We start from the raw sequence: 72089 nt of genomic DNA, 5'->3' as shown, positions 1-72089 counted from the left end.
TCTGTGGTCTCTTAGAGTCTGCAGCATCTCTGTCCAGGCCTTTCTGGCTTTCAGAGTCTCCATTGAGAAGTCAGATATAATTCTAATAACTCTGCTCTTATATGTTACTTGATCTTTTTACCTTGCAGATTTTATATTCCTTCTTTGATTTGTAGATTTAGTGTTTTGATTATTATGTACCAAGGGGACTTTCTGATCTGTTCCAATCTATTTGGTGTTCTGCATGTTTCTTGTACCTTTATAGGCATCTTCTTCTTTGGGTTAGGAAAATTTTCTTCTATGATTTGTTGAAAATATTTTCTGAGCCTTTGAATTGGATTCTTCTCCTTCCTCTACTCCTATTATTCATGTTTGGTCTTTTCATAGTGTCACAGATTTCCTGGGCCTTTTGCATTAGGGATTTTTTTTTTATTTAACATTTTATTTTACTGATGTGTCCCTTTCTTCTATTAATCTTGAATGCCTGTTTTTTCTTCCATCTCTTGTACTCTGTTAGTGAAGCTTGCCTCTGTAGTTCCTGTATGAATTCCTAAATATTTCATTCCCAGAATTCCCTCAGTTTATTTATTACTTTCTTTATTAATTCTATTTCCATTTTCACATATTGAATAGTTTTATTCATTTTCTACTAATGTTTGTGTTTTCTTAGCTTTCTTTAAGGGGTTCATTAATTTCCTCTTTAAGGGCCTCTATCATTTTCACACAGGTAGTGTTAAGGGCTTTTCCTTGTACTTCAGCTATGTTGTAATATTTATGGCCTGCTGTGGTTAGATAGCTAGGCTCTTGCAGAGACATATTACCCTGGATATTATTGAGTGTGGTTTTACACCAGGCATCTAGGATTGCAATGGTTATAGGTCTAGGTGCTGATTTCTGGATTTGTCTTTGTTCTTTGGTTTCTGTTTCCTCTCTAGATTTTTGAGAATGTGATGGTTGTGTGTTGCCTGATAGGAAATTTTCTTTGGACCTGCTAGTTCTGGCCAATGGAGGTTCCAGGTAAAATGTGTTTCTGAGTATTGGGAGCTGACACTTAGAAATGAGAATAGGCTAGGGATCTGAACAGTTTCACAGTGGGGAGAAGAATAAAATGTTCAACCAAGATCTGCTTATTTTGTCTCCTTGGAATGGGGGGAAACAGTGAAGAGGGGTCACCCCAGAAGGTCTGTTATAGTGCAGGTATGAGACTGGGGGATTGGATTTAGAGGAACAGAAGCAGAGGGGAAGATCTACAGACAGCCTACCTGCATCCTACAGGAATGCTCTGTGTATTAGCAGAGAGTGCATGCTGAGTTGGGGGCTGGGATAAAGCAATAAGTGGGAAGAGAAAGGTTAGGAGGGGAAGGTCTTTGGGATCCATAGGCGATATTGGCAGAGGGGGATACAAGGCTGCAGCTGGTGTTCTGTTGCAGAGATAGGGACCAGACTAGGGGGTTGGGTTTGGAGGACAGGATGGAGTGCTGAAGGTCTTCAGTTAGCTTACCTGATTCCCTGACCTGCACAGCTTGTGTGTTCACAGGGAATACCTGCTAGTGTTGGAGGTTGGGGTACTGGGATGAGTTGGGGAAAGGAAGGTTGGAGGAGAAGATCTGTGTGATCCACTGGGAATGGAGTCAGAGGGGAAAGGGAGACGACAGCAGGTGTTCTGATACAGAGCTGGGGATGAGACTGGGGGATTGGGGACTGGAGGAGCAGAAGGAGAGGAGAAGATCTGCTGTCAGTCTATTTCAAAAAATCTATGTCCAATAAAAACAAAAAATTAAAAACAAAGTAAAAAAGAATGATAAATAGAACAGTTTAAAGAAATACTAGGTTCTGTTTAAAGAGAAAAAAATAAGCCTGAAAGGTTCATTAGGTACCTGGCTATGGATTGGGAAGGAAAGACATGTTATTGGATATCCACTATTGTGGCAGGTTTCAGAAAAATCATTATAAATATCAATTCTAACTGTATAATAAATGTAGTACTTAGTACAGAGTACTTAGAAACACTCAGCATAGACTAGTATACCATTAATCCCTATGTAAACATGAATCAGGTGGTACTATCCTTATTTCTAAAAAGAAGAATAGTTGAGGCAAGAGTAGTTAGACTCAAACTACTCTGTTAGTAAAACTTTCCCCAAAATAATAAGGTGAATAGTGATGAGTCCACAATGTGACCCTGAGCAGCCTCCCCTCCAAAGCATGTGTTTCCACTGTAGCAACCTGTCTGTCTGTCAGATAAAAATGCAGGCTTGCTTGAAAGGCAATAAGCGAATGAAGATTGATGAGCAGCAATGTGCTAAGAAGTACAGATAAGATCCGTTTATTTCATGTCTTCAAGAAAAGACCCCCATGTCCTTTAAGAAATTCTTGAAATCTAATAAGTAACAGGCTGCAAGGACCCAGACCTAGACAGAATGAGTAAGAATAAAGAAAAGAGACAGGCAGAAATAATGGGTGGGATGACTTTGGTGTTCCAGTTCAGATAACAGGAATGCATTCAATTTAAAATACACCTCAAAATATTGATACTCTCAGATCCATTGTAGCATTATTCATAGTGACCAAGATAGAGAGGCAGTTTAAGTGTCTGCTGAGAGATGAATGGAAAAAGAAATTATGATATGCATACATGGAAACACACACACACACACACACACACACACACACACACACACACACACACACTGGAGTACTATTCAGCTTTGACAAAGGAACAAGTCTTGTCATTTGCAGCATTATGGATGGACCTGGATGATAATTACGTTTAGAAAAAGCAGCCATGCTCAGGACGTGCCCTGCATGGTCTCCCTTACATATGCCTTTAGAAAAAAAAAAAAGTCAAATTCCTGAATAGAATTAGAGAGGTAAATACCTAGAGTCCAAGAGGATGAGAGAGATGGAGCAGTGTTTATGAGAAGTTGAGAAATTTCCAGATTCCTAAAATACTACATGCTGACTAGAGTTGGTAACCATGAATTGTATGTCTGAAATTCACTAAAATAGTAATTTGAGTATTCTCACCCCTCAAAAGTTAACTGTGTGTGGCATGAAGGTGGTTATTAGCTTACTGGAAATGATTGCACAATGGATAATCATGTTAAACATAAATGTCATCCTGCATGTCTTCAATATATATAACCCTTATTTGTTAATTATACTTCAAGAAATCTTAATAAATAGTGTTCAGGACAAAACCATGTGAGGAGTATAGTTTTCAAACATTACAAATCTCTTGTCCAGTTAAAGTTGATGTTGCATTCCAGAGTAGTTAGAGCTTTATAGTTATTTTGAATTCAATTCTTTCCCACATTTCAACAATTCTGTAACTCTCAGTCTTCACCGAGAATTTAACCTACCCAAGCTGGGGGCAAGTCTGCTGGAGCATCTATGTGGTCTATTGTGAACTCAAAGCAATTCGGTAGAATCTCTATTTCATGCCATAGAGCCAGAGCCCACTTCAGAATGTGGCATGGCATTCAAACTATGTGGATCCAAACTGAACTCATATTACAGCTCAAAACCACACTAAAAGTAAATGCCAAGAGGAGGCAGGAACCCAGGAGATGAGAATGGGAAGAGAGGTAAACAGAAGTCCAGTACCTTCCTAAGGTTTGGTCTTTGTGCATTACTTGATGCATCTTAGAGATGTGGCAAATATCTAAATGTACTCAGCTTCAAGCATAAGTGAAAAAAAAAACCCTCAACTTTAAATAAAATTGAAGGGTTCACAAATTAAAGCTTCCCTTTATCTTTTTCTGTTTCCACACTTGTGTGACTCACTCCTGTCCCTCAATGCTACCCTCAATGCCATCCACAGAATAGCTTTCCCCACCCAGCCCTGGGTTTTCATTTTCTAATGCTGCTCAACTCTTGTTTAATTTTCAGCTAAAGCTAATACCATTAACATCAGCCATCATGCCTGGCTCTATTTGTCTGCTTCCATAAAATGTCTCCTCCATAGCACAGGCTGGGACTGCTTGATTCATGCCTACATATTCCTGGGCCCCAGATGAGTACTGGACTCTTGGTAGGAGGCACTTCTATATTGGTTAAATAAATCAACAAAATTTTCCGCAAACCCAAATCTGTGAGTTTGAGACTAATTCTGGATAAAAATGCTTTGTCATATTAAAACAAAGACAGTTGTAGACATAAAAGATGCAAAGCAGCCCTCACCCTGTGTGGGAACTACTGCAGGGATATAGGAGTCCAGCTGCACTAAGATTGTCTTCAACCTCAGCAAAGGAGTCAGCAGTTCCACATCCAGGATATGTGTTCATTTTCCTCTTTGTATTTTTCTGTGCTAAACTGGACCACGGCCAGTTCTTCTCTTACTTCTTGGGGTCCCAAAACCTTAGGGAAAGACCAAGTGAAGGTGTAAAGGTTAAAGCAAGAAAGTCTTTTCCTTGTGACCCTCTTTGATTAGGAGAGTCACAGAGTTTCTTGTGTTTATCAGAGAACTGCTTTTATGGTGAAAGAAATATAGACCTGCAGCTAGAAGTGTGGGTTGAGAATGTACAAAGTGTGATACTGTTTTTAAGGTCAATCTGTATGCTATCATTAAAGTGCTCCACTAAATAAGTGCACTCTAACACCAAGTACCTAGTGGATTCTTTTTTTTCCTGAATGACTATGACACTGAAAAAAGAATCTGCTACAAGACTAATAAAGGGATGGGGAGAAAGCTCATAGGTAGGAGCACTTACTGCCCAAGCATGGAGCCCTGAGTTCCAGTCTCAAGTCCTCTGAAAAAGATGGGCATGACAGTTCATGCTTGTAACCCCAGTATTATGGAGTAGAAACAGGTAAATTCCAGGAGACTGATGCCCCTCAAGTCAACCCCGTCAAAACGGTGAGTTTCAGGTTCAATGTGAAACTCTGTCTCAGAGTTTCAGGTTCAGTGAGAAATCCTGTCTCAAGAGCAAGATAGCAACAGAGGAAGAACTAAACTTCCTCCCCTAGCTTCTTCATGTGTGTGCATTATGGGTGTGTACACACATACATGGGTGTACATGCATGCATGCATCACACACCACACCACACACACACACACACACACACACACACACACTTACAAAAATACAATAAAGTTAATTACTGAATTCATTGAAGTATGTTTTCTGTGAACAGTGTCTTCCTCTGAATGAATTCTCACCCTGGGCATTTCAGTTGAAGAGTCCTTTTGTTGGTGGTGGTTTTTGTTTATTTGTTTGTTTGTTTGTTTGTTTGTTTGTTTGTTTTTCAAGCAGGGTTTCTCTGTGTAGTTTTGGTGCCTCTCCTGGATCTCACTCTGTAGACCAGGCTGGCCTTGAAGTCAAAGAGATCCACCTGGCTCTGCCTCCCTAGTGCTGGGGTTAAAGACGTGCGCCACCACCACCTGGCTCAAAGAGTCTTTATATACATTCTTCCTCGATAATCTCCCTTTCACCATGTTAGACACAAAACCTGCAAATACTTCCTTGTTAGCATCTCTCTTAGACATATATATATATATATATATATATATATATATATATATGAATGAATAAAAAAGGGTGATGAGTGAATAAGAGAGACAAAAGTGGAGAGAGAGAGAGAGAGAGAGAGAGAGAGAGAGAGAGAGAGAGAGAGAGAATCTTCTTTCTTATCTCTTACACAAATTATTGTCACAGCCTCAGACCAGTAATAGCCTTTGGTCTTATTCTCCATCAGTCAAATCCCTTTTCAAATCTATGGGTAAGGGAATTTGAGTAATATTTCAGATTATAAATCTCTCCACAAGATGTGACACTGTGTGATTACCATGGGGCTCCATTCCAGAAGTGGATAGTTTACTAAAAGAAAAATGTAGCTATTTTAAATTAAATACACAGAAAGAGAAAAAGCTTTGCATTTAATAATAGGATTTAGGATTTATATTTTCACACTCACTGTGTGAAAGATCTTGTTGTGTCTAACAAAATATGCTCCATTATGAAATACCCTGGGCAAGGGCCAGGGCAGCATGGGATGCTGGAAGAGAAGAAAGGAAACTGGATCCTGTGCCTGGGAGTCATTTCTTGGTTCAAATAGCAAGGCAGATCCCTTATGAATGCTTGTAAATGAGAGCCATGGTTCAGAATCAGAGCTGAGCCTGGCTATCAAAACTCTTGCCAATCATTTTTTTACTTCTGCAATGACTACCTCAGATAATCCAAACATTCAATCACATTTCAAGTTCTATAAAAGAAATTTAATCAGGCCTCACTTTAACCCATGCTAACATTTTGTCTTTCAGTGTCATTTTTGATTCATACATCCTAAAGCCTTTATAAAGTATTTTGCAACTCATCTTTGATTTTCTAATTCTTGCATGGAATTGTTCCATACAAATGCCAACATTCTGCATGCTTGTTTTGTCCAATTACAATGGATTAGTTTTTATTTCATCTTGTTATGTTATAGTTCCTTAGAAGCCTGTTTGTTTTCTAATGAGTGACCAATAGAGAGTGGATCCAGATGGAAGGGGAGGTAGGAGGAACCGAGAGGAGGAGAAGGAGAGGAAACTGTAATCAGGACATATCATGTGAGAAAAAAGTCTATTTTCAATAAAAGAAAAAAATTCAAGAAAAAGAAAAAATTTTAAAATAGAATTTGTTTAGTGGCCTAAGAAATAGTTCATATTTATTAAGTCTGGTACCTTGACTTCTATTAATCTGTCATAATTATCAATACACCCAATTTGCAAATGCAGAAACTGAGCGTCATTGCGTCTAAGTCACTGTGAAGATTAAAATGTATTAATCTGTCATAATTATCAATACACCCAATTTGCAAATGCAGAAACTGAGCGTCATTGCGTCTAAGTCACTGTGAAGATTAAAATCAGCTGCACTGCTTCTGTGCTGGCACCTGCCTCCTCACAAGGTTCTTGCCCTTCCTCTCTAGTGGCTCTAGCAGGTAAATCTATCAGTTGGGAAATACCATAGTCATGAAAAGTAAACATGTACCATTTTTTTAACTTCAGTCATTTAGACTCTAACTCCAAGACTTTTTCATATTAGCATTGGCAAAGCATTTATTTGTGTAAAATTTGTTCAATATATTTTGGGGGGAATAAACTTTATTACTATGCGACTCAAAAATTAGTTGCTACAAGTAAGAAGAGGCAGCTATAAAAAATGAAACAAAATATAATGTTATCAAAGAGAAATTTAAACTATAAATAAAATGTATATAATATGGAATTTATTTGTAATGTGGAACTGGATGTAACCGAACTAAACTTGGGGATAATAAACTAATTAATAAGTTAATCTAAGAACAGACATTAAGAAAGTCTGTTCAGGCTGGGTGGTGGTGGCGCACGCCTTTAATCCCAGCACTCGGGAGGCAGAGGCAGGAGGATCTCTGTGAGTTCGAGGCCATCCTGGTCTCCAAAGCGAGTTCCAGGAAAGGTGCAAAGCTACACAGAGAAACTCTGTCTTGAAAAAAAAAAAAAAGAAAGAAAGAAAGTCTGTTCAGTTTACTGTCACACAATTCAGATGAAACAACGCTTTTACATCAGAATGATAATTTGATTTTGTGACTTTTCACCTAACTGTCATTGAGAATTTCTTTTCACATGCATGGGATCTAAAATGAAAGAAGGTATTTCAAGTGACTTTTCTCCAAGAGGTGGACTCAGAGAAGTTATCCCTAACTGAGATGTTTGACTGTTATTCAGCAAATGAAAAATCTCCTGAATCTGTTCTTAATGTGCCCAGTTGTGTCTATGAACAGGGATAAAAGCAAAAACTGGTTCTTAGTCATCAGAGGACACTGTCTTGTTGGGGGAAATGATTTTTTTAAAGTTGTTTTTCAAACATTTCTTAGGGCTTTATTATAGTGTTTAAAACATGCTTAATGTACTATTCAGATTTCATTACCAGGGTGTTTAGAAATATCACAGGCTCTAACTAATCCTGGTCCAGTAGATACTCATGAATTAAATATATAGCTATTCCAATCATGTCTCCCATGGCCAACAGTGATAAAATTTCATATTTTGAAAAGATGCATATCTCATTGTTCAAATATATATCAACATATATAATTCATAAAGCAAATCCCATAATATCATGTGACCTCGTATAAATTATTTCATAAGAAAATCTGAACTCCCTGACAACTTTGGCAAATGAAGAGGACTTTTGAATAAGTCAGTAGGGTTTTGTTGTTGTTTTAATGGTGGTGGTTTTGTTATAATAGAAAATGTTGGGCTTCTTTATGTCATTTTCATACATATTCTTATTCTTACCCCTCCCCTACTGTCCTCTCCTATCACTTCTGTTATATTCTTGCTTACCTCTTCTTCTCCCCCCAAAGAGTCCCCCTTCTATTTTTGATGAGAACAGGAGATTGCAACCTGACAGAGCACTCAGGGCAGGAACCCAAAGCACAGTTCCAGAAATGTGCTTGGTCCCCTGGCCACAACTGCCAGAAGGAACTCAGATTTCTTATGTCATCCTAAATGAGCCTGCCTGAAGGCTGCATGTGAGCGCAGGAACTCAGACTCCAATAGAGACATTAATAACTCCTTAGAGTTAACAGTGTTAGAACTGGATCTCTTTATATTTTCATGCTGAAAATGAGTTATGTCCTTTCTCCAATTTCAGCCTATCTCCTAAGTGATATTAGGATTGCCTCTTCCGTCCTAGTAATGACACAGCAGTAGAAATACCATTAAGGGAAAACTATTTCCTTTTGGTCAAAAGAATAAAATCTCTGGCCTTGTGAAGAATTAACATTCCAAGTGGGCAGATCAATGACCTGGCTAGAGGACCACCCCGCAGAGAGGAGGGACCACCTATCCCTAGAAAGATGAGCTACACTTTAAACCATGCAAAGGGATAGGTGGAATAACTATTTATTTAATAAGAAAATGTATTTTTCATTTCTAAAATTCCCATCCCCTAGTGCCACAGCCATACAGCTTCTCCTTTTATTTTTCTCTGTGTCCTAAGCATGGTTTTTCTAATGTTTTGAACGTCCTTACTTTTTCTCCAAAGCTCCCTCCCAACCACAGTGGCACATGGATAACCTTCAGGCTGGATTAACTCAAAAAGTATGGCTATTTTTCCTTCTCTTCTCATTCTCCTTCTGGGAAGCCGCCAAGATTTACAGCTTTCCTGCCTTGAAGTTTTTCTTTCAAAATATAATAAAATTATCCTTGAGCTTCTTTTCGAATCTGTTAATGAGACGAAGCAGCAAAGAGGGGCACTGGGTTCTCTGACACCACGTTCTTAGTGTATTTCTTGCATTGCCATCGGTTTCCCCTCCCCCAGGATCCCTTCTTCCTCTTCCATGGTACATTCATGACCTTCATGTCATACACACATAGACAATTCTAGAAACTACATGTAAGATAAAAGCATGCAACATTTGTTTTTCTGAGTCTGACTTTTTTCATTTGACATCATGACTTCCAGTTGCATCCATTTTCCTTCAAACGCTATCATTTCATTCTTCTTTACAGCTGAAAAAAAATATTGTGTATAGTTACCATGTTTTCTTTACTTATTCATCTGGTGCTGAACAACTAGGCTGGTTCTGTTTCCTGGCTATTATGAATAGTGAAATAATAAACACAAAGGTGAAAGTATCTCCACAATATGTTGCTTTAAGATCCTTTGACTGAGTATATCTGAAGTGGTACAACTGGGAAAGGTGGTAGCTTTGGCTCTAATGTTTTCAAGAAGCTTCACACTGGTTCCTACAGTGGATGTACCATCCGTACCAGGTTTACATCCATACCAAGAATGAATAAACACTTCTCTTCCCCACAACCTTGTCAGCATCTACTCTTTTCCTGATGCTATCCGTTCTGATTAGAATGAGATAGATTATAAAAGCAGTTTTAACTTTAATTTCAATGAAGCTGAAGACATTGAATGTTTTTTCAAATACTTACTAGCTATGCTTCTTCTTTTGAAAGCTATTACTCACCTCTTATTGAGCAGACGATTTGTTACTTGGGTTCTTAATTTTCACAGTTCTTAATGTATTCTATCATTTCTGATATGTAGCTGGCAATTTTTTTTCCATTCTGTAGACTGTCTCTTCACTGTGGGAATTGTTTTGCTTGCTATGCCGAAGTTTCTAATTCTGTCTAATCCTATTTGTTAAGTCTTGGGAGTACTGCCTGTGCTGTTTAAGAACTTTTCAGAAAACCCTTGCTTGTGCCTATGTTTGAAGGGTTCTACATATAGAAAAAAAAAACAGAGCTCAGGAAGTCAAACTTGCACAGGTCTGCCTTTAACATAATTCATGAGCTCTACAACCTCACTAATAGCTTTTGAGACTCTTTCTGGGATTCTCAAGAAGGGAACATTCATCTAAACATGCAAAAGTGAACACACTTTGTTCCAGATGTATCTGCTTGATTACAGAGGAGTGCCTCTACCACAAGATTTCATCACTGGTCCATATTGTCTTTTACTATAACCTTGTCTGAATTTAAAGCCTTTTTTCTCCAGGTGTGTGGCTTCAAGCATGTGGGAAAACAGCTTGATTTGATGGTTACCTTTACACTCAGCTGGCACTTGAGGGAAAAATAATTTAATGGGCTCACAATGTAAATGGATCTACAGAGACTTTGTCAAGAAGTAAATAAACATTACTTAATCAGAGATGATAATTATAAGGCTAGCACAATCTGCATTGTTATTTTGGCTCAATTTTCCTAATGTTTACTTTGTAAACACTTTGATAAGAATTTAATCAATAGGTTTTAGTATAGACCAAGCAGCAGTTTTAAACCATCGTAGATTATGCTAATTTAGTAGTCAACAGATCTAAAGTAATCCCTATGACTGGGAAGAGAGGATTTTTATCTAGCTTTCATTAGACTTGTAGCCTGATCAGAATTAGTCATCTTTGCTTTTGACTTTATGTGACACTACACGGGAGACATCTGTGGATTTTGCACTTTTCATCTTGGTTATATTGTGCATTACTGATAAGGAGATTTAACTATGAAGACGTCAATAGCTTTACATACGTGAAGTCATCATGTCTTTCAACATCATATTCGAGATAGAATGGATTCACAGTAGAATTTGAGAGTAGCTCAGAACTTAAATAGGAGTCCTCATCTTGTTATCAGTAAATAAATTTTCACGTTTTAAATGACTGACATCATGGGTTGAATGAAGTCTTTACCTTTCACTTGATGTTTTATATACATAAATAAGGTTCAGGCCAGTTTGTTTATTTTGTCATTGTGTCTTTCTAAAGTTATGTCACCAGAGCCGGGCGGTGGTGGCGCACGCCTTTAATCCCAGCACTCGGGAGGCAGAGCCAGGCGGATCTCTGTGAGTTCGAGGCCAGCCTGGGCTACCAAGTGAGTTCCAGGAAAAGGCGCAAAGCTACACAAAGAAACCCTGTCTCGAAAAACCAAAAAAAAAAAAAGTTATGTCACCAATTTTGTCACATTCATTACTTACTTTAGCCCTTTTCAGAAATTTTATCATCTCTAACATTTTTATGCAATGAACAGTAAAAGCCTACCACAGACTCTAATTTGGAATTCTGTGTATTAATATGTTTTTCTTCCCACACCTAATAACTTTTAACATATACAAATAACATGTTACTGATTTCAGAGATACAGAACTGTTTGTAGCTTACTGTGGATACACAAATAGCATGGGAAGATGTACTGCTAAAAGAGATTAAATAAGAGCCTGCGATGACGGGATCAATGCAAGCATGTGACCATGTGACCACGTGACCCGAGAAGAACAGGGTCATGGATGGTAAGTGCCTTAGATGCCAATGACCCTATAGGTTCAGTTCCTCTTGCCTAAGACCTAACAGCATTTCTGGCGTTGGGAGCAAAGAAGAAAGGCAATATCCTATCAGTGAGTCTATATCTTTTGCTTAATATAGTTCAAAATGATTGATGTTACTTGTAGCCAAAAAAAACCACTTCTAAGATAATTAGTCACTAATCTTTGCATTTTTGGATGGGCCTATGAAACCAGTCCAAATTAAATATAGTCTGCATACTCCAGGCATGAGGCTTCTAGGAACTGTGAGATGAGGTGACCAAATTTTCAAAGATAAAATATTTTGAGACAGGCAACAAGAACTGCCCATCATCCTCCTAAAAGTCAAAACTAATAGGAAGGGAAACATTGTTTTTCACATTTTATTGCAATTTCAGCACAGCCTTCACTAGAGAAACAGACACAGCAGCCCTGCCTTCAGGACAGTTGAAGCGTAGGCAAGGGTTCTCCAGTGACCGCCAGTAACTTTGAAAGATTACTGTAGACTTACTGCATAAAAGTCATAAAATCAGAAGAACATTGAAAGCCAGAGGCACTAGTTTGTACACTAGACACAATATTTCTCCACAAATTCCAGGAAGGTCTGTCAGACTATAACTGCCTGTGGCATCCCTCTGACTGTCAGAGGGAATAAGATGGGATGGGTCATCCCACAGCCATGGTCTATAACACACCCAGGCCTGGATGTCTTTTTTGGAATCGCAGCACTAGCCACTGGATATGGCCTTTGTTCTGTTTTGCTTTTTTAATCACAGCATATGCCCCACTATAATAAATAATTTTAAACTAATACAAAGCATTAATTTAATTTCAGCAAAGCCAAAGAAAACACAAGCAGCATAAGAGCTGACCTTATTAACATGTCTGTGCAGAAATAAGTGTCCTCTTTCACTCTCAGAACTAATAATGAGGTTATACAACACTATTGCACTAAATAAAAGGTTCTCAAATTACCTGCTAATCCATCAAACAAACATCACTTTATTTTTTTAGCATACATAATATAACCTTTGGTGGAAAAATCAGTAAAATTATTCAGAAGGCAGGGATGAGAGGTTATATCTTTTCAATATGAAAAATATACTAAAATAGTGGAAGAACTGTTAAAAATAAATGAATGAAAAGTCAAACATAGTGTAACTTTGTAATTAAATCCCTCTTAAAATAATCAGATTACTTTAATCTTACACTCTGATGTTTAGTCTTAACTATTTTCATCTTTTTGAAATCTGAACTGACTCTGAAACTCCCTGATATGACTGTACATCTTGGTAGTCATCTTTGTTTGGATTAATCTCTCGAGGAACTATATCCTTAGGTATTACTTAAGAAAACTGCATTAATTCATAGCTACAATTTTAATTTTTTGAACTGCAAGCAAATGGCATACATGAAGTTCTCTTTGTTCCAATAGTGTGACTTTAAGGAAAGCTTGGACTGTGTATATGGAAAAGGTTCTTTGATATCAAAGTGGCAATCTCTGGCATTTATAATATGTGAAGATGTTGCACATTTGAACACAGTAAGTCCTTCCTTGCCTAGCATCCCAAGAACAGAAGTGAGTTTCATAAAGTTCACTTCAATCAAGAATCCACTGAAGTGTGAAAGTAATTATAGATTATAGAGTCCAGGCCCAAGAAAAGTGGAGATTATAATGATTCCATAAACACATTTAAAGTATTACCAAAAACTGATTTTAAAAGTATTTTATATTCTCTATTAATATGGAAAGGATTGGAGTTCCAGCTCAATAGTAGAAGAAACTGGGTCAATAACATATATGTTTAAGATGCACAAAGTCCCAGGACAGTTCCCATCATTAAAATCAGAAACAATTGTAAAGCAATACAAGAATTCAGGGACACTCTTCCTTGTTTTGTTTGTTGTTGTTCCTTTTTATTTTGTTTTTGTTTTTTTTTTTTCAGGACAGACCCACTTAATATTCCACCATAGCAATGATGTCCAAGTCACTGGAGATTGTGAATATCCAAAGAACATCTCGATTCCTGAACTGCAGCATCACGTTGAATATAAACTATGTGGCCTGAATAAACTCAATTTCACGAGGTTCAGTATACTGTCAAAGCAAAGTTCCAGTGCTGACAGAATTCCGGAAATGACTGTCTTCTTTCTGTTCTGGCCATCATCCATGTGGTCTTGTTTTCTGGCTGGCAAGTCTGGACATCCTAGAAGTGCTACACAATAGAACCACAAAACTCTTGAACCACCTAGTCTGTATCTATATGTTACCTAAGAGCAGATCCTTTGCTAGGCACAAGGCTCTAAAAGAGCCCTTAAAGCTGAAACAGCAATTAACATATTACTACAACAACCTATTTATTTTATCAATTTATTTATGAAACAATAATCAAATGTGCTGCTAATTTTTGCTGATGGGGTAACATAGAAATACAAACTAAAAACTTACATGTCCTTATCATTTGAATTATAATAAGTAGAACATGTCCTTTGTCAAAATAGTGATGCCTCCCAAAAGACAGCTATCCTTTGGTCTAATTCACAAGCCATCACCTAAAGGATGTGAGTTATCCTCCTGTAGAATAGTAATAAAGATCTGAACAAAGTAGCTTTATTAAATTATAAATACCAATTTTGTAATGAGGACTATAAAACAGAATTTTTAATTATTTGAAACTGATATTCTATAAATTATTTAACAAAATATTGGTCATGTCCTTGTTCAGTAGTTAGTTGGAGATACAGATTTGCAGATGATTGTACTGGTGGTAGGAAGACAACAATGTTGGAATAGATTCGTGATTCTCAGATTTGAGCATGTATAAAGAACACTTAAAGGGTTTATGCAAATTGTTGAATCTGAGTTTTTTCTGATGATTCTAGCATACAATCTGATAATGCGCATTTGTAAGTTCCCAGGGACACACTTAGAGAACCACTGAGGCAGAAGACACAGTTGTCCTTACCTTCTGAAAAGATAACCCAAGAGAGAAGAGTTGAGCTTAGATACCTGACCTGAAATTCAGGATTGCCAAATGAATGTGTGATTGTTGCACATCCTAATTTAACTGCAGATTAACTACAAACTGTGTGAGCATGTCTGTTTCTTATATAGAGAAATAGTTACTCATTACCAAAATTTACCTGAGTGTTTCGTCTGCTTGTTTGCTTGTTGGTTTGTTTTAGCTAAATCAGGCAATTCTAGATGAAATGGGTGCATAAGTAATTTGTTGTTGGTGAAGACACATGTACCAAAACCATTAGGATCATGTGCTGATTTTCCCTGTTGCTTAGTAAACACCAGTTGCTCTCATATTTTTGTAAGAATCAGCAACAATGACTAAAGCCTCACTGATGCACCCTTACTTTCAATCCTCAAGGAATACTTGAGCAAAACATCTTAAGTACTTTTGGATGGAGAAGCGTTCATACTAAGGGGTTTATAATGAGAAGAATGTAGAAGCAGCAGAAACCTATAGTCCATTTGAAGAATTTTGATCACCACCGAAATTCTCTACAAATAATTCATGCAGTGCACACACACACACAAAAAAAAAAAAAGACCCCAAATTTCCCAAGGCTGTAAGTAGCAGGCATCTTAGAACTACATGATTTCTTCAACTCTCATTGAGTCCCTGAAGTAGCTAAATACTACACAGAGAGGTGTGAGATGAAACAGCAGAAATTATGACAGAGAGTGCATAAATGATACACAGAGGTTTTTCTTCATGGTTTCTGTGATTATGTGTACTCAGAGGACCTGGTACAAACCCTTGTGTTCCCTGTTCATGCTGCTTCAGTCTCTGAGAGTTCATATGTGCCTTGCTTAGTTGGCTCAGAGGGCCTTGTTTTGCTAGTGCTCTCCATTCTCCTCTGGCTCTTAAACTCATTTGGCCTTCTCCTCTGGGGTTTTCTCTGAGCGCTGAAGGGATGGATTTGATGGAGACATCCATTTAGACTCTCTCAACACATAATGTCTGGCTGTGGGTCTCTGCATCTGTTCCCATCTACCTTCAGCCAGCATCAATTCTAGAGTTACTTAAGTTAGAGCCAAACATACACATGTGTGATATTAGGAGGGAGGTAGCAATTACTGAAGATCTACATTATCTCATTCTATTCTGTTTTGAATTTTAAATAATGTCTTTGTTAGAGTACCTATAAAGTCCCATTAATAAAAAAAAATCCTTCTGGTCAAGAGAATAGAATCTCTGACTTAAGTGGAGACTTAACCTTCAAGTTGGGCTGTATTAATCCCTGGCCTCTACCTTTCTCATGCTAGAGACCTCAAATTTATAACAACAACTCTACCTACCATTGACTCTCCCTAAAGACCACCTGCCCTTTGCCTGATGACCAGCTCTTTCTCTCTATATAGGGAAACTGGACATATGTTACCAACTCCATCCGTAGCGGTGACCTGAAGACCATATATCACATACTATCTTGCCAGCTCCCCATTCCCAGCCTGGGACCCAAGGACTCCACCCCTACTACACCCACCCTCACTACCTGAGAAGTCCTGGCCACCAACTCAAAACTCTTGATACCCCATTGGAACATCAACACTGAATTGCCCCAAAACTGAACCTTAAGTCCTACTCAGTTGGACTACAATCTGACAAACAGAGGTAACAGGAAACAGAGATCTAAAGTTTCACTCAAAAAGGGGGGAGAAAAGATTTCCATAACAAGAAATATTTTTTTAATTTTTATTTTGCAATACAGTTCAGTTCTACATATCAGCCACGGATTCCCCTGTTCTTCCCCCTCCGGTCCCCCTCATCTTCCCCCCAGCCCACCCCCCCATTCCCACCTCCTCCAGGGCAAAGCCTCTCCTGTGGATTGAGATCAACCTGGTAGACTCAGTCCAGGAAAGTCCAGTCCCCTCCTCCCAGGCCTAGCCAAGCAACCCTGCATAGGCCCCAGGTTACAAACAGCCAATTCATGCAATGAGCACAGGACCCGGTACCACTGCCTGGATGCCTCCCAAACAGATCAAGCCAATAAACTGTCTCACCCATTCAGAGGGCCTGATCCAGTTGGTGACCCCTCAGCCATTGATTCATAGTTCATGTGTTTCCATTCATTTGGCCATTTGGCCTTGTGCTTTATCCAACCTTGGTCTCAACAATTCTCGCTCATATAAACACTCCTCATTCTTGCTAATTGGACTCCCAGAGATCCACCCGGGGCATAGCCATGAATCTCTGCATCCAGATCCCTCAGTAGTTGGATGGGGTTTCTAGCACGACAATTAGGATGTTTGGCCATCCCATCACCAGAGTAGGTCAGTTCGGGCTGTCTCTCGACCATTGCCAGCAGCCTGTTGTGGGGGTATCTTTGTGGATTTCTGTGGGCCTCTCTAGCACTTTGCTTCTTCCTATTCTCATGTGGTCTTCATTTACCATGGTCTTTTATTCCTTGTTCTCCACAAGAGCACTTGTTCAGCTATGTTCATATCAGCATTGTTTGTAATAGCCAGAACATGGAAACAACCTAGATGCCCTTCAACTGAAGAATGGATAAACAAAATGTGGTACATATATACAATGGAATACTACTCAGCAGAGAAAAACAATGACATCATGAGGTTTGCAGACAAATGGATGGATCTAGAAAAAATCATCCTGAGTGAGGTAACCCAGACTCAGAAAGACAAACATTGTATGTACTCACTCATAAGAGGATACTAGATGTGGAACAAGGATGACTGGACTGCTACTCACATCACCAGGGAGGCTACCTGGAAAATAGGACCCCAAGAAAGACACGGGTATCGCCCAATGACGGAGAAATGGAAGAGATCTACATGAACAACCTGAACATGAGTGGGGGTAATGAAGGGCGAGGATGGAGGAAAAGAGAGTTTGGAGGAGCAGGAGATCCCAGCTGGAACAAGAAACATTATTAATGACCTAATTCAAATGTGTTGATCCATTACAAAAACACAAATAATACGGATATTCAAGACAATAGGTCTACACTAAAAATTAGTATTCTGATAGTAATGTTCCCTGGGGGGGGGGGGAGCAGAATAGATGTCATACAAGCAAATGACTTGAAAATACCACTAATAAATATGATTATTTTACTCAATGAGATAGGAAAAACAACCAGGAGGTGTAGATTTAATTCTAAATAGTCTTAAAAATAAGAAACACAGAGCCAAATAAAGAGTTAAAAGCCCAAGAGGTCAGAGCACTAGCGAATAGCCTTTAGCTTACCAGTCACTGCTGTCCTTCCCCTCAGAAAAGAGATCTACTTCCTGTATGTCTATATTTTTTATTGACTTTCTGTTCTGCCTTCTCATTGGTTGTAAACCCAACCACATGACTTCTTTGTCACTGCCTGTCTATACAGACTTCCAGGTCTCTGTGGTTGGTACTTGGATTAAAGGCGTGTGTCATCAAGCTGGCTATGTCCTTGAACAACGGACTCTGCCTGCCATGTGATTGGATTAAGGGCGTGTGCTACCACTGCCAGACTTCTGCTAAATGGCTTGCTATTAGCTCTGACCCCCAGGCAACTTTATTTATTAACATACAAATAAAATCACATTTCAGCACAAATAAAATATCACCGTATTTCCCCTTTCTATTCTAATAAAAAGAAAAAAGGAAAAAAGTTATAACTAATATATGAAAAACTATATTCAATAAGTATAATAACTATATATAATACAAGCAATAAAAAACTAAACAATGTCTAGTCCATTTGCATTTGACAAACTCAGAGAAAATAATTCCATTATCTATCCTATTTTGGTAAGTTCAAAACGTACCTGATTTACTTTCTATCCTAACTTATATTACTAACAGAACTATTTTATAATGTCTTTCAAATTTATACACTTACACTTCTTAAGTGAGTTTCTTTTCTAAAATTCTTAATAAGGAAAACTATAACTATAACTATTTAATCTTTAACTATAACTATCTAATCTTTAACTATAACTATAACTATCTAATCTTCAACTATAACTATCTAATCTTCAACTATAACTATAACTATCTAATCTTCAACTCCCTCAGAGACTCAAGAAGGAAATAATATTATCTAATAAAAAATAAAAACAGGAAGTGCAAATAAGCAACTTCCAAAAAAAAAAAAAATGTGAGCTGACAGAAACAGCCAGCTGCCTGGACAGTCACCTGAGGTTTCTCCTCAATGTTGGGGCATCATCTTCAGCCTATAGGCTTAGAGTATCTGACAGACTCATTTATGAAGTAGGATGTACACAAGGTCAACAAAATTTGACCTCACATTTGGTGAGAGTAGTCCATGTACCAGAAACACCTGAATTCCACTAGTGTCCTGTCATGATTCAGGATTTTAAATTCTGGAAATTGTTGATTTTTTTTAATTCAGCTGTCCATTCTTCTTGGCTCATGTGAGTGTTCATCTCGGCATCCCATTCTTCTTCGCATCCCATTCTTCTCAGCTTGTGGGTGGCTTCAACTCTTTTAATAAATGCCAGTCTAGCATTGAGAGGTTAGACTCCGCCAGCTTAGTTACTCTTTCAAGAATAACTGTTTCAATTTCTGCTGCATTGCACATCAAGGAGGAGGACTAGGAAAGCACAAAGTTAAGTGAAATGATGAAAACAGGCCAAGACACAAAAATAGAATTTTATACTGGTAAAATAAATAAATAATTTAAATAAATGCTAAAATGAAATAAAACTCAAAATGAAAAATTCAAGAATCAAACAAAAAATTCAGAGTAAAGCTTCACCAAAAGATTGAATCAAGTGAAAGAGACTACTGGGTCTTGAAAACAAGGTAAAGGAATTGGATCAAAGAAAATATCAAATCAAAACAAAATAAAAGGTATATGCAAGAGTCTTTGGACACCATTACAGACAAAAACAATGAATATAGCTATAATAAGGAAAAGAAACCCAGAACAAAAATAAAGAATTTTTTAACATAATCACACACACACACACACACACACACACACACACACACACACACACACAAATTCTCTAATCTAAGGAAAAAGATTTTTGTCAAGGTCCAAGACACATGTGGAACACCAAATAGAGAAGACCAGAAAGGCAACTCCCCATATAATATAATAGTCAAAACACTAAATGTAAAAACCAAAGAAAGGATATTGGAAGCTGAACAACAGAAAAATCAGGTCACATAGAAAAGCAGACCCAAAGCAATAACTTATCTTTTCAACAGAAACTGAGAGGCAAAAGGACCTGGACTGATGAAACCAAAGAGAGTACTTTGTACAAATTCATGGGAACTAAACATCACAGGACTGAATGACAACTGGATCAAGAAAGTAATTTAGAAATTTCTAGAATTAAATGAAAATGAAAACACAACCTACCAAAATCTCTAGAACAAATGAAGGGAGTCATAAAAAGCAACATTTACATAACAATAAGTTCCTACATTAGAAAATTGAAAGATTTTATATTAATAAGTTAATGTTGTACCTGAAAGTCTTGGAAAAACAAGAACAAACAACTCCCCCCACAAAGTAGATGGAAAAAGATAATCAAACTCAGTACTAAACTAATGAAATAGAAAATTTTAAAATATAATGAATCAATGAAATAAAGAGTTAGTTCTTTGAAAAAATCAAGATTGACATTCAGTCAAATTAACCAAAAAAAAAAGAAAAAATGATCAAGAATAATAAAACAGGAGATGAAAAGAGAGACATTGCACTGGGGAAATTCAGAGAACCATAAGAACATATTTAAAAAATATATATTCTCACAGACTAGAAAATCTAAAAGAAAGGGTGAATTTCTATATATACACAACTTACCAAAATGAAATTAAGCTGAAATAAATAATTTAACTAGATGCATTATGATGGTTTGTAGTAGAGAGTTTTCTCTCTGGGTCCCACCAAGTCCCGGCAGTCTGACAGCCCACTTATAAAATAAACACACAGACACTTATATTATTTAAACTGTTTGGCCTAATGGCTCAGGCTTCTAGCTATCTACTTCTTACATCTTAAATTAATCCATTTCTATAAATCTACACCTTGCCACGTATCTCGTGGCTTACCAGCATCTTCACATGCTGCTTGTCATGGCGGCGGCTGGCAGTGTCTCCCTCTGCCTTACTGTTCTCTCAATTCTCCTCTCTGTTAGTCCCGCCTATACTTCCTGCCTGGCTACTGGCCAATCAGTGTTTTATTTATTGACCAATCAGAGCAACACATTTGACATACAGACCATCCCACAGCAATGGTTGGAATAAGAACGGCTCCTGGAGGCTGCCATAATGAAAATGGACTGAACCTCTGAAACTGTAATCAAGCCCCAATTAAATGCTTTATTTTATAAGTGTTGCCTTTGTCATGATGTCTCTTCACAGCAATAGAACAGTGACTAAGACACTCACTATATCCAATGAGATAGAAGCAGTAATCAAAATCTCCAACTATAAAAGCCTAGGATCTGATGTATACAACAGAATTTTATCAGACCTTAACAGCAATACTCTCCAAACTATTTCACAAAATAGAAACGGAATGAGTATTTCCAAATCTTTTTACAAAAGCCCGTGTTACCCTGATACAAAACCAGACAAAACCCAGCCAATGAAGAAAATTATAGGCCGATGTTCTAATGAACATAAACACAAAAATCCTCAATAAAACACTTGCAAACTGTATGCAAGAACACTGTCTTTAGTAACAGTCATGGCACTAAAGCAGCAACAGTGAGCTTTACATCCTGATCCACAGGGAGCAGGCCGAAAATGAGACTGGACCTGGCACGGGCTTTTGAAACCTCAAAGTCCATCCCCAGTAACACACCTCTTCCAACAAGGCCACACCTCCGAATTCTTCCCAAACAGTTTAACTGATAACTGAACGTTCAAATATATGAGCCTATGAGGGCCATTCAAACCACCACAAACACATTTTTAAAATGTAACTCATTATTAAGTCAGCTTCATCCCAGAGATGCAGGGATGGTTCAGCATACATAAATCAGAAAACATAATTTACCAAATAAATAGGGTCAAAGAAAAAAAAAAAACACATGATCACCCCATTAGACTCAGAGAAGGCCTTTGACAAAATCCAACATCCCTTCACAGTAAAAGTCCTGGAAAGTCTATAAATATAGGGACCAAATCTTAATAAAGGCAATACAACAAGGTCAACATCATCCTAAACAGAGAAAAACTCAAAACAATTCTATTAACATCAGGAATACGATAAGGATATTCACTTCTCCACCTCCTTTTGAAAATATAGTACTTCATGTCTTAGGTAAAACAATAAGATAAGTGACATAAATAAAGTGATACAAATACCAAAAGAAGAAGTAAAGTACCTTCACTTGCAGGTAATATAATTCTATAGATAAGAGACTCCCAAAACTTCACCAGAAAATTCCAACATTGAAAAACACGTTCAACCAAGCAGCATACAAAATTAGCACTCAAAAATCAGTAGTCTTCATCTATACTAAAGACAAGCTTACTGAAAAAAATAGGAACTATTTAATTACATTAAAAATAGTCTCAAAAAAAACTTGGAGTATATCTAACCAAAGAAGTGAAAATCTTAAATAATGAAATCTTTAAAACATCAGGGAGAGAGAGAAATTGAAGAAGAGACCACAACATGGAAAAACTTACCATGCTTATGGGTTTTTAGGACTAATGTTGTCAAATAGCCATCCTACCAGAAGCAATCTATAGAACTAATGTAATCTCTGTCAAAATTACAAAACAATCCTTCACAGAAATAGAAAATAGAACCTTAAATTCATGTGGAAACACAAAAGGCCTTGGCTACCCAAAACATTCCTGAGAAAACACCCCAGGTTTCAGGTTACACTATAGAGTTACGATAATAAAAAATGGAATTATGAAATGTGAAGGTAAACGACTTGAGCTAGGAACAAGCATTTTCAATAAGGATCCTAGACCCAGAAGGACAAACATCTCAATCATATATGTTCTCCCATTTGTGAGTCTTAGCTCTGAATCTTTATATATATATATGTATCCCATTTAAAATACCCACAGAGGTCAGGAAATTTAAAAGAAGCCATGGAGACGGGCTTTCAAAAGAGGAAAGACAGCATAGTCTTTCCTTTTTTGAAAGGGGAACAGTGGAGTGCAAGGGTTAATGAGTTGGGGCTACAGAGCTGGGTAAAGCAGAGGCCTCAGGAGGGTTAAGTAACACTAAAGATCCGAGAAAGTCCTATGAGGAACTGCTGCTGCCAAAGCTTCCTGAAATATAAGCATATCCATATATTAAACAGCTTAAATGTTACAATGGGCACCAATGCTCCTACCAGACACCACAGGCTGAAAGATTAAAAAGCCCAATGCCCAGAATGGGTTACCTTTTCTGGAGTTACTGGCTAGTGAGGTTCCATGGAAACCAAACATTACAGGATATTTCCTTTGCTTTTGGTTACCCTCCAGAACTTGATAGTAAGGCCCTGTTGCTGAAGACACCACATATTTGAGTCATGGAGCACAGATAAGTCAAGCTGGTACTGGCTTGGAAGCTTTCATCCCTACTTGCTAGCTTTCATAGCGCTAGAACACATGAAAATATTTATTTATTTATTTATTTATTTATTTATTTATTTATTTATTTATTTATAGAATAAATAGTTTGTCCCAATTTGTGTGAGATATATTGCAACATCCCCAAGGACATTTTAAACTACAGATAGTTATGAGCCTTGTAAATCTTGCATAATAAATAATGAGATATGGTAATTACAATGTTCTGCTTCAGTAAATGTTATGTGGATGCAAGTATCATCCTTCCTGTGATGATGTGAGATGAGACAATGCCTTTGAGATGAAACACGCTGAGGGGAATTACTAAGGCCTGTCATGTACTCTGGCCGTAGCTTTGCAGCATGTGACTTGGTGGGAAAATCAGTCTGCTTCTTTCTTTCTCTACAACTTCAGATGGAAAGGATCCGTTCTTGGCATCCATTCCACACCCTCAGAATAACTTTTGCTTTCTGTTTTAATCAAGAATTTTCTCTTAATTACTTCAATACTTTATCCATATACTAAAATAACAATTCTTGAGTGTCGCCATATGTCAGGAACTACTCTAAAAACCTTCCTCGTAATTTTTCTACAGAGGGTGAGACAAATGGGTACCTGAGGTTTTCTAGGATCATGTAATTAGGGAAAATAAAAAAGTCAATGATCCATCCATCATACACTGTGAAGGCCAGCTTCTCCACAAGGGTCTGTGTAACACCTTTGGAAAACAGCCAAGAGCAATGCATGAATTCTTTAAAGTTTTTTTCAGTATCCTTTGCACAAGACAAAACTGCAGCTCTTAAGTGGGGTTGTCTCACTGTAAGGGGGGAATACTCATAATTTATAAGAAAGTTTTGCTTAAACAGCATATTAAAGCCCACTCACATAGGTTGAAGAGCAGAGAATGTGCTTGCTCATGTAATCAGAAGTGTAGAGAGAAGAAAGATTTCAGAGTTGGTTTATGGCTTCTTAACTTCTTTGTGTTATACCAACTGGACTTTTCTCTGTGTTGGTCATTCCCAGGAAGAAGAAATAGTGTTCTACGTATATATCTAGAATATCAAGGAGAAGAAAGCCCCCCCCCTTTCTGGTGCTCCTCTCTCTTTTAAAACCCTGTTAAGCTACTTCCAAGAAGCCCCTTAAACATTCCGTACTAAGTTGAATCGCATGCTTGATTGTAAATCTCCTTTTGTTTATGTATTTATTTTTGGTTCAGAAAAAAAATATTTTCTGAATTTCCAAAACTTCCCTTTCTGAATTACTTACTTGTGAAAAACACCAGCCTTTGAACAATTTAGTCCACCCACAAAGCCAAGGGAGGACTCAAATTCCCCTGAGCTCCTGTGCCATGCAGGCAAGGCTTACACTTCTGCTTGGACAAATACTGTGGTAAATGGAGGGGAGGAAGTGAATGGTCAACAAAACAAAAGTCTCCTACAGAGAACTTCACACCCACAGAGATGCTTCAGGGTAAGAGCCTTTCAGCATCGTGGAAACACATTTGCTCTCATAAAGAGTCTCCATTGTTGACTGTAAGTTTACACACCACAGATGTAAAGTGGCCATGCTCTACAAGGCAATTGTATTCATGATTAGACTCAGTGGTCAGTTTGCTAGCTGCCTTTTACTTTGACAACTAGGGACCAGGAAGTTGTAGATGGCATTTCATTCTCTCCTGAGTGGGACTACTTATGTATAACATAAAAGTGTTTCTTTACTTATAGCAACACTCATGTTACCTGATAGGAAAAACACACACACACACACACACACACACACACACACACACACACACACACACAAGAATTGTATAGTACATTAAGGAAGCAGGAAAAATTTGGAAACTTTTCTGAGGAATAAAAATATCAGCCTTGGACTTGGGAGATGATACAGTACATAAAGGTGTTAAAGTCCTCAAGAAGTCTCATAAAAGATCACTAGTCATTATGCAATCAACAAGAGTGTTTATTATACCAGCATGCATGTGAGGTCATTCACCTGTACATACACAACGGCTATGACCCCGAGAGGGATGTGTAAGCTCCTTTTAAGCATATCTAAGGGGAGTTTCAGGGTCAGTTAGATCATTTTATCTAGAACTGGCTTATGGAAGTGGCAATCATATTAGTACATTTCTCATCGGTTAGGGATAGCAGGGGTTGGCTAAGGCTATAGCTTTTCCATTCTTGGACAGGTCTGGACAAGTCCCAGGCTTTGTCTTTATTCGGTATTGCCTTGAGGACCTGGGGAGGGGAGCTGGCCCAGGCCTGGTACTCTCCTCTTCCTCACTGTCAGGGGCTTTGGTGATTGATTGCCCTTTGTTCCTGGCTGCCTCAGAAACTGTCTGTTTCAAGAGGCAGGAACTGAGGCCTAGCTCTTGACTGAGTTATTAGGTTCCTGTCCCGGTATTTGCCTGACCTTCTCAAAGGCACCTGTCACAAAGCCTGGTTGTTAGAACTCTGCCCTTACTTCCAGCTGCACATGCGCAGTTCAGGAGTTGAGCGGGAGGGCTTGCTTGCATCTTATGTCATCAGCCTGCGCTGGCGACTATGTACACAGCGTGGTCACACAATCTGTGCCTTAAAAAGCCGGACCCGAACCCCACCCTCTCTCTCTGCTCTCTCCGCTCTGCTCCCCTCTCCCCCCACCCCACCATCTTTCTCTCTCTCCAGGCCTAGCTCTCCTCTCTCCTCTCTCCCCCTTTCTCTCAATAAAGCTCTCTGTAACTAGGTAGTCGTGGCCATAGCTTGTGACTTTTCCGCCCATAACCAGCACCTCCGGCACCACACCGGCAACCAATGCCGTGCCTTAACCTGAGCACTGTTTGTCATCCTTTCACTGGTGACATGAGTTCAATCCCCAGAACCCACAAAGTAGAGAGAACCAACTTCCACAAGTTTTTCTCTGACCATGCTCACAGCATGGCACAAGCTGAGTGCATGCACATGTATGCGCGCGCACGCACACACACACACACACACACACACACGAATAAATAAACAATTAAAAATGAACATACCAGTCATCTTTCAACGGGCTTTCTAGTGGCATGTCTGTTTCTAAAAGTTCCCACAGCTCTACTGTGCAGGAAAGCGACTCATTCAATTAAGGGACAGTCACCTTTTCCACGATGTTCATGAATGCTGCAGTGACACAAGATTCACAGATAAAACAGCCATAAATCTGTTGATAATTCATGCTTTAAGGCTGTCTGCAGTTGAGTATTGTTTGTTTTGAACTGGATTAGATGTCACACCCTTGAGGTAAACATTGCCCTAAGAATGTGTGGTCTGAGTTACCAAGTGTTTTATAGCCATTGGTAATTCCATTATGTGAAGTGCTTTTAAATATTTGAAGTATTAAGTATTGACTTTCCATGGATTGAGAATGTATTCTGGGGCCAGGACAATATTGTTTATAAATGTAAGAATTAGAACACTGTGCCATTTGCATTTTATTATGCTGAGTGAGATAGCCCAGGCCAAGAAAACAAATGCTGTGTGTTCCCTCTCATATGTGGATTCTAGCTTTCAACTGTTAGATTTCTATGTTTAAGCTGGAATGAGTATCTGTAGACTCCAGGAATAAGAAAAGGAGACCTGGGAGGGCAGGCCTAGGGTAGACAGTAAATTATATGTCAAATAAAAGTAGAGAGAAGGAATACTAGGAGTGAAAAGGTTTTAACAGGGATGTGGGGGTGAGGGGAAAAGTTGGAGGAACAAAACCTAAGGATATATGAAAAGCCATATAGAAAGCAACTACATTATATGCTAAATTGAAAATATGCTTTTAAAAGAATGTTTAAATGGAAGTACTCTGCATTGATGGATAATGCTAATCTAAAATGTCATAGGTTTTGTTTGTTTCATAGTTTTTGTTTTATTGAGACACAATCTCATTATATAGCACTGGTTGGCCTGGAACTCACTATGTTGAGCAGGCTGGCCTCAAACTCACAATAATCCACCTGCCTCTGCCTTCTGAGTGTGGGGATTAAAGGTGCATACCACTATGTCCAGCAGCCACAAGTTTCTAAATAAAAATACCAATACCACACACGGGGTATCTTCCTATGATTTGTTGGCCAGAGAGCCCCTAATGTTTCCCAAAACAGCAGAAGCTATTGATAGTGTTTTCGTTCATCACCAGAATTAGATGGCAAAATCCTATGGTTGAAGGCACCATAATCCTTGGATCAGGACATAGATAAATCAAAATGGAACTGAGCTAAAAGATTACCCCTCACTGGTTGTCATTCATAATGCTAGAAGGTGGTATATTGCTATTGAATCACTACTAATCCATGGAAATCGCTTAATAATTATGGGAAATTAACTCAGGATACAGGAAACTCGAAATACAGAAAATAGGGGTTGAGGCATGTACTCATCTCAAGTCTTATGGGGTCTCCATCTCTGCCATGCCTGGGGTGGGGGCAGGTACCTAGCAGTTACCTGCTGCCTTACTAGGGGCAGTACTTCAGGTAAAGGCACAGACATCCACCCCTATATCTCCCTCTTTTGTCTAAGGAAGAAAGTTCTAACCTAACACAAAACTATATACAATAGGAATAATTATCAAGGAGAAATAAAGGGTAATGACATAAACAAATGGAATCACAACCAACAAGAACAACATCAAACAAGAGACACATACTAAAATCCAGAGAAGTCTAGAGCATAGGTAAATGGCATGTTACAGAGATCATTCCAAAAGGTGTCCTATCCTAAAGAACCTGAATCTAATATTTAATATGTTGTAGCTAATATACAAGAAGATTGTAACTGTGACTCTTAGTGTTCAGTCCCATCAAAGAACTAAGAAGGAATATAATGATACCTGAGAAATGGAAGATGGATGCAAGCAACTGTCAGGAGTCTTTCGAGACTACACAGAGACAGCTGGCAGCCTGGACAGTCACCTAAAGTTTCTCAGCATCATTGGTGCATTCAAATTGACTACAGGACTAAATTATCTGACAGATCATTTTCAGAAACAGGAATTTTGAAAGACCATCTTACCCTGTCTTGGCAGAGTTCAGTAGTCACTTTTCCTTGTGTCCCACGGGTTCAGAAGGGACAATATTTATACTGTCAGCAATTGAGGCAAGGGCAGTTCTTTGCCCAGTAGGCCATTTTGTGCCAAGAAGAAGACAAACTTCCAAACGGAAATGTCTCAGAAGTCCAACATTTTCTTGGGATCAAATTGGTGCTGTCAGGAGCAATCATGTCTCATGTCAACAGACTTCTTTCTAAGTTATTTAAATTTCATATTCTCTTGGTCTGTGAAGTGTTTGAAGATTACCTGTCCATCTGACCTATGTATCTGTAAACCTAACTAACATAACTATAGAGATGACAAGCATAGGTGACTGTAAATCTGTAAGCCTTATCTACCTAAATAACCTAAGGACTAAGGCTTCATGTAAACAAGGTAAATAGTCTGCAAGCAAATGTATGGTAAAAGGACAATGACCTCAAAATTGTGACAATATACACAAGAGCTTCAACAGGAATGTATAGTGCAATATAGGGTAAGGCATGGACTACCACACCTACAGTGGTATGCAGGCTACTGGGGAGAAAAGCTATCAAAGGTCTTACCTAAACTGTGAAGCCTGCATGCTACAATATGGATCTGCCAGACAAGATGTATCCACGAGTACAATAGTAGCATGACTATTTGGAGGGTGGAAACAACCAATCATTTCCTGATTACATTTGGACCTGTTACATGGGAAGGAATACATACTAAAGCCTGTAGCTGGTATGGTCACAGGTTCTAGTTGTGAAGTTACAACTGATGTTATGTTACATGGACATATAACCAAACTGCTTCTCAAATGTTTAGGTTTATACCCTTAACATAGTGCTGCTTTCAGCCTTAGCCATGGAGGCTTCATTTTGTGGTAGGTAATGGCTACTGCAGAAACTTAGAACTGATCAAAGTACTAAGACAACTAACTTTTGAGTGTTCAGACATATATGCTACAACCATATAATCCCCTCTAAAGCCCAAGGAACATAATGGGAAAGGGGGCAAGAGTGTAAGAGCCCGTCGATGGGGACAAATGCTATGAAACACTGTCTTCTGGGTATGACACAGCCATTGTAATCAGAATACACAGCAGCTATGGCGTCCTGCACAAGACTTACACAAAAGAAGGGGGGGCATGAAGGGAGGAGGTGACCTAGTGGTGAAAAGGGGTTCATAAGGTGTGGAAAGGGGATAAGAAAGAAGAGTGAGGGTGAATAAGGTCACAATATATTGTACAATATATTGTATGAAACCTTCAAAGGGCACACTAAACTGTATTTACTATTGTGACAACAATATTCACCAAAAATCCTGACCAGAATATTGCAATTGACTATGCAAATAGAAGTAAATTGAGGGAAATCAAGTAGCTATTGATTGTCCCTGCATTTCTCATTTAGACAATTCCTAATTGAAAGAAACCATTGCTTACTTTCAGTTTTCCTCACGATTGAGTACTTTCACGAACGTTTTCAGAATGTTTCCCCTTTTATTCATAGGTATTTTGAAATATGTACATATGTAGGTAAATCTGAATATAAATGTATTCAAGGAATATGTACAATCTCTGTATTTTACTCTCATTGAATACACTCTTTAGTGAGTTGTCTTGGATTTTCTTACTCAGAGTGGTGTTTGTGGCAAAGTCTAACTAATCAGGAGCCATTTTCAGATGTTTTAGCAAAGTGAAGGAAAAGGGTCCTTTGCCCCATGTTCCTGATAAACAAGAAGACTTTGATTAATAAGTGTATTAGCCTTTAAGCCGCAAGTGGACTTGAGTTCCAGACAATGTCATTGGATCAAGAGTAAGACACTGAGAGTTAAACTGTTTTAAACAAAGCATTTATGAGCCAAGAGAAACAAAGTATGGACTGAAACACACTAACAAAATTGACTACTTTGTATACTAATTTTGTATACTAATCTTAAAATAAATGAAAATAATATTTCCTAAAAATTATTACAGGATAGCCACAGAGAGAAAAAGGAGGTCTTGCTATTGAGGCTCACAGCTATGCCTGTAGAAACCATTGAAAATGCGGGATTTTTCTTTTTTTTTTTTAATTAAATTTATTTTACATACCAACCACAGTTTCCCCTCCCTCCTCTCTTCCTGTTCCCTCCCCACACCTCCTGTCTATCCTCCCCTCATCCATTCCTCCTCCACTCTGTTCAGAAAGAGACAGGCCTCCCATGGGAATCAGTAAAGCATGTCATATCACCTTGAGGCAGGACCAAGCTCTTCCCCTGCATCAAGGCTGAGCGAGGCATCCCTGCATGGGGAATAGGTTCCAAAAAGCCAGCTCATGCTTGAGGGACAGGTTCTGATCTTACTGTGGGCCCCACAATAGACCAAGCTACACAACTGTCATTCATATGCAGAGGGCCTCGCTGTTGGTCCATGGTCTGTGAGCTCCCACTAACACAGACCAGATGTCTTTGTGGGTTTCCCCATCATGATCTTGACCCCTCTTGCTCATACAATCTCTCCTCCCTCCTGTTCAGCCCAGTTCAGCCCAGTCCTGGGATATGGATCTCTGCATCTGCTTCCATAGGTTATTAGATGAAAGTTCTCTATTGACAATTAGGGTAGTCACCAATCTGATTACAGGAGAAGGCCAGTTCAGGCACCCTCTCCACTATTGCTAGGAGTCCAATCTGGGGTCATCCTTGTGGATTCCTAAATGATAAATGAACTGAGAAAGAAATCAGAGAAACAACACCCTTTATAATAGCCACAAATAATATAAAAATATCTTGGGGTAATTCTAATCAAACAAGTGAAAGACCTGTATGACAAGAACTTTAAGTCTGAAGAAAGAAATTGAAGATGTCAGAAGATGGAAAGATCTCCCATGCTCATGGATAGGTAGGATTAACATAGTAAAAATGGCAATCTTACCAAAAACAATCTACAAATTCAGTGCAATCCTCATCAAAATTCCAAAAACAATTCTTCATAGGCCTTAAAAGAACAATACTCAAATTGATATGGGAAAAAAAAAAAACAGGATAGCCATAACAATCCTGTATAATAAGGGAACTTCCAAAGGTATCACCATCTCTGACTTCAAGCTTTACTAGAACTATAGTAATAAAACTATAGAACTATAGTAATAAAAACATCATGATATTGGCATAAAAACAGACAGGTGGATCAATGGAATCAAATTGAAGACCCTACCATAAATCCACAGATGTCTGAACACCTGATTTTTGACAAAGAAACCAAAATTATACAATAAAAGAGAGAAAGCATCTTCAACAAATGGTGCTAGCATAACTGGATGTTCACATGTAGAAAAATGTGAATAGATAGCTCATATCTATTGCCTTGCACAAAAATGCAGGATTTTTCAAGTAAAAGTAATAAAATGCAAATATAATCATTCATGTCTATACATACACAATGGTGCACAAGATTTTGGCGATAACCTTTATCCCACTAGAAATAACCGTTTGTTCTTACCATGTCTCCTGTCCTTCTAATTTTTCTGAATGTTACAAAACAGCATGCATTAATTTCCATTCTCTAAAACTGCAATTCTGTTTTTGTTTTTAAGTATAGTTAAGAACTCCTCAATAGAAGAAGACATGAAGCGATTTAAATAAAGTCATTACAAACCCAATCACATGCTGTCTATCTCCCTCCTAATCTAACTCCCTCTTTCAATTTTCATCTGACATTCGGGGATTTTTGCCTTATAACCAAGACAATGGTTTTGATAGTTAGCAGTCCTATAGCATCCAGCAATATGCATGTAATCCCCTTTTCACACTTCCACTAAAACCACTAGTTGGTTTCAAGGAGCCTTTTATATGAGTAGATGTGCTCTTTATCTGGTGTGCATCTGTTTTTTCCCAGAAGGCTAACATTCTCAAGATCAGCTGATCTTGCTCTTTCACCGCTAGACACAGTCCCTTTCCTTCAGATATAATGTGCCTGCCTCAACAAGAGGAGCAGGCACTGGCAAGCAGGAAATGCTCATCTTTCTGTGGCTAGGAGGCTAAGGACCACAGAGGCACCTCCAGCACCTGGCACCTTTTTCTAAATTGTAAAATGCCCATGGTGAATCTAGGCCTAGTGAAACTGGTAAGGGGAAAAAAATAAAATGCTTTACATATTTTTCTAGTTAGAAAAAAATCACTTTTTTCAATATTTCATATCTTTTCTTTCATTCACACTTTTTAATTGGCTGTTAAAAAGCATCAGCAGTACTGCTTGTTTTCATGTGCCTGATAAGACAGAGAAATTTAGCACTGTGAAGCCAATTGCTGTAGCTAGAGTTTTCCTGCCTTGCCCACAGTCAAGACAAATCTCTGTCACCCGCCAGTCCCACAGCCGCTCAGACCCAACCAAGTAAACACAGAGACTTATATTGCTTACAAACTGTATGGCCATGCAGCTTCTTGCTAACTGTTCTTATATCTTAAATTAATCCATTTCCATAAATCTATACCTTGCCATGTGGCTCGTGGCTTACCGGCATCTTCCCATGCTGCTTGTCATGGCCGCGGCTGGCAGTGTCTCTCTCTACCTTCCTGTCCCTCAATTCTCCTCTCTGTTAGTCCCGCCTATACTTCCTGCCTGGCCACTGGCCAATCAGTGTTTTATTTATTGACCAATCAGAGCAATTTGACATACCGACCATCCCACAGCAAACTGCACCTTGAAACATGTAGCCCACTTGAGCCTGCTGATTGTAGCACCCAAAAATCACTGACTCTAAGAACCCTCCTCCTATGCATCTTTTCTTTTGACTTATCTTGCTTTGTGTCTTAAAAAAAATACTACAATCATAACAGAGACTGTTCATTCAAGTTCTGCAAGTCACTTTGGCAAACTATCTGAAAAGGTAGTGAGAACACCAAATTTGTAGCCAACTGGTCACAAGATTAAATGGCCTGAGAATTATGGATCTCAAAGCAAGTGTGTGAATTGAATATAATCTTGGGAGGATTACACCCTCAGCTTGGGAAATTTGACCTAGCTCTGGGTAGAGTCTGAATCACATGGCACTGAGAAAGCTTGGGTTGCTATTGAGTGACCTTATGCCATGGTTACTATTCTGTTGCTAAGAAGAGACACCATGACTAAGGCAACTCTTATAAAAGAAAGCATTTAATTGAGGAGCTTGCTTAAAATTTCAAAGAGATAGTCCATTATCATCATGGCAAGAAGCCATACCTTCTTATCTTCCCTAAACAGTTCCACTAATTGAGGATGAAACATTCAAACATATAAGTCTATGGGGGCCAGTCTCATTCAAATCACCATACTTTGTGATTCTTCTCAAAGAAATAATGTTTAAGGTACGTTCCCTTAAAACATCATCATCTGATGATCTTCCTCTCTTTCTCTTTTTCCTCCTCTTCCTCTTTCTCCTCCTCCTTCTCCTTCTTCTTTCTGTCATGTTTTTGGGCATCTAATTCACCATTCACAAATCAAAATTAGCTGCACTAAATCAACTGACCCATCTATGTTACATTTTCCTTTTTTGTATGCTCAGCTATTGTTGTATTAAAAGGCCTATCCTCAAAAAGGGCTGTCCTTTGTAACTACCTAAGCTCTCATTGAATCCCTACACATGATGCTCTTGGGGACCAGAAAGCAATAACACCCCTCATATGGTAATTTTAACACATTGAACAATTTGATATAGACTCAAAGGCCTTGAAAGCATTCTTGCTCCTCTCACCCCAAGATTAAGGAGAAAGTCTGCAATTTCCTTTTCTATGCTCAGAGCAAACTACATGAAGAACATCCCAACCCTCCATCCCAACCCTCAAGCCCCAATGCCTATCTCAGAAAAGAAGACTGGAGAATATAACTAGAATGGCAGGAACTTCCATTGCCAAATAATGTCTGTCTCCAGAGCTCATTCAAATTCCAAAAAGAATGTCTCCAAGACCACGTGAGAATAATCATGTAAGCCATCTTAACGCGTGACAATCCCCTCTCTCACCCTACCAGTCTAAAGGGGACAAATAGGTTTCCACATAATGCCAAATGGATAGGTAATCACATTGATATAATTTTCCTCCCTATTGTGGTTTTCCTCTTTCTGCATGTTAATGAATTTTCTGCTTTTTTTGCCTATTTAGTTAGTATATTCCAGAGAATCTTCAGAGGAGAGAGGAGAAATTTCACTTTAGCCCAATAGTACCAGTGCAGAGTGAGAGACAAAGGTCCACCCTTACCCTCACCTGCCATGTGGAACCCATTGGTTGCTGCCATAGCTTTGAGAAATAGAAGTGACAGCTATGACCAGCATAGAAGTCACATCATTAGCCAGACTCACCTACTTTAGATCCCAGGAGGTAGGGCAAACATTTCCTTGTTCCCTACTAACTCAGCCTTCGGCCTTTAGATAACCAATTTTACAAAGACATTCTGTCGCCAAATGTCTGCACTTCTGTCCTTTGGGCCTGTTTCAACACACACAATCCCCACCCCACATACACCCTTCAAATTTCACAGAGGGAGAAGAGCAGATCATCTGAGCCTTTCATTCAATCAGAGGTAGCATTGGCTTCTTTAGGGATGAATACCTAAAAGATAAATAAATATGATCTTGCAATTATTCAAAGTATGGCAAGTTATTAATTGAGCAAATCCATCGTCTCTTATTCTCTTGCACCATACCTTATCCCAGGAAAGAAACAAAAGGGAAAGAAATCAACGTAGTTGGTAAGAAAGCCTCGCAGAATGACAAAATGCAATCTAAAAAGTAAGCAGCCATAGTTCTCACTACCTCTACCCCCACCTCACTGTGAAAACTGCACCCCAATAACTGAAGTCACTCTCGCAGAATTTCACACCCACAGAAGCTCTGCTCTTCTCATACTTCACTGTCTTGTCTTAGGAACAAGCTGAGTAAGAACTATCTATGTGGCCAATGGCAAACAACGCAACTACGTAAATTTTCGTTCCCCCGGTTAGCATCGTTCTGGACTACCACAGAAACAGGGTGACATAGTGTGTGGCTCACAGCAAGTTTGCAAAGGATATTCATGATTGCTATTGCTGTCATCACTCACCTTTGAGGAGCAGGGTGCTGAGTGATCCTAACCCACTCCCCTCAGGTGTGCAGCACAGATTAGAAGTCTCTTTCAGCTCTCCGACACTGAGGATTTGTTAAATCTTTCTCATCTTTGATGTTCTTATCCATAAAAGAAGGGTAATAAATGTTCCTACCTCGTGAGGTTGTTTTAAGCGCCTGTTGAAATAATGCATGGATAGTGATGACTGCACTATTTGGTGGTACTATCAGCAGTCATTATGGTATGGAAAGAATGAGTTTAGAAAGGAAATCCCTTTTACTCCAGAACTCTTAGGTTTCCTGTGCACCATCACTCAGCTCTGTAACCATGGTGATGGCAGGTGCCAGCTGAATATGAATATGTCGGCTCACTTATCAAGAGTGACTTTGCTTCTGATTTTCTTGCCTCACATAAAAATAAGTATGTTTTCACTACAACTCTAGTGCAAAATCCTGGTTAGGGCAGACAGACACTCCTTCTGTTACTGTGCATCCCTGTCCTTTGACTATATACCAGCAGAGAACTACACGTTCTCAGAGGATTCTGGCAAATAGGAAGTTCTCTTTCTTCTAGAGTGAGGCTGCTGGTCGTATGGTGAGTGTTAAGTGACTGTATACATAAGTCTACATCCAACCAATGTAACTGTCTCAGATAGGTTCAAGTCCGGTGCTTGCTGAATCAGCTCTGGGCCAATTGCATCTCCAAATATCAGTTTTCTTTCTGGTAGAATGCAACTACAAAGTACAATCCCTCACCCCAAACCCTTGTCTTGTGAAACTGAGGTTTCCTCAGATTTGGGGGTAGGGGAAAAGCAGGGCATACTTACTATAGACTATAAAGCACTGTGGCTAGAATTCCCAGCAGTGTGCATGCTAAGGCCCCGACAGACAAATACAGTATTATTTGCAGTAAGTCAAAATTACATGAATTATAACCACCTTCCCAGCAGTTAATTTCAAACAAGGTGAGATTCTGCTTCCAGATGAATTTTAAAAAATAAAATAAAACATTACTTTCAGTGAGTTTGGTTCTTTTGGATTTAGCAGTGTAGGAATGCAGAAATGAGCATGGGAGCCAGGCACATTAATGCCTCCATCCATGGTATCTTTGGAAACAAAAGACAGGTGGTCCAGGTCATATTTCCGCTCCAGAGTCCATACTCTTTAAATTGGGAGTATCTGCAATCCAGAGCCACTCACAGCTATAAATAAACATGACAAACCTTCCCACACAACAAATTCTCATGAAATTATCTCTTTCCATCTCCTTCTACAACATCAGTCCTTTGACATCTAATTCTTTTTTATTCTGTTTATATTGTTTGACTCTTCACTAAAGTCACCCCCCCCCTTATATTCTCCAAGCACTTTTGCCCTTCCTCCCGCCTGTTGAAAGCTCAACACCAGTTAAATCCAATCTCCTGCCTCATTTTTGGCTTTCATTCACACAACTCAACATTGCCCATGTCAAAAATGTGGTCATCCTGAGGGCCTCATGTTGACTTCATGATCTTGAATTCAGCTGGCTATGTTACTCTAGCTCTTTTGTTTTTTCAGTTAGCCCTTTCTTTCAAGTCTCCCCAAACCTGTGCTACTACATCATCCTCATTACCAGAAGAAGGAAAGGGAAGAGAAGCAAGGGAAGCTCTCACCATCTCCTACTGCTCAGTTTCCCAGTGTGAGTCTAGAATGAAGTGGAATGTCACTGAGCTTTCTTGGGTCATTTATTTTCTACATCTGTTCTGTCAGCTTCCAACATTAGTGCAAATGACTCTTCAATATCTCTGCTGGGATATCTAATGGGGACCTTAAACTTGTTACTCAAAATGAGACCCTTTATCACCTGCCCGCAGCAAATCTGCTCCTCCCATAGCCTCCATCACCATAACAATTAACACCTTCATTTTTTCAGCCGATCACATTTTAAAACATTAATTTAATACTTCAGCTCTAATTTCTCTTCTCTCTCCCAATGCATCACAATCCATCAGCAGATTCTATCAGTTCTACCTTCAACACAAACTCAGAAAATAAGTATCTGTTTCCAACTCCAGGGCACCACCGTAATCTAAGACAGCATCTCACACTGTTGCTATAGCTACCTCTCTTCTGCATGACTTCATTCTTGCCCTTACAGCTTATTTCTCTTGAACAGTCACCAAAGTGATGCTTTCAATGCATCTCAAGTAATAGTTTATTCTGCCCCACACCTACGGAGAAAAAGACAAAAGTTCCTGCAAAGTCCTGCGTATCCAGACTCCATTGCCTCTCCGGCTCCCACTGCTATGACTCCCTCTGTTTACTACTGCTGCAGGCCCACTTGTCTCCTGGCCATTCTCTAGTGTGGCTCTCATTCACATTCACACCCCACACCTCTGCATGAAATTCTGTTCTCAGGATCTCAATGTGCCTTGCTCCCAGGGCTCCATCTCATCTCACTAGAGACCTGCTTTGACCCTCCTGGTTAAGGACCACCCTCCTCCTCATGGAATCACCTCACTCCTGTTTATGTTTGATTTTTCCCTCTATATTTCTCACTCACAAACACAGTATGTATTTTACCTATTTACTTGGTTATTATACAATAAACATTAAAATATAAGCTTCACAGAGGTGGGTATTCAAGCAATTTTGCACCATTTTTTCCCATAACCTAAAATTGATTGGATAAAATTTAAAGCAGGAACCATGTTGATTTTTTTTTAATATATGCATGAATTATAAGATATTTCTGTGTGGGAGGCATGCTAGGCGGCTCTCTCTCTTCCAGGCCTCACCTTGTATTTATTGCCTGACAGCAACAGGAATTCTGCTGGACAGGTTGAAGGAGATTTGGTATGGTTAAGCCCCAAAGACGATCCTGAATGACTGTCCAGTTCCTTTGCTCATTCACAGTGAAGGATCAGTGTCAGGAGTAGATGTTGACATACTGCTTTAACATGCTTACACAGCAAAGTGGTGCAGTTAATTTAAGGAACAATTAGTTATGACTAACACAGAGCAGTGAACTTTCATTGTATCCTCCACTTCACTCATTGTTCCCCAGCTGTTCCAGGCTTCTATTGGGGTGCACCTACCTACACACACATAAGCAGTGAGGGGAAACTCTCAACATGCTTTTTAATTAATGACTCATGTGGACGAACTATCCAAAACGATCTCCAACACAGAGCGCTAAGGCAAATTTAAGTAGCCAATGTCCATGGTTCCAGTTCTCTGTTACTGAAATTAAGCTGGGCAGATTCTTTGTTGTTTTCAAAATCAAACTTGGAAGATTTTTAAAACTTAATTTGCCTTATTAAGATATAATTCATATAAAGTCTGGGGAGATGGCTCCATGGGTAAATCAAATATTGAGCAAATCTGAGGATTGAGTTCAAATCCTCAGAACTTACATACACTCAGGAGTGTAGTGCATGCTGTAGTTCTGGTGAAAGGCAGGGAGCAGGGATCTCGGGATGCTTTGGGGTCAGCATGGAATACTAAGACGAAACCTGAAGAGACCCTGTCTCAGGCCAAGTGAATGATGTCCACACCGGATGTTGTCCTCTGACCTCCATATGCAGGCTGTTACATGTACATACCTACGCTCCCACCCCCCCACCCAACCCCACTCCCACACACACCATATACCTTCTGAACTGACCGCTTAAAACAGACAATTCCTGAGACTTTAATATGTTCCAAAGAGTACACTCATGAAAAAGTCACCAAGTTTTTAACATTCCCATCACCCCACCCCACCCCCAAAAAACATAGCCATTTTGTCAAAGAAATAAACAAAATTGACAAAACACCAGTGAGCCTAATAAGGAAAAAAGAAAGCTGATTTAAATTACCAGAATGAGAATAGAAATGATGCCATGTGAGCATAGAGATTCCAAGGAATCTTATGAGCAGCTAACTACATGCCAATGAACTGGATAGCTGAGGAGAGTTGGGTAAGTCCCTAAAACTTTCACTCTCATATTAGTGAATCAGAAAGAAACACAACACATGAACAGAAAATAACAAATAAGGAATTTAATCAGTAATAAAAATGTCTCCCTTCTTCTCTGGCAGTCTAGGTTCACCTCTATCAATGGCCTCCCCGATTCTCTGCAGGGACTGCAGACCTCAGGTTCTCTACATGATTCCTTCAATCTTGGTTGGGGTCTACACCAACTCAGGGGGCACCTTCACCGGTGGCCTCTTCATGGTGACAAGTCTCAGATTCTCTGGAAGACCCCAACAATCCTGCAGTTTTTATGCTGCCAAAGCTGGTGCCACATTATACGTTACCAAGGTCAGCTCTTACACGTTACCGAGGTCAGCTGACAGTTTGAGATGCAGCAGTGCTCACCTTTGGAGCACAGCTTCTGTGTGTTGATGCTGTGGAAATACATCTCAGATTATTTCACCTCAGTAAGGCTGGTCTCACTCATCACAGCCGATGTTTCAGTCCCAACTAACCAGCATTGTTGTTGTAGTAAAGCATAGCACTTCTGATGATTCTTAATTCAACAGCCTTGATGGAGTCTTTGAAGGACTCTCAAACTTTCTTCTGAAATTTCACAAGTCGAGTGTCCACTATCTGCAATTCTATAAGCATTCTTATCTTCCAGGCTACTACAACTAACTGCTGGTCATTAAGCTCTGAATGGCTTTTCCATCCAAATGCTTTAAAATCTTCTAAAGTACTCCCCCAAACAACATGGACAGTTCCATCACAGAAATATTTCCACATTTCTGGTACAAATTTCAGTCCTAGTGTACTTCTCTATTGTTTTGATAAAACACTGGCCAAAAGCAACTTGGCAGGGAGAGGGTTGATTTATCTTACAGATTACAAATATCTATTATCATGGTACACCAAGGCATGAATTCAAGGCAGATTCTATAGGCAGGAACTGAAATGGAGACTGTGGAGGAACTCTGCTTTCAGGCTTGCACTCTACAACATTCTCAACTTGCCATCTTATATACCTGCAGGACCACCTGCTCAGGGATGGCACCACTCACACTGATCTGAGCACCCCCAGGTAACCATTCATCAATAAAATGCCCCTTAGACATGCCCACAGGCAAATCTGATGGAGGCAGTTCCTCAGTTGAGGATCCCTCTTCCCGGGCGACTATAGTTTGTGTCAAGTTGACAAAAACTAACGAGCACAAATGTATTTAATTGTAGGTGCATATCTGTGTTTAAGTGAAACAAATAGCAGCATTGATGCAAAGGCAGCAGCGAAGAATTAGAGTGGATTTTTATTTTTTTTTATTATAAAGTACTTGCACTATTCGTGAAATTGTTTCCTGTGATAGGAAAGGAACTTGGGTTCACTGGAAACATATATTACAAACTCTTAAATAACCACCAAAACAAAATTAAAGAAAAAAAAATAGAATTATATAATGTGCTCAGTTAAGGGACAAAAGGACAAGAGTGACAGAGTCAGAAGCAACCAATACGGTAAATATCAATCTATATTGTTCTGAATATCAAAGTAAAAATGACTACTCAAAAAACATAGTCACCAGCCAAGCAGTGGTGGTACTTGCCTTTAATCCTAGCACTCAGGAGGCAGAAGCACACAGATCTCTGTGAGTTCAAGGCCAGTGTGGTCTACATAGTGAGTTCCAAGACAGCAAGGGCTACACAGAAAATTCCTGTTTCAAAAAAAAAAAAAAAAAAAAACCAACATTGTCACCCAGGGAACTGTGGGACATATCTCAAAATGCACTTCCACTGTGAAGAACACACTGGTCTTCTTGTTCAAGGAGGTCATAGAGAGTAGACCAGTGAGTGACTAATCTATAAAGAGGAGGAGGGTCAACAAAAGGAGTTTTTTCCTTAATGCTTCTACCATTGTCAAACAAGCCTGTGTCTTATTCTCAAAAGAAAGAATAACTGATACAAAGAAAAGAAAAGGAAGACTAAAGAGACCAGAGTGTCCTCCAAAGCTCAAGTAACTTTCCTGAGGACTAGATCCTGAACTGGCCTTAATGTTAAAAAAAGGAAGGGAAAAAAAAAAAGATTAACTTTGGTCATTTCAGTGGTCTTAAGCACCCAGTGGGAAAGTCTAACCAAAGGTTAATACGACTGGCATGTTTTTTTAACAATCCAAGGGAATCACACTTCTTAGACATTAGACCTAAATCTTTATATTTATGTTATTCATACATGTATTTTTCACCAATGATTCTCTTCTTGATAAGAAAAATGTTTCCCAAATGTAAGACTTCAGCTGTTGCCTCAGTCCAACATTGTAGTGCCTGCTTGTAGTGAGAGAAAATCCCACCATCTTCTAAACATAAAAACTGAAGGACCATTAAAATTTCTCCTCTCTCTCCCTCTCTAGAAGCCATCTGGGAAAGACCTCACATGGTGATTCTAGCACTCCCACAGAGATCAAAGTGCCTGAAATCAGATGCTGGGTTTATCACTCTCTAGTCCAGCCTTGGAGGCCAAAGGAAAACTGAGGAGCCCAGGGAGATGCTTCTGTGATCCCATCAAGAGATGCTAATTAGACTTGGATTTAAATATTTTAATATACACTTTCTCTTGGTTCCCCACCTAGGCTTAGAGTACTAATAACCCTGCTATTACTTCTCTCACCTGCCTTCCCAGGAGCCACTCAAGGTCTCCCTTTCCTTCCTCATACTCAGGGCTACACAAATAAAACCACTTATGCACTTTGAGGGTCCTTTAGATTAGGGCCACTGGAGAGGTACCTTGACTTCCACACTTGACCTCCCATTCAGCTTGAAGAAGTCAGATCCTTCACCAATTCCCTAATGGCAGTTAGGGTTACCTCTTCAGAAGGGGCCATGTTGAGAAGAGGAGGTAAAAACTGCCCAGGCAGTTTAGGGTAAAAAGATCCCAAAGAAAAGTAACAGGCTTCTTTCTTGGCTAAAAGGCAGAGGTCAGAGAGGCCAGGAGTGTTTGGGAGGCTTTGATCTTTGATATGAATCCTAAATAATTTTATGGTTACCTCTTCAAAGTGGGGAGGAGACTGATAGATTAGCCGTAAAGTCCCATTAAGGGAAGACTTTCTGGTCAAGAGATGGGTGGAGACCCAGACATTCCACTTGAACCAGGTCAATCACCTGGCAGAGACACCACCCTAAGAAGGCAGGCTCACCTTAAGCCATGCTAAAGAGATACACAGAATTATAATAATTATATAATTATACTTTTCCTTCCCATAATTCCCAACTCCTAGCACAAACTCTGGCACAGCCATAGACTTGCTGCTCTCTGTCAGCCACTTTTCTGAATTAGTCAGAATTAAAGGGATAGATAAAGATATACCTGGTCAATACTAAAGAAAAGAGCAGGGATGGCTGTACTTATTTCAGACAGAGAAACCTTCTGCCACGGAAACGTAGCAAGGATAAACAAGGGCATTGTATCATCATAAAGAGCCAGTTTGCCAAGAAAACATCACAATACTTAATGTGCCTACACCCAGCAGCAGAACATTAAAGTCCGTGAGCAAATACTGACAGAATTTTAAGGAGATTATTAACAGCTGTAGATTTTCACAGCTGTCTATCCCAAATAGGCTGATCCAGCAAGGAGAAAAATCAGAAAGGATGTAGTGGAACTCATCAACATTGCCTGTGAACCAAATATAACTGACATCTTTCAACTACTTTACCCAATGAGCACAAACAGTCTTTCTTCTCAAGCTCACCTGGGACAGTCACTAAGAGACCACACTGCAAGTCGGAGAATGTACCTGAACAAACTGGAAACACTGGAAGGGATACTGTCTGTTCCTAGACAACATGGTTAGAATAGAAATTACTGGGAAAATAATAGCTACAAAATACCACAATGCTAGAAGATTAAGCAAGCAACTTTTAAATGACAAATAGAAAGATTCTTAAGAGAAAAATAAAGGATGTTTTGGAGGGCTAAGGATGTGTTTTAGTGGTAGAACATTTATCTAGCATGTATAAGAACCTATATTTGGTGTCTAACATTGGTAAATAATGACTAAGTGAATAAGTAATATTTTGAATGAAAATAAAATCAAGTCAATTAACTTTTAAAATAGAAATTCTCAAACAGTTAAACAAAACTTTAAAGAGCATTAAAATGCATTAATATACACTATAGTGTTTAAATAAAGTAACATAATATATAATATAATGAATTCTAATTCCGTGAGGAAATATACCTGAACATAGAAACCTAATAGTCTATAATTTGAGAATGAAAATTTAAACAAAAGATATAACTGAACAGTTCAACATTTTTTTCATAAAAATTAAAGATTACCTTTGTCATACCTTCAACCTTCATTATTTACAAAACACCATAACATAATGAATGGACCTTCCATATACATCACCAAAGTTCTAATCAACATTTTCTGATCATTTGCTTTTAGAACATTATTAAAAATTAGGATTTAATTTTATCTATTTGCATGTAAGAATGTTTCATGAGCCTGTGGTGTGTGCACATGTATACATGTACGTGTGCCAGTACATGCACTTGTGCAGGAACAGAGGCCAACGTGTTGGGTGTCCTCATCTATCACTCTCTACCTATTCCTTTGAGACAGGGACTCTCCCTGAACCTAGCATTTTCTCAGCTAGGCTAGAAGCCAGCTAGCCCCAGTGGTGTGCTGTCTCCGCCTTCCCAGATGTTGAGATTATAGGCACACACTAGACTCCTGCCTTGCTACCCAGATACTGATAACATCTGAACTCTTGTCCCATGGCTGAATAGTTAGTGATCCTGATCCCTGGTCCATCTTTCCTGCACCCATTAATAGGCTCAAATTCTGTTTCCCTAAATTGTAAAATGTACATAAATATCTGTCTTGTACATCTTGCAATAAATAGTATTGTGAGACTGTATTCATTCATTGCATGCATATTTCCCAAAGCACAAATTATATGTATTTTAATTTTTAGGAAACAAAGCAGGCAGGTTTACTGTTCTCTTGAGTTTGACTGAAGGAAATAATGCTAAAACTCTCATCAAACTATCTAAAATACACACTCAATAAAAAGATAATTAATTATTGTAATAATTGCTACAGTGATTTCACACTAGTAATTAATAAGCTAAATTTTAAGCTGATTATGGGGTTTAAAAAATTAATATACCCTACTGTTCCATTCATTTATAGTAAATTTTCAGTAATGTTCCAGGGTAAGCTTTTATACATACTTTAACAACTTCATATCATTTATTAAACAACTGAAGAAAGGCTTTTCATTTCAATTCGAGGTCATTTAAATAAATCAAGACAAAAATTAATAATCATGATAAATGCTGAAATTTTGCTACTACCCTATGCCAAAAAATAATCCTAAACTATTGGTTCAGAATAAATAACCAGAGGCAAACTGAGGTGAATTTAGGTGGTTGTATTATTGTACGATTCATCTCACAAACTAGTATAATGTTTCTGATGTTGCTTTTTCTTGAAAAATATTTAAAGGATTGATTTTGGCATCAAACTCCATCTCCAATACGCTGTAGTATGTCCGGTGGTGAAATGGTTGGCCCACCTGGTTCCAGTTCCTTTGGGGGGGGGGGGCAGAGTTCTCTTTTATATTAAGAGTGCTTATGCTCCCCAGGCCCCTGTTATGGGTGGCGGAGAAACAATAGATCCTTAAAGACAAGCATCAAATGACCTCCTTCAAGGGTCATTTGGAATTTTGGGCCAATGTAACAGTTCTTGCTGATGGATTTCCACACACAGTTCCTGGAGACTGACAGTCCATGGTAAACAGAGCCTAAGGAAACACGAACCCGGATCTGTCTGCCAATGAATTATTAGTAGGTGTGTGGCCTGAACCCCTGACCTGTGCGGTCACTCTTGAAGCAAAGGTTCCCTCTTTGTCCTCTGTTCTGGGTGGCACTGTGGTGGCCACTGGTTTTGCTTGCTTTCTTCTCTCCTGTCCCGTGTCACCCCCGCTACAGCCCCAAATCAGCTTTATTTTGTTTTCCACATCTGTTCTTAGCTCAGTGGGTAACACTTCCTGGCAGGATGGACCAGGGAGGGAATAAGATAAGCAGCAGCACATGGGGGAGAAGCGATGTCTCCTCCTCTTCTGTCCCAAAGCATGTTTCTCTTACGGAGCCGCCTCTCAGCGCATCACAGAAACACTAAAGTCACATGGCCGTGAAGCGTGGGAAGAAAACCGAAAAAGAGGAAACAACCAAAAACCATGGAATTAAAAATAAGATCTCCTCACCCAGTCCCTAAATAATAACCTAAACATCGATGGGGAAAGTAACTCTCTGGTGTGCTTGCCCAAATTGCATATACAAGCACATGTGTGAATCAAATGATGTGACACATTAAAGTCAAGACCGGAGATGAAAGAAAATGCTCTTCCAATGAGTATCTGCCAGGAAAAAAACAAATCTTATCACCGAGGAGAGCAAATCACTGTTGCTGCAAAGCCCAGTGTTCTGAAATTCCCTGCCGCCATTGCAGTATCAGAACCGGAAGGACTGAATTTTAGCAATCTTTCCTGTCCACAAACTCAGCTGTCAGCTAAATTAGGTAAGTATTACGACAACATGCATGTGTGCGCATGTGCATTGTGTGGTCAGGTCATAACACTTTGAGGAGCTTAACCGTATTATCTGAAAAACTCTCATCTATACTTTTTCTAAAAGAACTAACAAAAGTTTTTCTGGGCGTTTATTAAATATATGTCTAAGGATGATTTTAATTTTACTTCGCATCTTTTTACTCCCACCTTTTTTTAAACAAAAGAAACTAACAATAATAATCAAATTATCGGCCCCAAGGAGGTTATACTGAATCTTTTAAAAATGTATCGTTGTTACACAGGGACAATACCATTCCTCCTCTGCATCTCCTCTCAGGAACTCCAGAAATGGCTTCACAGTTGTGAATGTGGAAAAAAAAATTATGTATCACTTCCACAAGTGGTAACTCTGAGCTGAGGGAAAAGTAGTCCATTTGCAGGCATTGGAAAACCAGGGAATCGCTTCATTGTCAAGACAAGAACCAGCAGCTGCTTTGGATTCCATGTATTTCAAGGACAAATCTTTCAATGACTCCTTTGACACCCAAAGTATGCCAATAATTCAATGTATTAGTTGGATGCAAATTTCATACAATAAGGTATGGAAAGCAAACTGTAATTGGGAGTGCCGGAGTGAATGGGGCTCTGTCCCGGGACAGAGCCCATTGTTGAACCACAGCCTGAACCTCCGACCCTTTACTTTGCAGGGATACAATAGCCTTTGATATGAGGTGGTGGGAAAAAGACTTAGACACTCAGTTCACATTCAGTCGCAATTCATCAGTTTGGCGGGGACTTTTAGCAGCTTTAATGACCACAGCAATTGATGGTTAAATCAATTTGTGCCGGTGACAGCATGGCTGGCCTCTAGACTGTAACAATCCAGGATTGCGCCAGGCAGAAAAGACCCTGTTATTCAGATGTGCGCGGTTCCTACTCGGCTCAGAGGGAGAACAATGGGAGGGACTCTCTCTCTCAGGGCAGGCTGGAAAATGCTCGCATTCTCTTCCACTGCTTGCACAATGTCGAGGCCTCCCTGCAAAGCGGTGCAGTAGATTTTATTCCCGTAAGAATTGTTGCAAGGAAAAAATATACAGTAGAAGACAAGGATTTCTAACGTATAACTATATCCTGAGAGATAGTAACAAACCAGAAAGAATTTAACCTTTGATTCCTTGATCGAACTGGGTGGTCCTGCTTCTGCCTCCGCTAGGCACCCCTCCTCCACCACTCCTCAAAAAAAAAAAAAAAGAAAAGAAAAGAAAAGAAAAAAAAGGAGAAAGAAAAGCAACAGCAGAGATTATGACAGAAGAGGCTTATGTTTAGGAGGAAAGTGAGAAAACACCACCACAGTATTTTGTGTCAAAAAAGAGGGAATATTGCTCCCTCTTCTGTTGATTAGAGGTAATTTTTTTCCAAATAACAATTTAAAAATGCATAGGTTTACAATGAAAAAATGTGTCGGCATAGTGGGACAACCAGGCTGACCTGTTCAATCTACAATAAAAATGCAAAATAAGTCGTTTTTTTTTTTTAACTAAACCTACTTTTAACATTTAGAAAATCCACAGGCAGAGATGGTAATTTTTAAATGAGAAGGATAAAATGTCATTCCACTAGCATCATTTTGTTGTTGTTGTTTTGAGTGTAAGAATCATGAGCTAAACTATAAACAATACTTTAAAACTCTGCAGAAAATGTGCAGCCTAAAACATAGCTGTAACTTTAATCAATGTGATTCCAACATACTATTTACACATCTGAATACTAATGTCTGACTTAAGATGCGTGGATATACTGCATCAGACATGGTAGCAGAGCCAATTAAAAGAAAAGTTTCGTGTTTTTAACCATGTGTTAACACTACAATTTTCTTTTCTTTTTTCTTTTTCTTTTTTTTTTTTTTTTTTTTTTTTTTGGGCAGAACAATCTCTTTTTTTTCTTTAAGTAGAGAAACCTAGTGAATAAAGTATTGAATTCTGGACTGAGCTGGATAAAACTGACTACAAGGGTGGAATCTGTGACCTTGAGTTACCTTTCATGTTCTGTTAAGAATCAGACCAAATGATGAAATTTTATTTTAGAGCTATGGTGGAGAAAAAGGCAGAGAAATCACCTCCAGAGCATGAGTGGGTCCATGGGAAATGGATGGCCCCAACACAAAGCTACGGTGTTGTGGGAAAAATGTAAACAAGGTTTTCCAGCAGATTTGTCTAAACATTGAAAGAATATTGAGTCTGTACAGAGGAGGTCTTGGCACTGAGTCCAGGGCTGTTCTTGGTAACTGGAGAGGAGAGAGAAAAGGAGGAGAGTTTCCATGGCAACGCTGGTGCTGAGCACAAATGGAACAGGCGTGCATCTTCCCAAGGGAGGGCTGGAGGGTGGAAAGTGGAAGTGAGGGGGAAGGGCCGTGCAGCTCCTGTGAAGTCAGTTTATGCTGAATAAGTGTTTTGTGTAAAAGTGTGACATGCTGCACATCACTGTGTGCATTCTGGGAGATCAAGACCCCTTAAATACGCTGCAGCAGTGATCCAAGACTGTTTCACATGGAAGTAGACATTTGTCTCACCATTTCCGTGGTGCGTACAGAAATACATTGACCTCATCTTTCTTCCTATGATGTTATCTCCCTTCAAAATAAAATAATGAGAGGTGGTGTGAGTACAGATTTTTGCAGATCTTTTTCCTTACTCTTGAGAGTCACATGGAAGGAAACCAGTTCCTTCTCTTAGCTTCCAAGGCGGGAAGATGTGATTTCTCATTACTTTGAATGGGAAACTCTGATGGACAACTCTGACATTGTCTCACCTCTCACAAGGCAGCATGTTAATTCAAGAAATAAGATTAAGTAAAACTGAACATTACTTACCGGACTAAACTATCATTATTGGTATTCTCATCTCATTATTAATGCCTTGGTGTGAAGAGTAAATCAAGATGGCAACAAGGAGTGATTAGTGGAGAGCTAAATGGTTCCTGATGCTATAAGTCAGCGTACAACCACCCTTCCATTAGAAGTCAGATTGGAGGACCTATCGGCACAGAGCACCATGCTTGGATAACATGCAGGCTTAGCTGTGTGTGAATAACATTTGTGCCCAGCACTTTCACTAACCAAAATTCTGAACTGTAATATAGTGGGAAAGGTGGCCTCCACCACAGAGCCTACATATAGCAGATGCCCAATGCATACTTGCTGACCACTGAGGGAATCAGATGAACCGTTCTTTGGGGTTTTTTGGGTTTTTTTTTTGTTGTTGTTGTTGTTGTTGTTGTTTTTACAAAGTTGAGAGATAACCCATAAATGCACCCAAAACCAACATTTATTGACTGTCAGCAATACAGTAGTCAGCATGTACATGTTGTCTTATTTAATGTGCACAGATCCTAGACATGATACCATTGTGATCCTCATCTTACAAATGAGAATGGAGAGACCAAAAAAGTTTCATTTATGTTCTCAAATTTATACCTCTGAAGAAACTGGAATTCCTTCTTGTAGCTTATGTGTGATCAGCTTCCTTGTGCCTTACCTTATACCAAAGAGTGCTTTGTCCTCATTGGAAGACTGAAGTGCAAACGATTCACTTACCACACTACCCCTTCTCCTTACACTGCCTCCAAACCTCGAAGGATGCATCTTATTTCCCATTGCTCCTGAATTTTGGAAGCCAGTAAAAGCCAGGAACTTAAATTCAAAGTTGAATTCTCCAAGAGTACAATTAAGCTTTTGACATATATCAAGTGTTAAAAATCTACAAACATTTCCTGGCTATTGTGAGCAGAGCAGCAATGAACATGAATAAGTAAGTTTCTCTTCAGTCAGATATATAGTCCTTGATACAAGCTAGAGTGGTATAGCTGGACAATGTGACAGATGTATTTCTGGCTTTTTGCAGAATCTCCACACCCATTTCAAGAGCAATTGTACCAGTTCACACTCTCACCAAGAGTAAATAAGTGTTCTCTTTCCCCCACATCCATGTCAATATCCACTGTCATTTGGGTTTATGGTTGTTTGATTATTTGCTTTTTGTTAATATTAGCCGTTCTGACTGGGACAAAATTAAATCTTAGCATAGTTTTAATTTGCTTTTCCTGATGGATAATGATGTTGAAAACTTTTTTTAATTCAAACTTACTTATTTTGTTTTGTGTACATAAGTGTTTTGCCTGCCTACATGTCTGTGCACCACATGCATGTCAGTGCCTGAAGAGATCAGAAGAGGGCATCAGACCCCCTGGAACTAGAGTTATGGGGTTGTGAGCCAGCACATTGGTGCAGGGAAGCTAACCCAGATCCTCTGCAAGAGCAATGAGTGCTTTTAAGTTCTGAGACATCTCTCCCACCCCTCAACACTTTTTTAAAGTGTTTCTCAGCCATCTCTATTTCTACTCTTGAGAACTCTGCTTAGGTTGCATGTTGCATTGTTTAGTTGGAGGGTTGGTTTTCTTGGGGTTTGTTGTTGTTGTTGCTGTTCTTTGTATATTCTAGATACTAGCCCCCTGCAAAATAGAAACAGCCTCTCTATGTCCATCAACTGGTAAATGAATAATGAAAATATGGTGCATTTATGCAATGGAATATTATTTAGCAGTTAAGAAAAATAAAATTTACAGGTAAATGGATGGAACTTGAAACAATTATTCTATGTAAGATAAACTATACCCAGAAAGACAATCTGTGTTTCATTTCTAATACCTGCAAATGTTAGAAAACTAGTAAGGAGCCATGGGGGTAGGGGAGGAGGGGCTCACTCAAGGGAGGAGAGATAGAATACAGTGACTAAAGTGGACAGGGAGAGGGGAACAATGGAACAGTAAGGATTAAATGAGGTTGAGATAGGAAAAGTGGATGGGGGAATAGAGAGAGGAATAAATAACAATAAAACCCTTTTGAAAATCCATATGGTAACCTAGTACTGTAAAATACACACACACACACACACACACACACACACACACACACACACACACACACGCAAAAAATATTTTAAATAGACATACCCTATAACAGGAGGACAATAACCCAACTACATACCACAGAGTACCAAATTAAAAACCCGGTATCAGAAATAGATTTTGAGTTGTTAGCCAATAGTGTCTCATAAACCTTCATGCAATTACAGGCTATTACCAGTGCTCTTGGGTACCCTCTAGAACTTTCCAATAAGACACTGCTAATCAGGATAGCGTATACTTAAATCACACAATATGGAAAATAAGATTGGTACTGACCTGGAGAACTAGCTAGCTTTTATAGTATTGGAAAGTGCTATGCACACTACCAGAGGAGAAAAGTAATTATCTTACCCAGGTATCTCACCATGAAAGCTACAATAACATCTGGACTAGCAAGGTATGCTCATTGGTACAGTAATGACATGAATGTTATGGCAGTACCAATCACTTTCTGATTGGATCTAAGGCCTACACTATAAGATGTTACTTATACCTTGTATTGATATTAGGGGCAGGTCATAGGTTGTCTATACAGGTCATAGGTTGTCCCTAGAAGACAACCAACCAATCACTATTATTTTACTAAATGGATATAGTATTAAAATGACTCCTAATGGCTTATTGCTACAGCCAAAGATCAGTGCATTGCTCAACCCTCATCAGAGAAACTTCTCTTGTAGTACATTGCAATTAACACAGAGACCCACAACTGGTCAGTGTAAAGAGAACAAGAGACTGGGGAGCACTCAGCCCCCAACTGAATTTCTATACCATAGCCCTTCCCTGTGGGCCCAGGGATATTCATGAAAGAGAGAGACAGAAGGATTCTAAGAGCTAGAGGTAGTGAATAACTTCAAGAAAACAATGCTTTCCTGACACAACAAAGCAATTGTTCATACGAACTAGTAGCAGTTGTGAAAGCATGCCCAAGGCCGGCACAAGTTCAAGTAACACAAAAATCACAGCATGATGAAGGATAGGGATGGGCATGAAGTCTCACTACTACCTGAAGAGCTATTGAATTTCATAGCTGCTGGGAGAAGCGAAGCCAGTTTTCAATAATGGCGTGAACACTGGTAGGTAGTTGGATCACACCCCAGGAGAAAGACTCAGTCTCAAGAGTACTTGGGCAACACAATTTGGACTCAATTGGTCAGAGAGTGAGTAGTAAGGTGGGAGAGGATCTGAGAGTTGGGGGGTGGTAGCGGATATTATAAATCTCCTTGTATAAAATTTTCAAAAACTAAAAATATTTTTAAAAAACTCTGCACAGATAAAAAACTGTGTGTCCTCTGGACTTTGGTGTAGCTCGCATTTCCAGTGTCTTCTCTAAGTACCACCTCTGAATCTTTGACTTAGTGTGAGCCAAGACTAAGTCCCCTTTACCCAGATGCACTTCATCTCTTCTCTTCATCTCCATCCACTTGTATTTTTTAAAAACTCAACTCCCACAAGTCCAATAGATCAGCCATTCAATTGTCCACATGTTTTGCTATGAACTCAATATTCTCATTGAATAATTTCTCCACCATACCCTCAAGATCTTCCCCTTCCTCTGAAGGAAGACCTATTTATCTTCCTGTAGATCAAGAATAATAACACATTCAAATTTCCAACAACATGTTCAGAGCATTATATTTTCTCTTTTCTTTACATGCTAGGATGATCATTAATTACAAGCAAACAGTAGTATGGCAGGCATTGTCTGGGGCATTATTTCAAAACTGCTTACATCAACTCCATGGAGTTGTATATACCAGACTTTAAGAAAGTAACTTTCAAACAGGTTAAATAACTGATCTGATTTTTTTAAGTGAAGTAGGAAATTGAACTTTCACATCAGTTTTTCTTCATAGTTCATGTGTTTTTTTAATCCAGCTAAAATAAATCATTTTTACCTACATTTCTGGTTTCTATCAACTTCCACATAACATCCCACATTCACTGACAACTCTTGAATTTAATTACTCCTCTCCATTGCCAATATCTTAGGGAATGTGACTGCCCACCTAAGTCTACATTCTCACTACACCACTAACCTCTGTTATGATAATTATTCCCTATAGGATCAAGCATCCATAAGCAGAGACAGAGAGAGATAGAAATAGAGAGATACAGAGGTAGATGATGATGATGACAATGATTGATAGATAGATAGATAGATAGATAGATAGATAGATAGATAGATAGATAGATGATAAATAGACAGATGATGGCAGATAGCAGATAGATAAATAGATGATGGATAGTAGATAGATAGACAGATGATAGATGATAGATAGATAGATAGATAGATAGATAGATAGATAGATAGATAGACAGATAGATAGATAGAATATTTAATTTGGCAAATGTTACATGAAGAAATAAAACATGGTAATGATTTGAGAGTGGTAAAGGTTAGAGTAGCAATGAGGACCGATGAAGAAGTGAGAGGTAAGGTTTGAGGGAAGAAGAGGGTACACACAGTACTGAGAGGAGAGCCTTCAAAAAAGATGCAATTTGGGACTGAGAAGATGTTCTGTTGGAAATGAACTTAGTGTGAAGGCATGAGAACCTGGGCTTACATCCATAGGACACTTATCAAGAGCTGAGTATGGAGGCATTTGTCTATAACCCCAGTGCTGGGAGGATAAAGAAAAGAGTATCTCTGGGCTTTGCTGCCCAGCCAGTGGAGCCCAATTTGTGAGGTCCCAGTTCAGTGAGGATCCCTGCCTCAAAAAATAAGATGGAAAAGCAGTTGTGAAAGATATTTGGTACTGACCTTTGATTTCCACACAAAAGCATAAGCCCTGAGGGCTGAAGAAGAAGTGGAATAGATTTGATTACAGTTTTGAACACTGTCACATGACTGAAGGGATCAGTGAACAGCAATGCTAAAACAGTTAATACACTGTATTTAACATTCAGGTTAAGAATTGTCTTGTCAATATACTGTTTTAGAATCAATCCATTTTGTTTATAGTTATTATCCTATATACCAAAAATTCAGAAAAATGGATCAATGGCTTCCATAGTATTTATTAAAACATAAATGCAGCAAAAAATAGTCAATAAATTACTAAAACTAAGACGCATGGATGATTAAGTAAACCCAGGATACCATATGATATGATCCTCTGTGTGGGACTGCTAAACCTGTAGATGAAATTACAGACGTAACTCGAGTAGGAGAAAATGAAAATTGGTTCCAAAATAACAAGTATCTGAGAATTGAAAATTATTGAACCTGTGGCCAATTGTTCTCAGTGCATTTTCTGTTGAAAGTATTAGCAAATCACAGGTCAGAGCCATAAAAGCTTTCACAGAGTTTTCAAAATGCACAGGCTCCTCTCTGGTAAACCAATTAAATTTTTTCCAGAATGAAAGCCTAATGATAAATTCCCAGGAAAAATTGACAATTTCCCTGTGGAGAAGAAACTGAAAGAACTGAAGCAACACTAAGTCATATTCCCTGTTCACTTTTCAGCCAACCTGTGCAGATCTTGTCTGCTGAACCTGGGATCTGAGGACCTGAAACAATGGGAGGGACTACAGTCTAATGCTGTAGACAACCTTACTTCAGTTTCAGTGGACTTTTATACATAGATGTAACAAAGAAAGCAATGATCCAAGGAATGTGGTTTGAGTTAAGAAAAACATGATCAGAAAAACTTACCAATAAGCACATACTAAATATTAACAGAGCAGCCCTTTCCCAGAGCTTTCTCAAGACAGACTAATTTAAACACAATTGCCTGGCATATACTATAGATTCTATCTGGGAAAGCATGAAAACAAGGCAGAGGCCATATCCAGACTCAGGACACACTGACCAGATTGGCTTCTATAGCTATATTCTGACATCCAGCAAGAACAAATACATTTTATAAATTGAATGCACATGTTTAGCATAGAAGGCATTAACTCATATCCAAGAACAACCCAGGGAACAAAATATACCTGAGGTGAAAGGTCTTTTTTCCCTGGAACCTCTCTCACAGTTCCCTAAGGCATTCATTGTTCACCATGGGTCATTCTTTTGACCATATTCCGACAATTCCTCTTCACCCAAATAAGTGTACAACAGGCTACTGTTGAATGGTTTATGAGACAATTGACAAAGGTAACATAAAGGGGAGTTTTGTGGTTTTTGTTTGTTTGTTTGTTTTGTGCGTGTGTGTGTGTGTTAGAAAGAGAGTAAATGTGTAGGACTTAAAAATACACTAGTGCATTCTATATCACATTGGTAACATGTAAATTATAAAGACAGACTTCCTCCCCTGGGCTCCATACTAGGGCCCACAGCCCCAGCAGCCTTAAGAAGGCCAGGCTGGTCATCACCCATCACCCACAAAACTCCTTTAAGCCTGCCCAATAGCCCCAGACTATATGCAGGCTCTCTGCTCCCACCCCAAGCACTTTCCATGTCCTGGTCTACAACTTCCCACTTTAGCTGAGGCCAGGCTGGATCTAGGGACCCTAGACTGTATCCCCACCCCTGGGCTCCATATCCTGGCTTATTACTTTAGAAGAGGTCTTCTGCTATACCAGAGGCCAGGCAGGATCTAGGAACTGTCCACCACCCATAAAACCCCTTTAAGCCTGCCCAACAACCCAAGACTGCACACATACACACACACATCCTCCCATTCCCACTCCACTTTTCATGTCTTTATCTCTTCAGAAGACTTCCACTTTACCAGAGGCCAGGCTAAATATAGGGACCCCAGGAACCCCAGAGAGGACAGTGCCCACTGTCCACTAAACCCCTTTAAGCAGGTCCAACCACCTCATACTGCACTCTCACCCCTGGGCTCCATATCCTGGCCTACTACTTTGGAAGAAGAGTTTGGCTTTACCAAAGGCCAGGCAGGGTCTAGGATCCTCAGGCCAGAAGACCAGAGAGGAAAGAGAAACCAAGGAACAAAACACCCATCCAACAAAGACAAACACAGGCATCAACACCTAGAGCTATACTCATCTCAAATTCAGATGACTAAACACCAGTGTAAGAACACAACAAATAACAAAAAGGGCAATATGGCATCACCAGAGCCCAGCTATCCTATAACAGCAAGACCTGAACAATCCAACACAGCTGAAGCATAAGAAAATAACCTCAAAATGACTTTATGAAGATGATAGGGGCTCTTAAACAGGTATGAAAAAAAATCCCTTAAAGAAATTGAGGAAAAGACAAACAAAAAAATTGGAAGAAATCAATAAATTCCTAAAAGAAAGCCAGGAAACAAGCACATGAGGGAAATGGTTCAGGACCTGAAAATGGATATAGAAGCAATAAAGAAAACACACATGGAGGAAATCCTGAAAAAAAAAATCTGGGCAAAGGAACAGAAACTGCAAGCATCACCAACAGAGTTTAAAAGATGGGAGAGAAAATCTTGGGCATTGAAGCCATGATAGAGGAAACAGATTTATCAGTCAAAGAAAATGTTAAATCTAAAAATTTCTAACACAAAACAGGAAATATGGGACACTATGAAAAGACTAAACATAAGAACAACAGAAATAGAAGAAGAAACCCATCTCAAAAACACAGGGAATATATTTAACAAAATCATAGAAGAAAATTTTCTCAACCTAAAGAAGGACATGTCTATAAAGGTACAAGAAGCTTATAGAACACCAAATAGAATGGATCAGGAAAAAAAATCTACTCACCACATAATAATTAAAACACCGAACATGCAGATCAAAGAAAGAATATTAAAAGTGGCAAGGGAAAGAGGCAAAGTAGCATATACAGGCATACCTATTAGGATCACACCCAACTTCTCGGTGAAGACCCTACAACCCAGAAGGGCCTGGACAGATAGATGTCTTACAGACTCTAATAGACCACAGATGCCAGCCCAGACTACTATACCCAGCAAAACTGTCAATCACCATAGATGGAGAAAACAAGATATTTCATGACAAAGTCAAATGTAAACAATAGCTATACACAAACCCAGCCCCACAGAAGGTACTAAAAGGAAAACTCTAACTTCCAGAAGTTCACTACACCCACAAAAACACAGGCAACATATAATCTCACATAAACAAAACCCAAAGAAGGGGAAACACACAAATATACACAGATACACACACATTATCAATAACAATAACAAAATAACAGGAATTAATCTTTGGTCATTAATATCCCTCAAAATAAATCCCTCATCAATAAAAAGAAAACACAGGCTAATGGAATGGATATGAAAACAGATTCCATCATTCTGCTGCATACAAGAAATACACCTCAACATCAAAGATAAACATTACTGCAGAGTAAAGGATGGGAAATAGATTTTCCAATCAAATGGACCTAAGAGGCAAGCTGGTATAGCTACCCTATTATCTAACAAAATAGACTTCCAACCAAAATTAATCAAAAGGGATGGAGAAGGGCATTACATATCCATCAAATGGAAAATGATGTCTCAAATGACAAAAATGATGTCTCAATTCTGAACATCTATGCCCCAAATGTAAGGACACCCACATTTACAAAAGAAACATCACTAAAGCTTAAATCACACATATAACCCCACACAATAATAGTGGGAGACTTTAACATCACACTCTCACCAGTGGACAGGTGATGGAGACAGAAACTAAACATAGAAATAATGGAGCTAACAGACATTATGACTCAAATAGGCCTAACAGATATCTACAGAACATTTCACCCAAACACAAAAGAATGTACCTTCTTCTCAGCGCCACATGTAACCTTCTCCAAAACTGACTATATACTTAGTCACAAAGCACATCTCAACGAATACAAAAAGATTAAAATAACCCCTGTATTTTATCAGACCACCATGGATTAAATCTAGATTTCAACAGAAAGTCTACAAACTCATGGAAACTGAACAACTCTCTGCTGAGTTACCACTGGACCAAGGAAGAAATAAAAAAAGAAGCTAAAGACTTCCCAGAATTCAATTAAAATGAATGTACAACATACCCAAACTTATGAGACACAATGAAATCAATGCAAAGAGGAAAGTTCATAGCACTAAGTGCCTTCATGAAGGATTCAGAGAGATTTCATACTAGCAACTTAACAGCACACTTGAAAGCTCTAGAACAAAAAGAAGCAGACACACCTAAGAGGAGCAGATGACAGTAAATAATCAAACTGAGGGCTGAAATCAATAAAATAGAAACAAAAAGAACAATACAAAGAACCAATGAAACAAAGAGTTGGTTCTTTGAGAAAAACAACAAAATGGATAAACCCTTATCCAAAGTAATTAAAAGGCAGAGAGAGCCGGGCGGTGGTGGCGCACGCCTTTAATCCCAGACTCGGGAGGCAGAGGCAGGTCGATCTCTGTGAGTTCGAGGCCAGCCTGGTCTCCAAAGCGAGTTCCAGGAAAGGCACAAAGCTACACAGAGAAACCCTGTCTCGAAAAACCAAAATAAATAAATAAATAAATAAATAAATAAATAAAAGGCAGAGAGAGAATAGATACCATTTACTGAAGTTAAATCAAGATTAGATAAACAGTTTAAATAGACCTATAACCCATAGGAAATAGAAGTAGTCATTAAAAGTCTCCCAACAACAACAACAAAAAGCCCAGGGCCAGATGATTTTAACACAGAATTCTAAAAGAAGAGTTAATACTGATGCTTCTCAAATTATTGCACAAAATAGAAACAGAAGGAACATTGCCAAGATAATTAAGGAAATCAAGAGGACACAAATTAGAAAGGAAGACGTCCAAGTAACATTATTCCAGGGAACTCCTACAGCTGATAAACACCTTTAGTCAAGTGGCTGGATACAAGATTTTAACTCCAAAAAAAAATCAGTTTTTTGGTTTTTTTAGCTAGCCCTCCTATAAATATATAGCCCTCCTATGTATAAACAATAAACAGGCTGAAAAAGAAATCAAAGAATCAACACCCTTTACAATAGCCTCAAATAAGATAAAATATCTTAGTGTAACTCTAACCAAGCAAGTGAAAGACCCATTTGACAAGAACTTAAGTCTTTGAAGAAAGAAATTGAAGGAAATATCAGAAGATGGAAAGATCTCCCATGCTCATGAATCAGTAACATTAACATAGTAAAAATGGCCATCTTACCAAAAGCAATCTACAGATTCAATGCAATCCCCATTAAAATTCCAACACAATTCTTTACAGACCTTGAAAGAACAATACTCAACTTCATATGGAAAAACAAAAAATCCAGTATAGCTAAAAACAATCCTGTACAATAAAAGAACTTCAAGAGGTATCACCATCCCTGATTTCAAACTCTACTACAAAGCTATAGTAATAAAAACTGCATGGTATTGGCATAAAAACAAACAGGTGGATCAATGAAATTGAATCAAAGACCCTTATAAATCTGACATGCCTATGGACATCTGATTTTTGACAAAGAAGCCAAAATTATTCAATGGAAAAAGGAAAGCATCTTCAACAACTGGTGTTGGTCTAACTGGATGTCTTCATGTAGAATAAATCCATATCTATCACCCTGCACAAAGCTCAAATCAAGTGGATCAAAGATCTCAACATAAATCCAGATACACTGAAGCTGAGAGAAGAGAAAGTGAGGAATACCCTTGAACATACTGGCACAGGAGACAACTTCCTGGACAGAACACCAATAATATAGGTGCTAAGATGGACAATTAATAAATGGGACACATGAAACTGAAAAGTTTCTGTAAAGCAAAGAACACCATCAAAAGGACAAAATAGCAGTCATAAGAAAAAAAATCTTCAGCAATGCCACATCTGACAAAGGGCTGATTTCCAAAATATGTAAGGAACTCAAGAAACTAGACATCAACAAACCCAATAATCCAGTTTAAAAATGGGGTACAGATCTAAACTGAGAATTCTCAACAGAAGACTCTCAAGTGGCTGAGAAACACTTAAGGAAATGTTCAACATCCTTAGCCATCAGGAAAATACAAATCAAAATGACTCTGAGATTCTATCTTACACCTGTCAGAATGACTAAGTTCAAGAACACAAGTGACAGCTCATACTGGAGAGGATGTGGAGCAAGGGGAACACTCCTCCATTGCTGATGGGAGTGAGTGTGTTTACAGTTACTTTGGAAGTCAGTGTGGCAGTTTCACAGAAAACTAGGAATCAATCTACCAGAAGACACAGCTATAACCACTCTTAGGCATATATCCAAAGGATGATCAATCATACCACAAGGACACTTGCTCAGCTATGTTCATAGCAGCTTTATTTGTAATAGACAGAACCTGGAAACAACATAGATGTCCCTCAACCAATGAATGCATAAAGAAAATGTGGTACATTTACACACTGGAGTATTACTTAACTGTTAAAAACAAGGTCACCAGGAAATTTGAAGGCAAATAGATGGAACTAGAAAAAAAAAAAAAAAACATTCCTGAGTGAGATAACCCAGACACAGAAAGACAAATAGGGTATGTACTCACTCATACGTGGATATTAGCTGTAAAATAAAGGATAAGTATGCTACAACCCACAGACCCAGAGAGACTAGGTAACAGGGACAGTTCATGGAGAGATGCCTGGATCTCTCTGGGAAAAGGAAATAGAAGGTATTTTGTGAGTGGACTGAGGGTGAGTGGGGATGGGAACATGAGCAATAAGGGTTTGAGGGGTTGGAGGGTGAGAGTATTGAAAGAGACTAATGAAAAGGAGGGGGGTTATTTCAGGGTGAAGTAAAAACCTAGTACAAAAGAATCTCCCAGGAATCTACAAGAATGACCCTAGCTAAGACTCCTAACAATGTTGGATACATATCGTAAACTGGCCATCTCCTGTGACTGTATTGGTGCCTAGTCCAATTGTCATCAGAGAAGCTTCATTCAGTAACTGATTTAAAAAAAAAAAATGCAGATCCACAGCCAAACAGTAGGCAGAGTTTGGGGAATCCTTAAGAAGAGGGTGAGAAAGGATTGTAGGAGCCAGAGGTTTCAAGAACACCACAAAAAAACCCACAGCATCAACTAACCTGAACTCATAGGGGCTCACAGAGACTGAACTGACAACCAAGGAGCCTGCATGAGACTGAACTAGGCCCTCTGCATATAGGTTACAGTTGTGTATCTTGGTCATCTTGCAGGACTCCTACCAGTGGGATCAGGGGCTGTCTCTGACTCTTTTATTGGCTTTTGGGACCCTGTTCCTCATACTGGGTCGTCTTGCCCAGCCTTAATATGCAGGGAAGTGCTTAGTCTGACTGCAACTGGATATGCCATGTTTTGTTGATCTCCATGGAGGGCCTGCCCTTTCCTAAACAGAAACAGAGGAGGAGTGGATTGTGAGGTGGGAACAGAGCAGGTGGGGGAAGTGACTGGGAGGAGAGGAGGGAAAAGAAACTGTGGCTAGGAGGTAAAATAAATAATCAAGTTATTTATTTATTTGTTTGTTTGTTTTAAAAAACTATAAGGACAATTGCCATTGTATTTGTGTGCTGCTATAATTTGGCTTTATGGTTCTACAAGTGTCAATCACAAATACAGCACAAGTTCCATTCCTCTGTGTGTGGGATACATATGAGTCAGAAGTACTAGGTGCTTGTTTGTTCTGTTTTCCTCTGAAATTTTCCACTGAAGATATGACTGGAGGACACAATGACTGCTTTGCAAGCTGGATACTGACTGGCAAAGTTCACTTGGATCGATAATGACGAATTCACACATGTGTACAGCAACAGAATGTGCTGCTGCTACAGATAAAACTCATTGCAGCTGCACATCGATGAATCGATACACTTTTTTGTTCACCAAGACTACTGATAATGAGCACCATAGCTCCTGATTTTTATAGTGTACAGAAGGAAACATAAAAGTTTGTGAACATAATTGGGACCACTGAGTATATTTTTTTTTAATACTCAGAGGAGATATAACTGTGTTTTGAGAAAAAAGTATTTCTACTTTTGAAACAAGAAATAAGATACTAAACAACTCTTAAAGACATTGATATTGCTTATTTCTATTATAAGTGGCACCCTCTATATTCTATCTTGAATAACCTATATTTATCACATAAACATAAAAAGTCACATTTGGGGCCTAGAGAGATTGCTCGGTGGGTAAGAGTGCTTGCCATGAAAGCAGGAGGTTCAGATCCCATAATCCCCATTGCACATCTGTAATCCCCAGGGTCCTTAGAGATGGAAGGGGGAGCTACAAGAATTCCCAAAAGTCCCTGGGCCAGCCCTGGTGAATGCAGTGGCCAATGAGAGATGGTGTCTCAAACTAAGTGAGAGGTAAAGACCAACACCTGAGGCTGGCCTCTGCCTTCACACATGCTTCATAAATGTACACACACAGACAAATAGACAGACAGAGAGACCACATGTCTGACAGAAACTGTTTGGGAGAAGATCGTGAGGTGTCTTACCAAGTACAGGTCAGTTGCTAAATGCTTCACACTTCACCAACACTTGATGACCTTTTTCCTGTCATGGGAGAAGTTGATGCCATATTTCCAAGGTCTTTTTTTGCTGTTATAGTCAGATAAGAGAGCATAAGATAAAACTGACCATCAATAAGAAAAGAATTTACTGTGTTAGTCATTTTACAAGTGTTTTTCAATAGCCTTTAATATATGTTGATAATGTTATTCAGTAGATCTTTGGAGCTTTCTCAGCTTGGAAAACCCAAACTTTAAATTCACCAAATATCACCTTTGCCTTACTCCCTCCTTCCTATATCTTGGCAACCACCATTCTACTTTCTGATGAGTGAAATTATATAGTATTCAGCTTTTACAAATATCTTATTTTCCTTATTTTGATGTACCAGAAGGATCACCTATGTTGTAGCATAGAACAGTATCTCTATTTAAGGCAGAATATTTCATCACACAGATATATCTCTTTCTTTATCCACTCAGCTATCAGCAAGCTATTTATAACTGTTGGCTACATTTTTTTTTCTTTTTTGTTTTTTCTAGACAGGGTTTCTCTGTACAGCTTTGCGCCTTTCCTGGAACTCACTCTGTAGCCCAGGCTGGCCTCGAACTCATAAAGATCCACCTGCCTCTGCCTCCTGAGTACTGGAATTAAAGGCATGAACTACCACTGCCTGGCTAATTGTGAACATAAGTACACAAATCTCTCTGAGATTTTCTTTTTTTTTTTTTTTTGCCATTCTTTTGAGGACAGACCTAATAGTGAGACTGTTGGATCATATGATGATTCTATATTTAACTTTCTGAGCAAAAACCAGGCTTTTCCCTCATATCCACATGGTTTACCCTCCCAGGACCAATTCTGACTTCACCACATCATCATCAACACTTGCTATTTTCTGTTTAGTTTGTGACATCCCTCTTGAGCAGCATGAGATGACATTGCAATTTTGGTTTTCTTTTCTCTCACGTTCAGTGTCATTAGGAACTTTCTAGATGTATTCTAGCAGCTTGTGTCTTTCCTTCTGTAAGATGTCTATTCAAGTCACTTGTTCACTTCTTGCTTTGAATATTTTTGTTGTTGTTTAGCTGTAGAAGTTCTTAATGTGTGTCAGATATTGATCCATTGTATATGCATATTTTATAGATGGTTTTTGCCACCCCACAGGCTGACCTTTACTCTCTTGGGTGTTTCCTATCATGTGTAGGAGCTGTTAACTTGACACAATCTTATCTGTCAATTTTTGCTTTAGTTACCTATAATTTTATGTCATTACTGAGAAACAATTTCCAAACATAACAAATGCTGTGAAGTTTTCCCCTTATGTTTTTTTTCTATAAGTTTCGAAGATTAAAGTGTTATGCTATTAACATTGAGTTAATTTTTGTCTGTAGAATAATGTTAGGATATCACATCATTCTTCTCCTTGTACACTATCTACTTTACCAATACCTTTACTGAAGAGACTGCCATTCCCCTGCTGTTTTAACTTGACACTCATGTCGAAAATAATTTGAACACTAGTGCTGTGGGATGTTCTGTATGCTGTGAATGTGTTCCTCTGATTGGTTAATAAATAAAGTGCTGATTGGCCAGTAGCCAGGCAGGAAGTATAGGTGGGACAAGGAGAAAGGAGAATTCTGGGAAGTGGAAGTCTGAGTCAGGAGATGCTGCCAGGCGCCGCCATGAAAAGCGAGATGTAAAGTACCAGTAAGCCACGAGCCACGTGGCAACTTATAGATTAATAGAAATGGGTTAATTTAAGATATAAGAACTAGATAGCAGGAAGCCTGAGCCACACAGCCATACAGTTTATAAATAATATAAGCATCTGTGTGTTTATTTGGTTTCGAGCAGCTGCAGGATTGGTGAGTGAGAGAGATTTGTCCTGACCGTGGGCCAGGCAGGACCAGGAGATAAACCCAGCAACACATTAGAGTTTTATTTTTTTAGCTATCCATACAACTTAAAAACATAAATGCAACAAACAATGCATGCTAAACCTATGTACACTTATCTCTCGGCTTCCGCTTCAAATGGGAAGGATTTGTCAATAGCACTGGGAATAGCTTGAGCGGAAAAAACAACCCAAGTTTCTGAATGCCTACCCAGTCTCAGTCTGAACATTCAGCATAATAGTAGTTATTTTTATATTGCCAACATCTGAGGGTGAATCTAGAATTAATATAATATAAAGACCAAGACAAGGAAATTGTTCACTTTCCTATCTATATACTAGTTTATGACTCTGTCTTCAAATTTTCATGAAAAACACAAAAATTATTCAACAATGATCATAATTATGAGTGTGTTAAAACGGTATGTCTTATTTTTATATTGTCATAATTTTTCTAATATTTCAAAATATCATTCTAATGTCCTATACATCCATTAAACGATTTGTTTAAAGATAGTACTTTGAAAGGCTGTCTTGAATCTATAAACTCACTTCAGAACTAAATCGCTCAAATAGGGACATTTTATGCATACAGTTCAAGCCACACGTATAATTTCCACTAACCTTCTCACTACCACATTAACTAGTTTCAGTCTGGAATAAATGTTTAACACATTGTTCTGTTTCATAGTCTATCTTTTGTTTTAAACCCTGATGTATATTTCCACTTGTATCACACCTTAGTTTGTAGCAGCAGAAATGTGATTAGTGACTTCTGTATTGAACAGCAACATCCTATATCATTACTTTTCCCATTTCTGTGGCAAATTTTTTGAGAAGAAGAAACTTAAAAAAGCAAAAGTTTCTTCTGTCTCACGATTCTAGGGGTGCACATTTCATTGTAGCAGGAAAGGCATGGAGGCAGGATCAGGAAGCCTGCTGACATGTCATATCTCTAGTCAGATAACAGAGAGGGGACCAGAAGGGAGCTGGACTAGGAAACCTCCTAACCCATCTCCAGTGACCCACTTCTAGTAAGCCTCCACCTCCTAAAGTTCCTACAACCTCCTCAAGACAGCCATGGGCTGGGGACCAGGTATTCAATCACACGAGCTTACAGGGGGCATTTCCCACCCAGACTCACTCTTTCATTTCTTGTCCAGAAACTTGAACACTACTGAAAAAAAGCATACACTCACAGTGGCTGACCCATCTCATATTCATCCTGTTCACTTCCAGCTGGTTTGAGCAGGTATTCTATGGTGTTTTTATGTCATCTTAGCAGCTGCAAATGTATCCACTGATATTTTAATTATCACCTGTGGGCCCTATGCCCATAGCCAATGCCCTGCCAGCCATTCAGACTGCAGCCTGAGGCCCCGCAGCTCCAGCTCTGCTGCTGCCACAATATGTGGGTTTAAACTAAGTCTCTATCATTTTATTTACCAACAAAGGCTTGGAAGTCAGATGTGAGAATGAAAACCTGCTAGACCAGAGAAGCCAAGAAGCAACTAACTGACCTTGCTTTTTGGCCAGAGACCCAGCAAGAGACATGTCTCTTCACTCATCCCAAAACCAAAAGGAAATGCCAAACTCAAGTTCCCACCCTTTCCTTCCTGTGTGTCTTCTCTATCCAAATTGCTGGCTTCTCTATGGCCAATTCTGTTCAGCTAGTCACTAGCTCTGCCCCCTGATTCAATGTAAACTTTATTTAACAGTCTTGGAGTGTCGCGGTGCAATCCAAATTCCAGTCACAAGTCTATTGCATACTTAAAACCACTGTAATCACTCCTAATCACTTTCACTTCCCATTCCCTGGGCAAGCAGGCTGAGCTCAAGCCATGCTCTTGATCCCCAGGTTCTTTAATTCCCTTCAATGCCAGAAGACAGCAAAGCTCCCTACTTAAGAACAAATAGAGGTGGAGAGCATGCACATGAGCTGTTACCCAGCCTCTTCAAGGCAATCCCTCTTCTGCCTGAGTTCTTCATGCCTTTCCTCACTGAAACTCCCCATTGGTTTTATAGAGAGAATCTATAACACTTAAGCTAAACAATGGTGAAAATTTCAACTTTGTAAGGAAACATATAGTTTTCACTCTTGCTATGCTTTGAAATTTTAAGCAAACATTTCCAAACGTCAGTTTTTGTGTTTAGGAAATCAAAACTACATGAGTTGTGCTGTATGTCTTTCAGCTTTAAAGATAGAGACTCCACAGTTTCAAGCACAATACAAAAATCGAGGTTTTTTAACTGCTGCCTAGAAATAGAAGAAAGGAAAGAGAATCCATACAGAGCCAGGTGGCATCTGTTCCGTTCTGGCTTTGAGATCTCAGACACAAACCAGAACCTCTCTCAGATTCTGTCTCATCTTCCAAGTAGAGTTAATAATAACCACGTCAGAGGTTTGCTCTGAAAATTTAAAGAAGCAGCACCTGCATAGAGTTCTTAGAGAACAGTGTCTATGCCAAAGTGGTAGCTCTATTTCCATCAGTTGTTTCAGACACGGGCAGAGGTGTTTTGTTGTCTATGCCTGCTGACAAGAATATCCTTCCATGTTCCATTCCTGCAAGGCAGGTTTGCCAGGTTTCCTTGCAAGCTAGCTTTCTGGCATAATTGGCTAGGCAGAGGTACTGGGAGAAGCGGAAAGAGATGTGGGCAGTGTTTCTTCAGCCTTTTCCATCCCTTGAACAGCATTTGTGGGATTCTAGCTCTCTGCCAGATACCATTTATCTTTATGATCCCTAGTCACTGGTCACTGAACAACCCTTGATATGAGGCTCTGCTCCTATGTGGGATCTCCTTCTTCTGTTTGTAATTTAGTGACTCTTGTTCGACTACCTCTGAAGAGAAGCTGAAGATTACAACCCAAACCAAAAGAATGAATTAGTAAGTGTTCTTGGTTCAAATGATCAAGTTCCTCCACTTGGTTAAATACAATGTTCGCTATGTTAAAGCCATGGCTGTGTCATGAAGGCTTCAGTTTCTAAAAGGATTGCTGAGTTTATAAAGTGAGTAGCAGGGAGAATACAAAATTTGGCGAATCCATTGCACCACAGCTGGTCCTAACAGAAAAGTCAGGGGATGGGAATGAAATGCACTGAACTACACAACACCAGACCAACTGCGCGTTATGATCCCGGGTCCAGTTTTCCCACAGCTAATGGCTTACATTATTAGAACACCCTCCCTCGTTCCTGCGGGCATTGTTGTGTTGGAATGTTGAGGTCTCTGAAGCTAATCTTAACCACATTCACCCCTCTGTGCTTTATTGTAATAGTTCAAAGCAGATGCACACATTAAAAATAACATTTTCAAGAAATAAAATAAAATAAAAATAACATTTTCAAGAAATAAAATAAAATAAAAAATGCACACTTTCAGGACCTCTTTTACTGGATAGAAATTCATTTCTTCTGCATCATTTTATTTCTCAGGAGTGTTCTCTGTCTTGAGCTATTAGTGAATCATCTTACAGGAGTCAAGTCTCCTAGAAACACCTTGTTAAGAACTTAACTCCTCTGCTTTCCTAGGGCCAGATAAAGCATCATCACATTTATTAGCTTCTTCATGGACCAATAACTTACATTTATATACACAGGTAGATGTATGTGTTTACAGCTAGAAATAGAGTATAGCTAGAGAATCAATAATATTGCAGTGCACTCTGATATTCTAATATGAAACATTGTCACTGTAAAAAAAAAAAACTTCCATAATTCTAACAAACATTTACGAAATCTAACATTTTCCTAAGCACTTGATTCACAGTATTGACAATCATATAGAAAGGCAAGAAGCATTATTTTCTCCACTTTACAGAAAAAACTGAAACACAATAATTCTTTTTAAAGTTATCCTTCTAGCGGATACGTAATAGAGTTGGAACTCAAACCGAAATTTTGCTGACACAGCCTGAGTTCTCAACCATCACCCATTATGAGGTATAAATGAGTTCATTAGTAAGTATCTATAACTTTTTAGCTTTAACTTTTAAATAATTTTAAGAGGAAATTTTTTTTTGAAAAAAAAAAAAAGCAAATGACTTCCCTATTTGCTTCTTCCAGACTCCTTATAGGAAAAAAAAAAGTCAAAATCAAGAAATTAACACCAAGGCAGTATTGGCATCAGATCTACAGCTTGTAGATTTTGCCAATTATCACACTAATCCCCTTTTCCTGATCTAGATTCAGTCCCAGCTCAAACATACTTAGATACCATGTCTCCTCAATCCCCAACTCTGGAACAGTTCTTCAACTTTTATTTTCCACGACTGTGACACTTTGATCATGTTATTTTGTCGACCAACTATTTGAGCACCCAGAATATTCTTGAGGCTAGGGAAGTTAGGAATTAGGCAATGCAGAGCCATCCACAAAGTACAATGAGCCGAGATGTGTATCTAAGCCTGTATTAGATGGGGCGCAGGACCTGCCCTCTCAGGAGAATCCATAGGCAGTGCCATCATGGTGACAGGGCTAATGATTTGCTTTTTCCCTACTCTGACTCCAAAGCACCATTGCTTCATAATGAGTTAAAGAAGTATTTCATTCTGTTGTGTAATCTGTGTGGATGTAACATGTCAAGCATTCTTCCCTGAAACAACTGAGAGGCATACAAACGAATTTGGTTTGCTTCCTTATGCAGATTTCATCTGCGCATTCCCAGCTAATTGGCTACAGATGTATTTCCTGCATGGATAAAAACCATAAATGTCATGTTTCTATTGTGATATGGTATGACACATTGTGTCTCAGCCTTTTATATTCCAAGTTAAACACAGTTATTTGCCAACCTCAGGTTATTACCTAATTTTGTTTGTTGGATGATCAAGGCAAAATGTGCAGCAGTTGAAGTTCTCTGTACTAATTTCTGAGTCAGATATAATTATTGAACTGGAATACTTTCCCAGTGATCATTCAGAAAACACCACCAGGAAGAGCTTTTGTTAAATATTTTCTAAGTTATGATTCTCAAATTGGTGGATGCTGGAGAGTAAGAGATTCCTCAGAGTAAACTAAATAACAATATAATAATAATAATAATAATAATAATAATAATAATAATAATAACTTGGCTTTATCACCAGGTTCACTCACTCACAGGCCACATTGTGCCTTCTGAGACCTTCTTCACTGAGTATTTATCCAGCTTTAGAGTCCCACAGGATTTCTCCACACTGAAAAAAAAGAGTACATTCACAGTTTGTAAACATCAGCAGTTCTCAGACTTCTTGGTCTTGAGATTCTTTATAGGTTTTTTTTTTAATCACTGAGAACTCAAAAATGATATTATTTCAGTGGATTTTACTTATCACTATTTACCATCTGAAACCGAAACTGAAAATATTTTAAGCATTTCCATACCAATTTCCTTAAACATAGCATCAGTGAACCCAAGCAAATAATGCCCACTGCTATTCAAAAAAATGAAATTTCACACCATAGAATTCCTGGACTCATCTTATTTCTACAGAAAAAAAAAAACATACAACAACAAAAATCAAAGTAAAACAGGGATTTTGGTGTTTTTTAAAGAAAATAAAATAATCAACTGTAGATAGGTTTTTTTTTCCCCTATACAAAATAGTGACTTTTAAGTTATCATCTGATAACTAACTACTCAGTATTATCATTTTTTTCTTAAAATACTAATGTCCTTTCTTTACCCATCATTTCATGACGAGTACCCTAGCACAGCCCCCTGACGTTGGCTCATGAACATTCTTGCAGACTGTGTTTTCTTCACCCAATTTCCTAAAACATTATTTTTACACATATTCTGTCTGATCATACAGGGCCCCAGGAGTAGCTCTTTCCGATGAAAGCTTTAGTTCTTAGTGTTCTCATGGCCTAGGAAGTCTTTCACTGGCCATCATTGGTTTTGACCGGAAACACTTCCTGAATTACTATATATCAAATTCCATTCCCACTTAATTTGTCACTAGTGGTTTATTCATTTCTTCCTAACACAGATGATGGCCTATGACTAAGATCTTGTTGCTGAAATTCCTGTGCATTAGACCAGGTCTCTAAAATACTATCCTACTGTGTAAATATTTCCTTAACCCCTGAGGTATCTTCAAGCACTGAAGTTCTGAAGTTTCTGAGTTCACACCCATTGTTTTCTTGGGTTTTCTATGTTCCTTATCTATTTCATTCTTTCTGCTCATATCTCCTACTAGACAGTTTCAGATGAAATATTCATTGATCAATGGGTGCGTTTTGGGGTTGCATAAGGCAGTGTGTTACCAAAATACATTACTGAGGGGGTTGTAGATATGGCTTAGTCGTTAAGAGTAAATACTCTTGAAGAGCACCAGGGTCCAGTTCCCAGTGCCCACATGGCAGTTCTCAACCACTTGCAATTCCAATGCCAAGAAATCCAACACCCTCTTATGGATTTCCCAGGCACCTTCATGCATGTGATATGCATACAGATAGGCAAGCACACAAACACACACACACAAAGTAAAATAAATAAATCTTTAAAAATACATTACTAAGATTTCAACTTGTGATCGATACAACAATATTTAATAAGAAATCTAATATACCTTATAAATGAAGAAGAATGAAATGGAAATATACGATCATAGAATCTTATTGTGTAGATCTGTTTTTTTTTCAGACCTATGAATATAAGGGAAATTTAGGTAATTGCCAAGTGCAAACTATTACTGTTGAGAAGTACAGTAAGGATGAACATGAGGAAGAGAGAAGAGCTTTAAATAGACCCCTTAGAAACCATCACCCCTTTTTTCATCTCTAGGATACAGATGCCTTGAGATGTAAAACCTATTAGCTTTCCTCCTTAGAACAGTCTTGCACCTCAGCATCATTTGTGGTTACTATATTTAAATATGAGCAGATAACCAAAGCTAAACTAGAAGGACTTGAGTGTATGGGCTATGAAAACTGCATCCTAGATGGCTGCTGCCGCTTAGTCCTCACCCTACTGGTGGCATACCTGGCGACTCCCAGTATACGATCTGTTCTGTGACTGTGATGTGTGGATACCCACAATCCCTCTTAGGATATGTGTGGATACATTGTATAGTGCATCTTCAAAATTAGAATTCCCCTAAGACTCAAGCGAGCCTACCAGATAGTCTTTCCTTCTCATCAGTTATCATTCTAAGTTAACACTTTGGTAGTAACCCAAAATTTATTTTATTTTCTATAATTATTCTTCTTTTTACTTAGGAAATCAGGAAGTCTGTAATCATGGTGAGTATGGAAAAATGTTAATACATTATGCAGAGCTGTACGGCAGCTGTATGGCACTTAGATCACTTAAAGCTAGTGCTTTTCCAGGATTCCCCAATAACAATGACATCTCTAGAGAGAATTCCTCAGGACGAATATGAAAAAAAAAATATATTACTTATAATGTTTTGAACAACTCTCACTTCTGTGAATAAATTTGAAATAGAGCAAAGGATATATTTTCATGAAAGCATCTTAAAGAATGTTAGATTTTGCTTGTTTCTGGGGACCTATAACGTGGTTAGAGATTTAGGAAAAATATAATTACAGTGGAGGCAATATTGAAAGCCCCATGGTATAACTATGCTATGTACCTTTAAATGTTTTAATGGATACTGTTCTCACTGCTACATTTAACTACTCTGCTTCCAGTGGAAGGAAAAATAGAAAGAAAAAAAAATGCCTGAAACTGGTTGCTATGGCAACAAGTGCAAAGAGTAAGTCTGAATCTTGTGTTAAGGTAATGAATTTAGCATCTACAGGAAAAGAAATGGATTTCCTGTCGCACTCTGTAAATCTGCCACAGGAAAGGAACACATGGTGGACATTTTAGGATGCTTAAAATCCATTTAAGATGAGCAAAAATGATAAAGAAAGTGCGTCAGGTCACCTCAAAAAGCTCATCCCTTCTCTATCAGCGTGTTTTCATCCATATCTGCCACAGGCTCCAGAAAAAGAATCCTTCATATGAATCTAGCCATTTGTATTTAGCAGGTCCCCA

General features: G+C 38.7%; 1 long non-coding RNA gene across 1 annotated transcript; it reads right to left on the bottom strand.

The window, feature by feature from the left end:
* Window positions 1–46645: 46645 nt before the first annotated feature.
* On the bottom strand, window positions 46646–62295 carry LOC131918488 (uncharacterized). Its single transcript, XR_009380995.1, has 2 exons — window positions 62194–62295; window positions 46646–46897 (listed from the first exon to the last, which is right to left on the bottom strand). It is a non-coding gene; the product is annotated as an uncharacterized LOC131918488 (long non-coding RNA).
* Window positions 62296–72089: the final 9794 nt, after the last annotated feature.

Source organism: Peromyscus eremicus, chromosome 8b, assembly GCF_949786415.1.
Source record: "Peromyscus eremicus chromosome 8b, PerEre_H2_v1, whole genome shotgun sequence".
Classification (NCBI taxonomy): Eukaryota; Metazoa; Chordata; class Mammalia; order Rodentia; family Cricetidae; genus Peromyscus; species Peromyscus eremicus.
This window is presented reverse-complemented; position numbering and strand designations above follow the sequence as displayed.